The sequence below is a fragment of the Callithrix jacchus genome, chromosome 6, assembly GCF_049354715.1.
Source record: "Callithrix jacchus isolate 240 chromosome 6, calJac240_pri, whole genome shotgun sequence".
Taxonomy (NCBI): domain Eukaryota; kingdom Metazoa; phylum Chordata; class Mammalia; order Primates; family Cebidae; genus Callithrix; species Callithrix jacchus.
The window spans coordinates 27,921,159-27,993,247 of NC_133507.1; the positions used below are offsets into that span (position 1 = coordinate 27,921,159).

The 72,089-nt window shown below is 44.5% G+C and overlaps 1 protein-coding gene across 4 annotated transcripts; it reads right to left on the reverse strand.

Annotated features, from left to right (window-relative positions):
- Window positions 1-1,957: 1,957 nt before the first annotated feature.
- Window positions 1,958-50,683, reverse strand: MINAR1 (membrane integral NOTCH2 associated receptor 1). 4 transcript variants are annotated; one of them, XR_013519293.1, is made up of 5 exons: window positions 50,178-50,683; window positions 16,265-18,626; window positions 10,905-11,159; window positions 10,470-10,535; window positions 1,958-6,010 (listed from the first exon to the last, which is right to left on the reverse strand). XR_013519293.1 is itself a non-coding variant. In XM_017973335.4 (4 exons), exons 2-4 carry the CDS (start codon window positions 18,560-18,562, stop codon window positions 5,813-5,815), a joined length of 2,751 nt encoding a protein of 916 aa, XP_017828824.2. In that variant the 5' UTR covers window positions 18,563-18,626; window positions 50,178-50,683; the 3' UTR covers window positions 1,958-5,812. The 4 variants fall into 4 exon arrangements, 2 of the variants coding, with proteins under 2 accessions (XP_017828824.2, XP_054113274.1); XR_008482066.2 differs by lacking the exon at window positions 50,178-50,683 and adding an exon at window positions 49,338-49,654 and having other exon boundaries at window positions 5,878-6,010; XM_017973335.4 differs by lacking the exon at window positions 10,470-10,535.
- Window positions 50,684-72,089: the final 21,406 nt, after the last annotated feature.

Here is a 72,089-nt window from a genome sequence, read left to right on the forward strand (position 1 = left end):
TCTCCAAGATGTTATCCGAGACTTCCTGCTGTGTTTAGGTGTCAAGATACTAATTGCTTTTTACATTGTGCTGTGACTCATAGTTAAAGTAATCACTTTTCTTTAATGACTCAAGCAGGGAAACCAGTGACATTTGTGAATAGTAAATGGGATGAAAGGAGCTGGACACGTTCTTTCTTCAACATCTGCCATGATATGATTTCACAAGCAAGAAATGTGCTAAGGCTTCTGCCCAAGTCAGTATAATTCATTTATTTCATTGTTGAGGAATGCCTTAATATGACTAGAATAGAAAAAATATGTTGACGTGCTTATACAAGAAAATATGAACAGACCAAAGGAGAAGAACAGAAAGCCCAGGAAACCGCAGAAACTTTGAGCAGCTTTATGCTAAAGGGAAAATGATCTTTGTAATAAATGGTGCTGATCAATGGATATCCAAAAGGGGAAAAAAATATATCTTCACCACCTACTTTACACAAGCTACAAATATCAACAGAAGTACAGGCTTAACTATAAAAAATAATGAAGTTTCTAGAAGAAACATAGAGCGTCTTCATGACCTTGTAGTATGTAAGAATTTCTTAAATAGATCCCAATTCTCAACCATTGGGAAAAATAATAAATTTCTATATTAAGTAACAACTTTCATTCATTAGCCAGATGCATTGGCTCAGAGTACCCTCTCAAAGTGCTGAGATTACAGCACTTTGTGAGGCACTTTGGGAGGCCAAGGTGGGTGGATCCCTTGAGCTCAGGAATTCAAGACCAACCTGAGACCTTGTCTCTACAAAAAAAAAAAAAGAAAAAAAATAGCCATGCATGGTGGCACACACCTGCAGTCCTAGCTACTTAGGAGACTTAGGTGGGAGTATGGCGTGAGCCTGGGAGGCAGAAGTCAGTGAGCCAAGATCATACCACTGCACTCCAGCCTGAGTGACCAAGTGAGACCCTGTCTCAAAAACCAAACAAATAAAAAACTTTCATTCATCAAAGAGACACCAACATCAATAAAGCAAAAACTACAGCTCACAGAATGGAAAGTAATGCTTGAAGCATTTTTCTAACAAAGAAAACATTTCCATAATATATGAAGAATTTCTACCAATCAATAAGAAAGAGACACAAACCCAGGAGGAAATGGGGTGAAAACATAAACAAGTACTTCACAAAATGGAACATCCAAACGGTCAATCAACATATTAAAAGATAGCAAATCTCATGAGTCATCAGGGAAATACAAATCAAAAACACAATGAGATAACACTACACACCCAGTGAGTGGAATGGCTAAAATGAAAGACAGACAATGCCAACTGCTGAGTAGAGTGTAAAGAAGCTGGAGCCCCCATAAATGTTTCTGTTGCAACTGTATATTGGTAGCACCTCATCTAAAAAGTTGCTGGCAGTATTTACTATAAGCAGCGTGTAGGTATATCTCATGACCCAGCAGTTTTACTCCTAGGGATATACACTACAGAAATGCATGCGTGTGTTCACTAAAAGATGTCTACAAGTATAGTCATAGCCCAAATCAAAAGCTACCTGAATGTCCATTCAATGGTAGAATGGAAAAATAAACTGTGGTATATTCACAACGAGTTAGTGAAATGAGAATCAGAAAACTGCAACCACACATAATAATGAGAACATCTCTCACAAACATCATGCTGAAAGAGTGCAGACACACAAAAGAGTAGAAGCTCAAAACAGGCAAAACAAATCTGGAACCTTAGAAGTCAGGTTGGTGGTTTGTGTTTGCAGGGTTTTAACTAGAAGGGACATGAGGGAGGCTTCCGGGATGTCTAAATGTTCTGACATTTTTGCTAAGTGCTGATTACATGTTCAATTTGTGAAATTGTTCAATTTGTGAGAAAACATCCAGCTGGACACATGATCCTTGCCTGAAACTGAACACTTATAATTTATGCATAAAATAAAATCTCATTGCAAGACATTTGATATTTTTTCAGTTTATTTTTGATTATATTTGGAGAGGCCAATTTTACATGATAGCTTCAAACCAACCATTGTACATTAACCAAATTTTACACAAGCCATTTGAAAAAAGATCTAAAAATGTGCTTAGTTATTGGTATTATATAACATTTATCAAGCACCAAGAGTGTGCTGAGATCTGTACAGAACAAACATAGAAAAGACACAGTCCCTGCCTTCAAGAATATCCATTCCTTCAGGATCTTGCACATAAAATTTCACCTGACATTTCACACTCTTTTATTCATAAGGCATAAATAAGGAAGTTTGTTGCATTTCTCATTGTTACTTAATAAATACTGAATACCCTTTTCCCCAATTCTACCAATGATTACTCGTATCTTTGCCTTTAAATACAAATTTCCATAGTACAATATACAGTATATACTGATTTGGTATTCACACAATTGACCACAATATTCTTGCAGGTTGGTTATAATATGAAGCATGTTGAATTTCAACATTCACAAATTTTTATACCGCTTAACAGAATCATTTACTGTTGGCAGAGCGTCTTCTGTTTTGTTTTTTCTATTTCAAAAACAACAACAACCACAAATGTGATGCCACTGCTCTTATCTTGATAACTTGTAAACAAAAACAGCACTGCCTTGATTCCAATAAGGGCATTGGAACTATGGCACAATTATTCAGAACAGTGATTTTTAGCACATCTATTAAACTAGCCTTGCAGATACCAATCACATAGTTGCATGCCTTAAAATACTAACAATTTATGATCAGCTAATGGATGATATAAGTATGACTTACTTTACTGTATTTCAGTTTAATGAAGGGGATACTGGTTATAAAATGCCTGAAAAAGATGAGAGGAGAAATATTTTTTGCTCTTCTGCAAGGCTGTGTTCAGAACAAATTTAGATTAGAAGATGAAATGATTATGAATTTGATCATTGGCTAAGGACATTTGATTTCAAAATAATCTCTTAAATAATAATATTTTATTATTTTTAAAATGCAGGAAAAATGAAGTGAATTTTGATAATGTTGTAATTTTAGACTCAGATGCAAGAAATGATCCTTTATGTAAAAATGCGAGAGTATGGTGGAAGATGGTACCCAATACAGCAGACAGGCCAGTCCATATGTCACCTGTGGGGAGCTCACTGTGACAGGAGGGGACGGGCAAAGATTAAAGGGATGGACAGACATTTCCCTCCTAGCCCGGTTCTGTCTTGCTCATTCTGCAAACTGAGGGAATAGAGGAGATAGGGTAAGTCTGGGGGTTGGGGAAAGAAGGCTGGGGTGAGCTTGGGGTCAATGGCAAGAAAGGCTCCAGCTGTGAACTTCACCTTCTATAGATCTCAAGACCCCAAGCATCCAAGAGCTCCAAGCCATGGTAATGATTCATAACCTCAACATCAGACCTGGTATTATCAGGCTGAGGATGACCCCGGTCCGGAGAAAACCACCTTACGTTTGGCCTCCATTGTCTAATTTTCCGGGTCAGTACCAAGTCTGGATGTGTTTGTTATGTGACAACAACGTTGAGTTGAATTTTAAAGCTACTCAGACTTAGAGCAAGACTGAATTCCTCTGACTACCTCTCCAGCTATGGAAAGCATAGAAGAAAATTCTACAGAATCCTTTCATTTCCAAGTCTGAGGTGTGCCTTACAGTCATGCCCTCCCAAGGTAGCTAGGCACATACCCACATGGGGTCCATTAGGAATAGATTCACCCAAGGGCAGTGGCAAAACTGGTTTGGTCCAGCCCCTGAGATCCCACCTGTCAAATGGAAGAGTTGGGGTGGATTTGACTAGATTTTTCCTATGTTGGGTAAGTACGTCTCCACTCTTCTGCAAATTCAGAGTAAGAGGTTGAGAGCTACTGATCTCTGATACTCTGACACTTAACCTGTGATAAAGAGGAGAATAATGGGATTAGAATGCGGTGTAGAGTCCTACTGGTTGAGGGATGCGGTGGAAAGGCAATGCCCAGAGTGGTAACCTAGTAGTCTCTTTGGGGTGAAACAAGCAACCTTATGTAATATGCCCAATTGAAAACAGAGCACCAAAGACTATAATTCTGATGGCAATAACATATATATATATAATTTTTTTTCATTTTCAATTATAAATCCTCAGTTTTCCAGTCACTGAAATTGGAAATCCATCCATACATAAGCATGATAATACAAATGGAGAGCATGAAAACCTTTAAAAATAAAGGTTCGCTACAGATGAAAACATTCATCTCTCACTTGTTAACATCATGAAATTAACTGTCTGCTCCTTAAGGGTGAACAACAGAATTAGATACAGCAAGCTAAGTGTTATTTGGGATTTTTTTTAATGGATGCTGGACTCCTATTGCTTTAAAAATTGAAATGCTCTCACATCTCTTTTTTAGAAATTTATTATATCATCCAGAGTGATTACACTTGCTACCAAAATCTATTTATGTCCCATCTTGTTATCAAAAAAATACAAGGGAGCTAATTTCTGTCAATCATTTTTTCTTTAACCTGTGACAAGATAGAAGCAGATGCTGATAAGGATTCCTTCTGTTCCATTATTGTCAAAACACCATTCAGCAGGTGGAGACAGATCAAATTCAAGTGAAATTACAACAGCTTCTTTTACATTAAAGAAACCTTGCTCTCAAGTTATTTAACGGAGAAGACAATAAATGAAAATCAGGTATTTAGATATAGATAAGTGGTTAAATAGATAATATTTTTTGCACTGCTGATAAGTATTCAAAACTCTGGAGTAGGTGCTGTGGTAACTGAGAAAACCCCAGTGCCTTCATTATTGTTATATTATTGAACAAGCTTTCAAAATCATTTTAAAGCCATTGAAATGGCTGACATTAGTGGTGCATGAAAACCATGGTTTACAGATAGAATGCCAAAGTTTAGCCATTGTCTCTACTCTTCAAGGCACAAGGAGAAGTTCCAGACTCTTCAACTCATGTATGAGAGGCAGAGCCTCTGGTATACCAGGAGATAGAAAATTAAGGAATACAGCCATACACCAAAAGCAAGAACAGGAGATCTTTGGAGTGGCCATGATTTTCAAAGACTGACCTTACATCATTAGCAAGCAGCTCCCCTGCACTTTGGACTGAGGACAGGAAGGTCTCCTGGCCTGAATACCTTGGCCCATCATGCAGTCTGAACACTTCATTCCACGCCTGAGTTGGTAGTCCAGCTCCTTCTTACCCCAGGCACAAGGAAGAAGGTCCAGAACGTTTCCATGAAGATCTGCAGTGATGCAGACATTCTGTCGTGTTGATGGCAAAAGGGCAAGAATGAAAGTCAGTAGCCCTTGATACAAGTCGACAGAGAAGGAATTCCCTTTAGGGACATGCACCCTGTTACTTCACCAGCAATGGTCTAAGAGCATTACGGAAAAGAGAACGCACCCTCTTTTCTTCTTATGTTGCTATTTCCCTTAGTTTCTTCTAAAGAGACATGTATTAAATATCTTCTGCATAACTTATTCCCCACCATTAAACGTCATCAAAATGGAAGGAACCCAATTAATCTTTCTCTCTTTTTTTGGCTTGGGATAGTCAATTTGTATTTACTGGTAGTTCATTACATTCTTTTGGTAGGAAAAGATATTGCACTTCTAAAAATGCATCGAGTGTAATTGAGTCAAAGCTAATAGGTAGGTAGATTTCTCACTAGAATGTGTATTTTCTAAAAACCACCTTATTCAACATTTGCGAAAAAGCTTCCATGATTTAATCTCTATCTCAACAGACTGTTGCCTTACTGCTGCAAGTTTCTAAAATACAGACAAGACATCAGTAGTCATAAGCCGCATGTAGGTTGCATTCTCAGCTCATGATTTCATTGTGCAGATGGGCACGACAATCACGAGGATGACTGTGCATGCCGCGGCAGCGATCAGAGCAGCTATCTTGCAGACCTTGGCTCGTCTGAATTCGGCTTCTTTACGCTTTAGTAATGAATCGTAGCCTGGAGTATAAATGTCTTCCATCCAGTACTCTAAGTTGTTTGGGTTTAAAGATTCTTGTGTCTAAAAGCGAAGAGAAGACGTTAGAAATACGGTGAATATCTGAAATCAGGTCAAAGATGTCCTGACAGTCATCACTCCTGAAGCACTTACGTTGTCTGTAGCTGGGAGTTAGAGACTGTGTGGTAGAGCACTGCCCCACCAGCCCCAGGCCTGAGGCGGACTACCATGGGCTCATCCCATGTATCAGATTGCATGGACCCCTCCCTCATGCTGGTTTTGACACCGAGAAACATAAGGGTCTTTATCTGCAAGCAAGCAAAATGGGGCTGAGACGAGCAAGACTCTGAACTTCAAGGGCATGCAACCAAGAACAGGCTGGCCCCACTGCCAGGGAAATGAGGAAAGTCACTGAAAAACGCTTTCTTCCAACAGGCTCGAAGAACAGATCTGCTTGAAACAAGGCCATGATAGCACTCTGAGTCAGTTCTTCTTTCTCAGATAAAGCTTCTACTGAAAAATCAAAGGCACCTCTAAGATGAGCAGTTCAAACAAAACACAAAATATTTCAACCTAAACCATTTTTCTGAGCAGATTATGATGCTGGTCAAAGTCAAGGTCTACTGACCCCACAGCAGACCGTTCTCACCCCAGACCTGCCTTGGCAGTGGTTCCGGACTTGGGGCAGCTTCCCCAAGAAAGAGCCCCCACTGACATTTGTCTCCTGATCGCTCCAAGATTAATCAACTATCATTGGAGAAATACCGTATTTAACCTGTACTGCCTGTGAATCCACGTTGACAGTTATAATCTATTTCCATGAAGAAAGGCAGTGTTCTCATTTTAAGGCAAGCATTTAATAATATGAGGGTCTCATAAAAGCAACAACACACTGCAATTCCAAGTGAGGTCATTTAAATCTTTGAAATGCAAACAAAATATCCATTTTGAAGATTTTCTTAGATTGTCTAATGCTCATAAATACAGGCACGTTAAAAATTATTCATACACATACAAATACAGGCTCAGAAAACAAACCCTTCAAAGTTTTAAAAAACTTCGCTGTACCATTTATTGGTAGAACAGTGATGATTCTCATGCATGCTGGTAATTCTCTGCCTGACCTTCTAGATTCATTCTCTGTTTTTTTAAATCTTGCCCTGTGACCCTAAAAATATAATCTACATGGATACATCATGGGGGCTCCCCTGCCTTCAAGCTCCACTAGGGGTTCAGGCAGTGAAGACATAGAGAAAGGGAGGTTGAGGTAATCATTCCCCCAGCTCCCTCCCAGTGGGGCTGTCGTTTGGCGGGAGCCCAGCTCCCATCAGACACCTGCTCTCAGACCTATAGGTCTCAGTGGGTTTTAGCAACAGCCCTTTTCCCTTGGCCCTTCAGATTCAAGGGTGGCAATAGTCTCCTGCTGGTGCTGGTCTCTGGGTGCTTTACCAGCTATTGTAAAGAGTCCCCTCCTTAGTTATCCCTTGGAGTATGCCACGTGCCTGGTGCCAGGACACTAACGACTCACAGGCCCTGCCCCCCTCAGGCTCTACTGTCTGCCTATTACTCACAATCGTCTAGCATGGGGCTATGCATACTATGACCTGTGGGCCGTATCTGACCTGCCACCTGTCTTGGTACAGCCCTTGAACTAAATGTGATTTTTTTCATTTTTAAATGGTTGAAAGGAAATCAAAAGAATAAGATTTTATGACATGTGAACATTATATGACATGCAAATCTCAGTGTCCAAAGATCAAGATTTATGGGAACAGAGCCACACCCATTTGTTTCCAAACTGTCTATAGCTGCTTGCGCACTACAGAGGCAGAGTTGAGCATTTGTGAGAGATTTCAAGGCCCACAAGGCCTAAGGGATTTACTGTCTGGTCCTTTAGAGAGAAAGGTCAGAGAACAGCCCTGTTCTAGGACGTGCTTATGCGACACCGCACAATGGAAAGAGAAGGGGATCTGAGCATCACAGAAAAATCTTCCGGTCCCTTCCCTCGCTGAGGCTTCGTGTTTACATACTGCTGTTGAATTTTCCAAGTTCTATGGAAAGGTGGAAGGTGGTCTTGGACACTCAGGGCACCCAAAATAGAAACCAGGACACTCTAAATGTGGTAAAAGTCCTTACAGTGCAGGGTTCTCTGTCCAACCCTTCAGCCTTTGCAAGATTGCAAGAAACTCCTGCATTTCCACTGCTGCCTGGCCCTGACAGCTAGACTGCCTCCTTCTGCTTGAGCCACCAAAGCTCTGCCTGCCACAGGACATTGGGGCCAATCTGCTGTCCCTGGCATGAAAACCCTTCAGCAGCTTCATAGGCACTCAAGAGAGATGGACCCAAGATGGGCATATTTTGCTGGAGGGCTGGTCTGCAGAAGGGGGCAATGTGCCTCTAGAGCCCGGGTGCTGGTGGAGGCTCAGACATGCCCTGGCACTGGAAGTCTGGCACATGCATATTCTGGGTGAAACAACCTGCTCCTCTTCTCCGCCATCCCAGGGCCGGCCCAGAAGGCAAACACCGTGTAAGTGACACATCAGATTTCGTGCTTTATTCCCTCCAGCTCAGACAGAAGGAAATTGGCTTCCTTTTCGTAGCTATCTACACTTTATTATGGGTCTGGATTCAGTGTGTGAAATAAACTATTTTTAATTAGTTTTTTCGATAACTGTAAGCTGTGATGGCACCAAGTAGAAGAGAGATAATACTGAGGTTTCAAGGGGTGCAGGGAGTGCGTGCAGTTACTAATTAGTCCTGGTAAATGTTGGAAAGAACAAGCCTGCACCTTTGCCTACACCCTCAAGCAGACAAAACTGAAGGCAGATGTATATCTTGGCCCAACGGGACTCTGAAAAGATTGTCCAGAAGCCAACCCTGCCCTAAGACTGCGCCTGAGACTCTGCAAAGAGATGAAAACAAAAGAGATGGCGCCTGCTGCCTTCAGCAAGCCCTCAATGTTGGCTGTGTTTCACTATAAACACCCTCACACAGCGATCGAACTCTCTTCTTCCTCATATTTTATGCAACTGGATTCTCTCTCCTTTACATTTTCAAGTAATGTTACCTAAAGCTCTGTAACCCAAATGACTATTTCTAATTTTTATAATTTTATCTTTATGCTCATAAAAATATTGGTACACTAAAAGCTCACATATCTGTAGGGGCAAAATCTTCCCGCTCCATCCCTGCAAACTTTACAGAGATGTTTCCCAGTCTGTGACTCACTGAATGAATGACTCAAGGTCATCCAGTGATACTGGTGATATATCGATTATTCCGTCAGTTGAGCCATTCACACCTCCAGGTCCTTTCTGACCCACCAGCTGCTCTTGGTATTCTAATTCCCACAAATGGAGGGGTAACACCCACGGCAGAGCTGCACAGGACCCACCTGAGGGAGAAGCAAACCCCTGTCCAGCCTCTTTGCCAGCAGGAAGGCGACAGAAGAGGGATTGGCCTGAAGGGTCAAGGGGTATGCAGTGCAAGTGGGTATGTAACATGCATGAGGTGAGAGGGGTGAGGAGGGGATCAGGGCTGCTCCTGATGCACCCACAGACCTCACTGTCAGCATCTGGCCAGAGTGGCCCCTTTCCATAATTGCTGTCATTTAGGGCCCAAGATAAACAAATGTCATGGCAATTATTTTTTTTCTTTGTAACATAAAACTCCACTAAACTCTTAATAGAAAAACGAAATAGCAAGGAAGTTGCAGAAGAGAAAGAGCATGAGACCCATTGCCAGACGGTCCAGTATGAATTTCGACTTGTCTGACCTGGGGCAAATTATCGACCTTCCCGGGGCTTCAGTTTCCTCATTTGAAAACGGAAGATGGTTATAGCAATTCCTGCCTCACAGGCCACTGTGCCTGGAACTCAGAGACTGCTTTTAAAAAGCGCCATGTAAAGTTGATTGATTTCATCATCATCGACCAGCCCCCACGGGCCTTCTTTTTCAGTGCCTACCTGATGCCAGGTGCTTCAAATATATTGTTTTCAATTCTTACAATGACTCACAGCTCGATATTATTAGGTCCTTTTAACAGGTGGAGGGACTGAACCTCAATCAGATGCAGTGAATGCCTCAGGTCACACAGCGAAGGAGCCCTGGATGAAAACGCAGTGCTGCCAGAATGCAGGCTTCTCTCTCCACCGCACTGCACCTCCCACAGCCCTCTGTTTTAGAGCAAGGCCATTTCAGGGAAGCCTTGCCATACTGATCTCCGCAGGCAGCTCTCACCAACTGTGCTTCAAGAACATGGGCATTCTGGGGCCTGCACGGAACTGGCACCCCAGTGCTATGGCCTCGCTGCCCACAAAGCTAAGGGCCCAGGTGGGAACGGGGTGCTTTCTTTGCTCCTGTGGTGATCTGGAGACACAGATCGACACAGCGTGAATGGAACCAGGCAGAGCTGCCCACCAAAATAAAAGTGTGGCCCAAACCCAGCCCTGCCTGTGGGTGAACAAGAAACATGCCCTCCAGCCACAACTGCGTTCACAGAGCTTCCAGGGATGGCTCTTACCTGGGGCGGCTCCGTATGGAAACATAATCCATAGCTGGGCTCCCACAAATATGCTTATCCCACGTGCTACATATGGAAGGAGAAATCAGCTTGTATTTCATTAAACAGTTTGGCTCAGGTCTTGTGAGCAAATATTAGAATCTGCACTTGGTACACAGTCATAAATGCATCATTAGCAAATCAGATGGCCGATAAAAAAAAAGACATAAATCAAGCATTCCTACTGCTAAATGTTTATGGTAAGCAAAACAACAATCCCCTTGTTAAAAGTGTCTTCTGCTCTATGATTTATTAAAGTTCTGAATTCTATGCTGGGGGCCCAGGGAGTTGAAGGGTGTGGGGATGGGCTGGGTAATCTAAGCCTTCCATGTCCATTCCTGCATTTGCCAGGGCACAGGTGGGCTTCCCCCCACCCAGGGACAGCGAGAGGCTCACCTGAAGGTCCAGGGCTGTCAGCTTGCCCTTGTCACCCGCATTCCGTGCATACTCCTCAATGGTCCAAGAAGGTTGGCCTCGCTTCACCTCGGCCAGCTCGGTCAGTCGCATGTCAGTATACAGAGGGTTGCTCTTCATGTGGGCTTTGAGGGACGCAGGGTAGGGGTGAGGGCTGAACACCTGCTCCACCAGGAAGCCGTCTTTGGGCTGCTTGGGCAGTCGGTGCTGTGGGGGGATGTCGTACTGTCTGTCTGCCTGCAAAGGGGCACAAAGAAGTCCAGACAGGTGGCACAGATGCCCTTGGATTTCACAGTGCAACTGAGCAACCAGCAGCTTTCAGTCACAAGCCCTGTAGACATCCAGCTAGCAAACTGCAGTTACTTCCAAGCAAATAGAAAGTATGAAAGCATAGCCACATTGGGGGAAACTCTAGGAAAAGCTTATGATCGTAATGTGACTAATATAAATTAACATGTCTATGCCAGGAAGAGGTTATTTAATGTAATCTTTACGCCATCACTACCATTATGAATCTCCATTGTACAGGTAGGAAAAGGGTGCCCCAACTCAGTAACCTGCCCCAGGGCGGGCAGCTAGCAAAGGATGGAGCTAAGATTTCAACTGATCCTCTGGCTTCAGAGAGTCTTTGTTTACTGATATTAATGCCCCCTCTTTCTTTTGGCATTTTGCATGGGATAGGGATGAGTAAAGGAACTTGCTAAAAACCTTGATGCTACACTACCTCTTTGGAAGGAAGAAGCCGATGCAGAAAGCATGTATTGGGAGCCACTAGTGATTTTCCCAGGCAGCAGATGGACCCCTGTCAGAGGGGATGCGGCTTTCAGGATAAGAGGGCGGTCTGGGCAGCAGTGTGGACGTAGGAAGGTGGCTAAACAGGTGGCAATAATTTATATTCTCCGTCCTTGAAGTGCAAGCCGAGAGTTTCTGCTCTCAGTACACCTGTTGTAAGACTCGGTGAGTGCTCCTTTCTGTGACCTCTTAGGACTGTGTCCACCTTTCAGCCAGCACTTGTGCCTTTGAATTATAACTGCCTGTTTGCCCATCTGGCTCCTCTGTTAAAGTATGAGTTCCTTGAAGGCAAGGGATTGTTTTGTTTGCCTTTTGAGTCACCTCTCCAGCAAAATAATACCATCAAGTAGAAGACACTCCATGAATAGTCATCGAAAAGTCAGAGGCCAATGATAGGAAGCCATGTATTATGTAACAGAGAGTAAGTAAGTTGTGTATCTTAGTAACAGCAAGAGAAAAAGGAAAAAAGAATATTAGCAGTCAATGTGTGTGTACAGAAGGAAGAGAAGGAGAATGTTTAGGTGTGATGAGAGTTGTGCAAGAACGTGGTGGGCACAGGTGTGTGTGTGAGTGTGGCTCATATGCTTGTGTAGGGACTAGAGGCACACGTGCTGTGTGTGTGTGAGAGTGTGTGGCTCATATGCTTGTGTAGGGACTAGAGGCACATGTGCTGTGTGTGTCTGTGTGTGTGACTGTGTGGCTCATATGCTTGTGTAGGGGCTAGAAACACACGTGCTGTGTGTGTGTGAGAGTGTGTGGCTCATATGCTTGTGTAGGGACTAGAGGCACACATGCTGTGTGTGTCTGTGTGTGTGACTGTGTGGCTCATATGCTTGTGTAGGGACTAGAGGCACATGTGGTGTGTGTATGTTGTGACTGTGTGGCTCATATGCTTGTGTAGGGACTAGAGGCACACGTGGTGTGTGTATGTTGTGACTGTGTGGCTCATATGCTTGTGTAGGGACTAGAGGCACACGTGGTGTGTGTATGTTGTGACTGTGTGGCTCATATGCTTGTGTAGGGACTAGAGGCACACGTGGTGTGTGTATGTTGTGACTGTGTGGCTCATATGCTTGTGTAGGGACTAGAAGCACACGTGGTGTGTGTGTGTGTGTGTGTGTGTGTTTGGATCATATACTTGCATAGGATCTGGAAGCACACGTGGTGTGTGTGTGTGAGTGTGTAGATCATATGCTTACATAAGGACTGGAAGCACATGCCCACCTACCAGCAAATCCAACCCATTGGCTCTTACCCAAACAGAGTATAACATTTGGCTATTCCCGACCATCTAGAGCACAGACACTGACACAGAGAACACAGGATAAATCCACACAAGGAAATTAGTTTTCCTCTTATTTTCTAAGTCATCGAAGCCAAGTATCTTCTAAGAGACTTCACTGGTTTTGTCTATTCTGCTCATCACCACCACCCAACACTCAGAGCGCTCCTATCACATGCAGGGTCTGCACCAAGCTGGGAGGAAGGCAATGGCAGTAATAATGACTCCGACGGCAGCCACGGCAGGCACAATTGCAACTAACCAAGGGCTCACTATGTGTCCACCACTCTGCTCAGCGCTAGGCATGCATTGTCTTCATTTCATCTTCTTATTAAAATTATGAGCTTGTAACTATGATTATCACTAGTATGGATCTGGAACCTCAGGTCAGAGAGGTTGAGAGATTAACCCAATGTCACACAGCTGGTAAATGGTAGAGCCAGGATTTGAAACTGTTTCCACTTCTAAGATGGAAAGTTTCATGGCTGCCCATGCCTGTTCCTATCACTGAGTTTATGTTCTCACTGGACAGTCAATATATATATATATACGTAATATGTCTTTTCAATAAAAGCTTGCATCCACAAAGTCTGAAGGAACAGGACTAAAGTCTGCAGATCAAAGACCAGCAATAAGCTCTAGGAAAGCTTACAGAGACTTACGACATAAGGGGCCTCGAGGGGAAGGAGTGTAGGACTTAGATCAGTACCGGGGAGGTGGACCTGACAGTCTTGGTGGAGGATTCAGGAGAAGAAAATTTGACAGTGGAATAGGGCCTGGCCATCCTCGGTGCTCAATTAATGTTTACTTAATGGGTGACCAAATGCATGCACCTGGCTATTTTGAGGAAAAACAGGAAGACTCATCAAGGTAGAGCAGAGTCCAGTGAGTCAAGGTATACCAGAGCCTTCTAGTTGAGGAAAAGTACATGAAATTCACAGGGTCATGAAGGCCTGGCTAAGACGTTTGCAACTCTTTATTGAGGCAAAAAAGAGTCAGAGAAGAGTGGGGAACAGGGGCCCTGAGCAACCACAGAGAGTGGCATTTCTGAAAAGTGAAAGCCGCAGTGGTCTATGAGATGAGGCGGGAGGCGGAGACTGTGTGGAGAACGTGCTCAAGCATCCCAGATAGCGGAAGAGCCTTGACTCTAGTAGAGGTGTGAATGGAAAAGAAGGCAGAGTTGCAAGAGACAGGACGAAAGGCACATCCGCAGGGTCTGGCAGCTACGCTGGGCAAAGCAGGCCGAAGAGGGGACCAGAGGGGCTTCTTCACTTCAGAGGATTGCTAAGAGGCTGACCCCCATCCTTACCCCTCCCAGAATGGAAACAGTGAGAGGGAATGCCGATTTTAAAGGAACAGAAAAGCCTGCTTTGGGAACTGTTGATTTTGACATGTAGGCAAGACATTTAGGGGAAGCTGGCCTTCAGCAGTTTCACATGTGCAACCGCAGCTTCAAAGGCAGGCAGGGTCTGGTCACTGCCATGGGAATCACCACCCCAAAGCTGGTGAGAGCCACAAGCGAGGAAGCAGAAATGAGGTTGCAGAAGGAGACAAAATAGAGGGCACACGCCCAGCATCAACAACTTTGTGTCAGGCATGTTGAGTGGATCTGACTCAAGCTGTGACTGCTCATTCCTGCTGGCTTTGTGAAGCTTCCTCATTGGACAGATGTGGGGCATGGTGGGTGCAGTTTAACCTGGCATTTCTACAGAAGCACCTAACCATCTGAGTTCTCTGAATGACCACTTTTCAATGACATCTGAAACCCAAAGCACCAGAAACCTGGCAAGACGCTGGCAGCTGAGAGAGTGACAATAGAATCCGAGAAGAGGACTGGGTCTGGGCATCTTGTGCCCAGCTTCATGGCACATACCAGACTCTGGCCAACACCACACACCGTAGGCTGCTCCAGAAGGGCAGAGCGGTAACCAGCAGACACCAGAGGTTTCTTTAAAATCAGAAAATAAAGTGGCTTATTTTATTCCCTTTCCCACACTTTGGACCCTGAAAACTTCCTTAGAGCCCAGTTTTCCAAGCTTTTCCTTCTCAGCACCATTTGAGGATCTCAGCCTCCTCCCTGGCTTTGAGTGTCTGTAGCCCACACCTTTGTCTTTCTCTGACAGCACATTCCTTGGAGACCTCAGGAGCAGGGCCTTGTCTGTTTGTTGACCTTTTAGAAGCAGGGCCTGGAATGCACACAAGCCACACTCAAGTTGTATCACCTTGGCCAGAAAGGGGTCACTGTAACCCACTTAGAATGAACAGGATCAGTCACAAGTCCCACAGAAACAAATCATCTTGACTGCAAGGGGTGAGAGAAAGAACAGATTCGAGTGGTGCGCCCTGATTCCAGGACTGACAAGGTGAAGCATGCCATACTTATGCAAAAGTACTGCACTCACATGAAAGATCCTCCAACAGACAGTGTACAGAAAACTGAACAGGAAAGAAAGACACCAGATCAAAAGTTGCCATCTTGGTGTATTGGAACTATGAATGTTTTTCTTATTTATTTATTTATTTATTTATTCATTTGAGAAGAGACTTGCTCTGTCACCCAGGCTGGAGTGCAATGGTGTGATCTTGGCTCACTGCAACCTCTGCTCTCCCAGGTTCAAGCGATTCTCCTGTCTCAGCCTCCCGAGTAGCTGGAACTACACGTGCCTGCTACCACACCCAGCTAATTTTTTCTGTTTTTAGTAGAGGCAGGGTTTCATCATAATGACCAGGCTGGTGTCGAACCCCTGACCTTGTGATCCTATTTATCTTCTTTCCTTCCTAATCATCAATTTATTTTATAATTAAAAAAAACCCCTCCTAACTAAAAAGGAACATCCCATGTGCAATGAAGTCCACGAAAGGGATGTATCCACGAGCACCCTTTCCACTGTTTTCCCTCATTTACCTGGCCTGCATCCTGCTATTTCAGAAAGCACAGAAAGATATCCTTGGTGATGCTTGCCTGCTCTGACACATTCCCCTTTCTATGAAAATCTGTTCTCACACCACCTGTCCAATGTATCCCAACCCTACACTTTGCTGTCGGCAACATCGCAGCATGTGCTCCTCCTAGTTGATGACAACCTGGCAGCACACACAACCTGCCTGTGCTGTCCTCTCCATTCCAATGTGAAAAGCCTGCCAAACCTGGAAGGAAAACTGGCACACAGAGGCCTCTTGCCTGTTTAATGCAGTGTTCAAGGCTTTGAAATACACCAGGGCTGTGATGAAGCTGGTGCCCGATGATGTGAACTTAAATTTAAATTACCTCTTTAGATTTACGATGCCAGTCTTTATTATCTCCTGGGCCTGGGTCTTTTATCTCCTCCTCATTGAGGCCCACACGGTTGGTATAAGTGATGGTACGCCAGTCTCTGGGTGAGTTGGAGATGCTGGCAATTTTGGACTCTGTGGCACTGTTCTCCTCTGTTAGGGACCTAGAGGACGGCCTGGTGAAGAGGCTTTTCTTTAAGGCCTTGACCCGCAGGCTTTCGCTATTGCTCCCGCTAGCATCAGAGCAGCACCAATCAGGGTTGTTCTCCAGTTTGGGTCCATGGGAGCTACTGTGTGCACGGAACATCCGGGGAGAGGCACTGTCATCAGACGGAACCTCGCTCGTCAAGGAGTTCAGGTCTATCTGCACATTCACCTTCTCAGGCTGTTGCATTTTCTGGTCTAATTTATTTAGTTTGCCCAAGACCTGGGAGATTTCCTCACGGACACCTGACAGGGATTCCAGCTTCCGTTCGATTTCACCGATCCTGAGCACCAGTTTGCACACACTGGTCTTCAGCTCTTCTTCCGAGTGGTGGGTGTTTTCAGGCCGGCTGCTTTTGTCTCCCTTGCTGTTGGGGACCCCATTGGCAATTTTGGTTAAGTTGTGCTCGGGAGAGCTGTCGCAGTCTGACTTATGGAGCTGAGACAAGGACCCTGTGCTGTTGTAGCAGGATGACTGTATCACTCCTGTGGAGCCACTGATGCTCATGTCATCAAGAAATCGGAAAATGTCACTGATGTCGTCACTGACAACTTCCGAGTCGTCGTCTGAGTGCTTCATGGCGTGCCTGTCACTGTACTTGCCCTGACTGGAGGTGCACAGGTCTTTGCACTTCTTGGGCTCTAGCACATGCTCGGTCTGGGTGCCCACACTGCTGGTGTCTGAGCTGAGCTGCCCGCTGGTGCAGTTAATGCTCTTGTCTTTAAACTTTTTGACTGGTTCATGCTTCTCCAGGTCAACAGGGGATGAGATCTCTTTAGATTTGAGCCCGTTTGGTTTTGCTGCATAAGCAATGGGGAGAATTGGCTGCTGATCATTTGGAACGAGGTAAGTCGGGCGCCTGCCTGAGGCTGGGAAATTGGGAGTCTGGCTACTGGCACTTGGATAGCGCAACTTCTCCTCGGAGGGATTTCTATTGAAAAAGGACCGTTCAAAGTCAGGAACTTCCTCCGTGTTCAGGCTCCAGCTTTTGGCTGGCCATGGAGTCTGCTTGCTGGGCCTCCCTGGACAGCACCTGGCTTCCTGGGTCCCCATCACAGGAGTGGGCCCGAAGTATGTAGAGGCTTGAAGGTCATCTAAGCTTTCATGTTTTGCTCGCCTTTTGTCAGGAACAGGGGAATACACCGGGTTCAGGTACTGGCTGTTATAGGGCATTTCAAAGCTGTGGTTAAAGAAGGGTGGCTTGTGGGGTTCCTTTCGACTCTGGGGTTCCCCGTGCTCATTCTCTGCTTTGCTGATGGGGCCAACCATACTGGGGGACACTGCCATCAAGTTGTGAAAATCCTCTTTAAAGATATTCCTTTTCTGGACACAGGACTGGACCACAAATGGCTCCTCATTGGAAATGAAGGTCTCCTTGATGCTCTGGTTGATGGGCAGGGAGTCCTGGTCTGAAATTGACTCATTTTCAATGTTCATGGGAAAGTAGGTCCTCTGCATCTCACAGGGCTGAGGGCTGGTCACAGAGTAAGGGGCCAGCGCCTGCAGCCTGTCCAGGGAAGCAGCCCTGTGTTTCACCTCTTTGCTAACTCCCAACAGGAAGTTAGGCTCAGAGGCAGGGACAAACTGCGGGCAGTCCTTGCAGTCTATCTTCCGGCACTTGGACGACTGCCTGGTGGGGTAGCCCCGGCCGAAAGATCTCTCACTCAGCTCGCAGTTCAGGGGCTCACACTCTGCTGCATTGCAGACCTCTGTGTCTGACCTGCATGAGTCAAAGGATGCCTCCTTCTTGCGCACCTGCTGGCGGCCCATAGGCAGCTTCTCCTTGGCGGCCCCGCCATTCATTTGGATCAGGTTGAATATCGTCACTATATCTGCTGCCACCATAATTTTCTTGGATTGCTGGTTATTCACAGTGCATTTCATCTTGTCTTTGAACAGTGTGGCTGGAAAATTGGGATCGAGACAGGCCGTGTAGAAGAGCATGCTTCTCAGTTTGGCAAGCTGCGACAGATCGAACCGGGCACAGAGAGATTTGCACAGGTCCTGATAAGAAACGGTATTTTGCTTGCTGTCCAGTTCCTCCAAGATCTTCACCAAGAAGAGGGAAGTTTCCTGACTGGTCCCCATGATTTATAACTTGAAAAGCTTGCTGATTACACTGAAACTTCAGGTCGGGTCTATGGTGGCAATACTGAGAAAAAGAGGAGGAAAAGAGGATTATAAACACCAGTGGAGTTTGAAGCCAAGCTTCTTACACACCATATAAAGAAATACAAAGGAAAACATTTTAATGATTAAAAATGCATTAAAGGCAGTAAAAATATTCATAACATTCAACTTAGTAAATCCCTTCCCAGGAATCTACCTTAATGATCAATGACAATCATTATGCTTAAAGATATTCACTGTGATGGCACTTATAATAATGAAAAAGCAAAACATCTTAAATATCCAAATAGCAGAATACATAAACATGCTATGATATTCCATGAATTTTTACAAACATTAAAATTACATTAATGTACATTCTTACAACAGAATACTACTCATCAAGAACAAACTACCAGTACATACAAGGACATGGATGAATCTCAAATGCATTGTGCACGGGTGGAAGAAGCCAGTGGGAAGGCTACATACTTGACTGCGTGATTCCAACTTAATTACATTCTGGAAGACATATCAGTGGTTGCCAAGAGCCGGATATGAGGAGGGAGGTTGACTCAAATGGGCACAGAGAAGGTTTCCAAAATGATGTAATTGTTCTACATCCTGGTTGTGGTGGTGGTGACTTGACTGCATGCATCTCTCAAAACTCACAGGACTCTAAAGTATAAGTTTTCCTTCACATAAGTAATACCTCCATTTAGAAATTAAATAATGAAGACTTTTCATAACAAAACTATGATATAATATTGAGTGAAAAATATGAAAATAAATCTATATAAGATTATAGTGAGATAAAATTATGCATTCTTGGAAACAAAAATGAAAGAAAATGATGTGCATGAAGATGTCAGTAGTGTTTAAGTTTGGGTTGCAAGTGTGGATGTTTTAATGAGTCGGTAATCTCTCTTCCCTAATACCCTATTATGCAAGTTTTCAAATATACAGCAAAGGGAAAAGAATTTTACAGTGAACACTAATATACCTACCATCTGGATTCTCCATTAATATTATACTTTATTTGCTTTATTGCATATCTATCCATGTATTCATCAAGCTTTCTTATTTTTTTATTCACTTCAGAGTAAATTGCAGACATCTGTACACTTCCTCCAATACTTTATCATACATATCATTAACCAAGTTCAAGAATGGTTCAGATTTTCTTTTCCTATAAAATGTACGTACAATGAAGTGCACAAATCTTAAGTGTGCATTGGCTGAAGTTTCAACAGTTACGTATGCCTGTATAGTAACCAAAACCCCTGTAAAGAACTAGAATGTTCCCTTTGCCCCTGAAAGTTCCCTCATGCCCTTTCCTGTTCAACCACTGTTGTTTTTATAGGTTTTTTTCTTTATCATTTCCCATCTTTTCTAAAATTCTCACAATGAGCATTTATTTTGTAAGCACCAAACAATCATAAACTTTACTTTGAAATCTGATGAAAACACGACATTAACAGATCTTGGATGGTAAAATTAAAAACACTAAACCAAACATTAAATGGAAGTTCATGAGAGAAGGTGAAGCCCTTCATTGATAAACACAGATGCAGGTTCTAGAACTTACAAAGACACATCAAACTGCACAATGTATTCATTTCCCTGGTGCACACTGCTTAGAAAAGGTATTTTGATAATTGATTTATTGATTTTAAAGTTAGCACAGTCCACATGTATCCAACCCATTTTCTAGGGGAATAGTATATTGTCTTTGGATTACATTAGCAGCTCGAGGTAATGAGCTTTCTCTCCATCCTGAAGGCAGCCACTCCCAATGGGCTTCTATAAACATTAGCCTGGTCTCTCCATGAATATCTGGAGGGACATGCAGAGACCAGTGGTTTGCATTTTCTTGCATGGAAAAGAAAACCACCTTTGACAGTTCTGCTCCTGCCCAGAACAAGTCACCGTGAAACCCATCCCGCCCCAGCCTTCCAGTCCATCTGATGAAAGCATTCTGTGTCCAAATGTTATGGCTTGTTAAAGGTGGGGACAACCTGTCACACTGGGTCTCAAGTAAATGAATGGGTGTAGATATCAGAGCTCAGGACAAGTGAATGTAATTTAGGGAACAGCAACTACAACCCATGCATATATTTTACAGTTTGGGTGACACAAAGCACTTTCAGGACTTCCAAGCTAATCCTGTGTGTGTCCTACCTTGCACCTCCAAGGAAAACCCAACACTTAGCTTCTCTGGAAAGATTTCTCAACTTTTCTATCCTACTTTGCATGGCAAAGGAAGTCTTAATCGTAGATCAAAAAACCTATTTGGAAAAGCAAGGCCCAGGGTCTCCTGATGTGAATAAAAGAAGTACAAACAAATATGGTAAGCCTGAGTTATATTTTATCAAAACGGAGATTAGGAGATCTGTGGCTGGAAAGAGGTGGGTGGACACACGTGCAGCACAGGTGCACGTGATGATCAGTTATCACAGAGAAACTGCACACAGATTTCCTACCATGTGCAAATGAGAAGCAGAGAAGAAGAAGAGCAAAGGCAGAGATGGATTGAAAAACCGGATTCCAGGCTCTATAGCAGTGGAACAGGATCCAGCCGCCAGCATGAAGCCCTCGGCAGTCTATTTGACCACACAAAAAACTGTGTAGGGCAGGAAGAGCACCCCCATGTTACAGATAAATAAACTAAGCAACTCAGAGAGGAAGTAACCGTGCAATCCATGAGTTGCCAGGGCTCGGTATTGGGTTAGGGGCCCAAGTGTACTCCAACCCAGGTCTTCTGATGCTGTTGAAGGAGCACTAGGCTCAACTGCATGCCAGGAGGAGGACAAGCACCCAGCGCCTACTGACAGAGGTGGATAAGGGTTGGGGAGCCGCTATGGATTCACCACCTGCTATGTGCTGAGGCCTCACATGGTTTCAAGCAACAGCTCAGAGGAGGCGGCATAGACACTCCTCAGTTATTCGGGAGAAATGAGGAAAAGGAAGCCAGAGAAACCACACTGAGAGCGTGACGCATCATAGACTGAACCCAGATCTGGCCAAAGAGCAAGGCAGAAATATCCGCCTGGAATCTGGGAGTTGAGCAAAACCGCCTTGGGACACTATGCATGCATATCCCCACACACACAGCTCCATACTCACACAGCTGCACACTCAGACTCACCCAGACCTGCTCACATGCAGACTCACACACCCCCACACACACACTCCCACACACAGCTCCATACTTACACAGCTCCACACACAACTCCACACACAGACTCATCTAGACACGCTCACATACACTCACACAGACTCACACGCTCACACGCACACTCAGGTTCACACAGACACACTCACATGGACACACACCCAGACACATACACACTCCCATACAAAGCTCCACGCTTACACAGCTCCACACTCAGATTCACACACAGACTCACCCAGATGCTCTCACATAGACTCACACACACAGCTTCACCAGACACGCTCACACACACTCACCCAGACACACACACTCCCACATACAGCTCCACACTTAGCTCCACACTCACACAACTCCACTCACAGATTCACACACAGACTCACCCAGACATGCTCACACACACATGCTCACACAGCTTCACACTCACAGACATGCTCACACACACCCAGACTCACACACTCACATACCCCACAGCTCCACACTCATCCAGAAATACCCACCCAGCTTCACACTCAGACTCACCCAGACATACACAACTCCACACTCACACAGCTTCACACTCACCCAGACACACACATGCACACACACCCCAACTCTCACCCACAGCTTCACACACACCCCCAGACAGCCTCACAGCTTCACACACCCAGACACATTCACTCACACAGCTTCACTCACCCAGACTCACACACATTCACAGCTTCCCACTCAGACTCATCCATACACACACCCATACAGCTTCACACACCCAGACACATGCTCACACACACTCAGCTTCAAACTCACCCAGACTCATACTCTCACACTCACACAGCTTCATACTCAGACTCACCCAGATACACACCCACACAGCTTCACACACCGACACATACACAGCTCCACACTCAGCTTCACACTCACACAGCTTCACACTGTCAGACTCACCCAGACACACACACTCACACAGCTTCACACTCAGACACCCAGACACCCCCAACAGCTACACACATACAGCTTCACACTCACACAGCTTCATAGTCACCAGACTCACCCAGACACCCTCACACACACACACACCCAGACTCACACATGCTCATACCCACCCACACAGCTTCACACTCAGATTCACCCCCACACAATTCCACACTCACACAGCTTCACACTCACCCAGACACACAGCTTCACACTCACCCACACACCCACACAGCTTTGCACTTACACAGACTCACCCAGAGACACACAGTCACAGACTCACCCACACACTCATTCACACACAGCTTCACAGTCAGACTTACCCAGCCACACACACCCACACACACAGCTTCACACGCACACAGACTCACCCACACTCACATGCAGACACATTCACACAGCTTCACACTCAGACTCACCTAGACACACACCCCCATACATATACAGCTTCACAGACTCCCCAGACACACACCCACACACAGACTCACCCACTCACAGCCAAATATCTTCACACTCAGACACACACACACAGCTTCACACCCACACAGATTCACTACACACACAGATTCACTCAAACTCACACTCACAGCTTAATACACACTCACCCAGAAACACACTTATACAGCTTCACACTCGCACAGCTTCAGACTCATACATACACATACCCAGACACACACAGCTTCGTACTCACACAGACTCACACTATACCCAGACATACTTGCATAACTTCACACTCATAGACCTACACACACAATTACATTTATACACATACAACCACACATTCATACACACTCTCAAGCACACACACACATCCACCTACACACACAGACCTACACTCACACTCACTTGCACGTACACACTGTCACATTTCTGCACACCCATGCATACACATAATTCACACAAATACTCAAGCTCCCACACATCCATAAACACATTCACACCTCTGCACACACACCTTCACAAACACATATACACCCACATACACAGACTCACTCACACTCTCATGCACACGCTTCTCTCCTGGGTGTCTCTGTCGTCAGGGTTTGAACTTTCTTAAGACCCCAGCACATCTCCATGCATATTTTGGGGGCCAGGCAGCCACCAATCCACCCTCTCTGGCATTTGGGAAGCTCACCCCACGATGCTGCACTTTACCTGCAAACACAGCCGTTGCAGCACCTTCTTCACTCCATCCTGTGTGGGAAAGCTCTGGGAGGACTCCAGGAGGCGAATCACAGGACTTCCATCCCACCTGGCTTCAGAGCTGCTTGCTAAGGAGCAGCCATGGTCAGCCCGGCAGGGAAACTTACGGGAGGAGCCAGTGGGCAGCAGAGATCCGAAAATCATGGGGCCAGACTGGGGCACATCAGCCCCCTAGGGCCCCACTGACTGCCCAGGTCAGCACCGCACCCAGGCCTCCCCTCCCTTGTGAGTCCTGCAGACCCCTCTGCTGGGAGGCCTGCTTCCTTGGCTACCCACACCCTCCTGCAGTCCTGCTCACCCACACCACCTCCTAGAACAGCCCTTCTTCCCCAGGCCCTCAAGAGTCTCCTTTCATGGTTCCCTCCATGGTTCCCGACAGCCGTCCGCCTGTGCCTTGGCTAAGGCGCTTGCCACGCAGTTTTCAACCAGGTAAGATTCACCTGGGATGGTTTTAAAACATATTGAGACCTGACCTCCCCTACCTTAGACCAATTAAGTCAGAATTCCTGGGAGGGGTCCAGGTCTTGAGGACTTTTAAAAGCCACTGCGAATTTCTGAACCATGGGCCATTGGATTTGGGGACTGAAAAGCCCCATTTGGTAAGTAGGAGGGAAGAGATTTATGAAAGGTATTGAAGCCTGGTGGTAGAAAGGACAGAGCTCAGACTCCAGCCCTGCCCACTGTGTGACGCTGCATAGGTTACTTTCAGCTCCTACACCCTGCCTCAGTGTTGTCGTCTGTAACAATGGGTTTAATTAACAGCATATGTAAAGCACTTAATAATAAGCCTCTGGTGTGACAGCCATGCAACAAATGGCAGCTGTCACTGATGGGACAGCTGTGGTAATGGGAATGCTCGCAGGCTCAGTGGCTTTATGCCTCACAGCACCCTCTGCAGGTTATAAAGAAGTATTTTTTGAAAAATTACTCCATTCTGTACAAAGAGCAAGACATGCCTGCCTAAAGCGGGATTCTGGCCTCTCCAGTTTTCCATTTTCAATTTCTTTAGAGACTTTTAGTTTCTCATTATGGAAAGCTTCATCCTCAACCACATGCTCCAGTGAACCTTCAGTAGACCAATGATTTACTGCCTCTGTCTCGGCTGCACACGACCTCAGAGGGAAAAGACAAGTTGGCTGTGGGGCTCATTATTCAGCTTTTTTTTTTTTTTTTTAAGGAAGACAGCTCATAAACTGATTCCATGAAAAAGTTCTGAAAGCCAGAGGTTGAAATTACTCAGAATAAAGGGGGTGCCCTTGTCACCTGCCACTCCAAACCATGGCACACCCCTCACTATGTGGCTCTCACTTGTGCATCTGCCTCATGTCTCCTTGAAGATTCTGTTGGTGTCCAGCCCTCCTGAAACTTGTTTCTGAGCACCCAGATGTGCATGAGACCAGACTAGGCACAGCCGAGAAAGGTAAAGGTGCTTCCCCAATAGAGCCCACAGTCCCAGAGAAGAAAACACTCTTTAGAGAGGGCTGCATGGGACACAGTGAACTCCAGCCTAAGCCCTTCATTTTATGGCCAAGAAAACTGGGGTCCAGAAAGTAACGTGACTTTTCAAAGACACATGTAGAGCTAGTGGCAGAAGTGATCCTAGCACCCAGGGTTCCTGACACCTGTTTTCACACATGCCTGCAAAAATGCTAGTTCTCACTGTCAAGTGCCAGAGGAGCATAAACATGGAGCTAGGAACTGGAGTAAGGGGGAGATGAATTCCAGCCATGGGGAAAAGGTAAAGCTGGCTTCACAGAGGAGGTGCCACGTGTAATGGCCTCAAAGACTACAGAGGAGGAGAGTGTTTGATGGTCTGGAGGAAAGGGAACAAGTAGGTACTCCAGGCAGAGGGTGCAGGGCAGTGGGGAAGAGTCTGTCTGTCTGGTAGGGATGCAAACTAGGAGGCAGAGCTGGACACACAGGTAGAATTTAGATAGGGAGTGCTACAGTTTGAATGCGTCCCTTCAAGATTCAGGTGTTGCCAATATGATTGTTTTAAGAAGTGGGACCTTTAAGACACCCTCCCAGGAATTCTGATTTAATTGGTCTAGGGTAGGGAAGGCCAGGTCTCAATATGTTGTAAAACCATCCCAGGTGATTGTGATGAGGCCATAAGGGCTCCTCTCTCCTCAATGGAATCAATGCCCTTATAAAAGAGGCTTTGTGCAGCATTCTGCTAGCTTGCCCGTTTGCCCTTATGTGAAGATGGAGCAAAAATGCCCTCACCAGATATGTCAGAAACCGGCACCTTGATCTTGGACTTCCCAGCCACCAGAACCATGAGAAGTAAACTTAGGTTCCCTATAAGTTACCCAGTTTTATGTATTCTGTTATAGCAGCATAAACATACTAAGAGAGGGCAGTACACTAAACTCTGGGCTGGGAGTCTGAACTCAATTCTGTAGGAAATAGGAGCTGGGAATTGACAAAAAGGGTGTAGGAGCAGAGTAAGCCTGGGTTAAGATGAGCACTCCAACCTACAGATGCCCTGATGGGGATCCACATTCTCTCAGCTCCTTTCAAGGCCTCCTCCCTGTACACAGTGAGGGGAAAAACTCCAGGCTCTTCTAATTCCTAATCCGTAGGCATTTCCACTAGACAATAGTCTGTAGCTTTGGGAAAGGCCAGAACAAGATGCTTGATTTTTCTTCCCATTACCCTTGTTCATTTCTCATGCCACATTCCAGGCATGATAAATGTTGCTGTCCAGCCTACAAAGCTAAAGCAAACGTCCACCCTTTCACAATCTTACGCATATTCAACTGCTCACACTGTTGGCATCTGATGTTAATCAAAGCGGAGCAGAAAGGGAGAGATGATTTGGAGATATAGTTTGTAGTATTGCTGCTTGAATCTTTGGACAAAAGATAAGCTCTCAGAATTTCATTTCCGCCAACTCCCTTAGAAATTTAATCTTCCCTTCTGCTACCAACAACCTCAAAATGAATGACACAAACCTTGAACTGGATTAGCAAAACTCAGTTATAAAGTTTCTTATTAAAGCTTTCCAATATGCCAAAATACATTGATCTTTCAAAAACTGAAATAAAGTGCAGAGATATAACAGCCACAATATTCTCACTTCATGCTCACAAAAAGCACACTGCAAGGTAATTCATCTGCAGTATTCATGTAATTCCTGCCTTGGAGTTGGCCTGCTTGTTTTGAAATTTGTCTTTTTTTTTTTTCCTTATTTTTTTTATTGCATTTTAGGTTTTGGGGTACATGTGCAGAGCATGCAGTACAGTTGCATAGGTACACACATGGCAGTGTGTTCTGTTTGCTTTCACCCCTTCACCCACATTTGGCGTTTCTCCCCAGGCTATCCCTCCCCACCTCCCCCTCCCACTGGCCCTCCCCTTTTCCTCCCAATAGACCCCAGTGTTTAGTACTCCCCTTTCTGTGTCCATGTGTTCTCATTTGTCATCACCCGCCTATGAGTGAGAATATGCGGTGTTTCATTTTCTGTTCTTGTGTCAGTTTGCTGAGAATGATGTTCTCCAGATTCATCCATGTCCCTACAAACGACATGAACTCATCATTTCTGATTGCTGCATAATATTCCATGGTGTATATGTGCCACATTTTCCCAATCCAGTCTATCATCAATGGGCATTTGGGTTGATTCCAGGTCTTTGCTATTGTAAACAGTGCATAGGAGTAGGCAAGGACTTCATGAACAAAACACCAAAAGCATTGGCAACAAAAGCCAAAATAGAGAAATGGGACCTAATCAAACTCCACAGCTTCTGCACGGCAAAAGAAACAGTCACTAGAGTGAATTGGCAACCAACAGAATGGGAAAAAATTTTTGCAGTTTACCCATCTGACAAAGGGCTGATATCCAGAATTTACAAAGAACTCAAACAGATTTACAAGAAAAAAACAAATAAGCCCATTCAAAAGTGGGCAAAGGATATGAACCGACACTTTACGAAAGAAGACATATATGAGGCCAACAATCATATGAAAAAATGCTCATCGTCACTGGTCATCAGAGAGATGCAAATCAAAACCACATTGAGATACCATCTCACGCCAGTTAGAATGGCGATCATTAAAAAATCTGGAGACAACAGATGCTGGAGAGGATGTGGAGAAAAAGGAACACTTTTACACTGTTGGTGGGAGTGTAAATTAGTCCAACCATTGTGGAAGACGGTGTGGCGATTCCTCAAGGCCTTAGAAATAGAAATTCCATTTGACCCAGCAATCCCATTACTGGGTATATACCCAAAGGACTATAAATCATTTGTCTTGTTTTTAATTCAGGATGGTGGTTGCTACTGTAAACTGGTGAAACTATAAAAGGAAGGTATCAATCTAGGAATCTAAGTTTTGTGATTAAGAATATCTACATTATTTGTGTCACCTCTAATAAAATTTCAAATTTAAGGAGAAACACTTTCTTTCCCAGAGACAGCCATCTTCCACAAAAACTGCTAAAGAGGGCACCAAGGAGTTGAGAAGGGGTTACACTTCTGTTTCTCAAGATGTATACCTGCAGAGCTCAACCCTAATGCAAAGTCCTTGAGTAAGAAGTCAAGTGATTATGAAGCAATTTCTAGATCTGGCAAGAAAGTTAGCTTAAAGGATGTGAAAAACTCTCATTATGAGCACCTAGAAATGCTGGATAAAATGCAAATGTTTTTCTTAACATGCATAACTAAATTTGCAAGAGCAAGCTAAATGCCCAGATGCCAGAAATAGAAGATTACAAATCACACAGGTAGACAGGAGAGCTGGCACTGTGGCTGCCCTAAGAGTAAAGGAGATGTTCTTCTAAGGTAGAGTAGGATAGGCCTTACATGAGATGGAAAAACATAGATGGAAAAATGTAGAAATACAGATGTCTGCATAAAGATCCTTGAAGCACTATTCTCTAACTTTATGTGAAAGGATGAAAAAAATCTGGTGCACAGGAAACAAAGACACTTGTAGCCTCCGCCTGAGCTCTGTGACAAAGTAAAACATTACTCCTTAGAAATGGAAAACGAGACCAATATTTTAATATTTTAGGGCCCAACTTTATGTTGTCATGGTGTACAAGAACTCTAGAGCTAAGAAATTAATGTAAAAATCAGTTCCATGCTGATAATGTCCATGGGTGCAAGCAGAAACAAGAGCAAACGTGCTCTAGACAATCAAAGGTACATAGGAGCACCACAGAGAAAAGCAGCCACATTAACGCTGAGTTACATCTTTAAAAATTACCACACACGGTACGACTCAAGATGGCGCTGTGAGAACAACCCAGGATTGAAGCTCTTGCTGGACGCACGGAGAGGGTGAGTCAGGGAAGCATTTCCAGACGGATCTTAGTTGCCCACAGAACGGGGAAATTCCCAGGTATAAAAGAGACACGGGACGCCAGGCAGAGGTCTCCGCTGGCGTAGCCGGCGGCCGGTGCGGCTCTGGCCCATGCCGGAGCGCAGAGGCGCTCCACAGCGCTCCATACAAAAGCGCACTGTTACGGGTGCCCTGTTGAACCAGCAAACTAAGACCCGAGAGGGCTGAACTTGAGACTGAACGGGTCTTGAACTGTGACCCAGCCCAGGAAATCCCAGGGACTCAGCGTTTGGGGGAGCACAGTGCGACAAACAAAACGGCGATTCCAAACGCTCCCGGTGAATAGGTTTTTTTTTTAAAGTGCAGCTCCACGGGGGAGGGGCGTCAGCCATTACCGAGGCAATCAGCCCCTACTGAGGTACATGCCCATTGCTGATGCAGCCTGCCGCTGCCGAGGCAACCCGGTACAACAGAGAGACTCCGCCACAGGGCGTAGCCCGAGGCAACAGGGCGGAGACCACAGCAGAAGGGCGGAGCCTGCAGGAAAAGGGCGAACCTCACACCAGCAGGGCGGAGCCTCTGCAGGCAAAAAGTGACTAGACTGCCTCCTAGCTGGGCAGGACAGTGAGGTGGACACTCACAAGGAAAGCCCCAACCCCCCCCCAGACAGAGCATCTGAGGAAAAAAAAGGGGTTTTCTTACGAGTTAGGTTGCAGCAGAACTAAACATAGCAGCCTAGCAGCCCTGAATGAACAACAGAGCTCACAGCTCAGCACTTGAGCTCCTACAGACTGTCTCCTCAAGCAACTCCCTGACCCCTCTATATCCATAAGACTGACATTTGGCAGACATCATCCTGGGACAAAGATAGCAGAAAAAGAAACTGGTAGCATCCCTCGCTGTACCGCAGCCGCTACAGGTGCACCCCAGACAAGCAGGGCCTGGAGTGGACCTCAGCGGTTGTACAGCGAAGGGGCTAGACTGGTAGAAGGAAAACCAAGTAACAGAAATACTCCATCATCAACAATCTGGGTGTCCACTCAGAGATCCAATCAAAAAGTCAGTAACTACACAGACGACAGGTGGATAAATCCACAAAGATGGGAAGAAACCAGCGCAAAAAGGAGGAAAACACCCGAAACCAGAACACCTCGCCACCTAGAAAAGACCAAAACTCCTCACCAGCAAGGGAACAAAGCTGGACGGAGAATGACTGTGATGAAATGACGGATTTAGACTTCAGAAGGTGGATAATGATAAACTTTTGTGAGCTAAAAGAACATGTTTTAAATCAACGTAAAGAAACTAAGAACCTTGCAAAAAGATTTGAAAAAAGATTTGAGGAAATGATAACAAGAATGGATACCTTAAAGAGGAATATGAATGAATTAAAGGAGCTGAAAAACACAATATGAGAACTTCGCGAAACATGCACAAGTTTCAATAGCCGAATTGACCAAGCAGAAGAAAGAATATCAGAAGTTGAGGATCAACTCAATGAAATAAAACGAGAAACCAAGATCAGAGAAAAAAGCGCAAAAAGGAATGAACAAAGTCTCCAAGAAATGTGGGACTATGTGAAGAGACCTAACCGACATTTGATAGGCGTACCAGAATGTGATGAAGAGAATGAATCCAAGCTGGAAAATACTCTGCAGGACATTATCCAGGAAAATTTCCCCCACCTAGCAAGACAGGCCAACACTCAAATGCAGGAAATACAGAGAATACCACAGAGATATTCCGCAAGAAGAGCAACCCCAAGGCACATAACTGTCAGATTCAACAAGGTTGAAATAAAGGAGAAAATACTAAGGGCAGCCAGAGAGAAAGGTCGGGTCACCCACAAAGGGAAGCCCATCAGACTCACAGCAGATCTCTCGGCAGAAACTCTACAAGCCAGAAGAGAGTGGGGGCCAATATTCAACATCCTTAAAGAAAAGAACTTTCAACCCAGAATTTCATATCCAGCCAAACTGAGCTTCAGAAGTGAAGGAAAAATAAAATCCTTTGTGAACAAGCAAGCACTCAGAGATTTTGTCACCACCAGCCCTGCTTTACAAGAGCTCCTGAAAGAGGCACTACACATAGAAAGGATCAACCAGTACCAGCCATTCCAAAATCACACTAAATGCTAACGAGCATCAACATAATAAAAAATCTACAACAACTAACGGGCAAAACAGCCAGCTAGCATCAAAATGGCAGTGTCAAACTCACACATAACAATATTAACTCTAAATGTAAATGGACTAAATGCACCAATCAAAAGACACAGACTGGCAAATTGGATAAAAAGCCAAAACCCAGCAGTGTGCTGTATCCAGGAAACCCATCTCACATGCAAGGATACACAAAGGCTCAAAATAAAGGGATGGAGGAAGATTTACCAAGCAAATGGAGAGCAAAAGAAAGCAGGAGTTGCACGCCTCATCTCTGATAAAATAGACTTTAAAGCAACAAAGATCAAAAGAGACAAAGAAGGCCATTACATAATGGTAAAAGGATCGATACAACAAGAAGAGCTAATGATCCTAAACATATATGGACCCAATACAGGAGCACCCAGATACATAAGGCAAGTTCTTAACGACTTACAAAGAGACTTAGACTCCCACACAATAATAGTGGGAGACTTTAACAATCCACTGTCAATACTAGACAGATCAACCAGACAGAAAATCAACAAGGATATCCAGGGCTTGAACTCAGACCTGGAGCAAGCAAACCTGATAGACATTTACAGAACTCTCCACCCCAAATCCATAGAATATACATTCTTCTCAGCACCACATCATACCTACTCTAAAATTGACCACATAATTGGAAGTAAAGCACTGCTCAGCAAATGCAGAACAACTGAAATCATAACAAACATCCTCTCAGACCATAGTGCAATCAAGTTAGAACTCAGAATTCAGAAACCAACCCAGAACCGCACAGCTTCATGGAAACTGAACAACTGGCTACTGAATGTTGACTGGATAAACAACGAAATGAAGGCAGAAATAAAGAAGTTCTTCGAAACCAACGAGAACGAAGACACAACATGCCAGAATCTCTGGGACACATTTAAAGCAGTCTCTAGAGGAAAGTATATAGCAATAAATGCCCATATGAGAAGAATGGAGAGATCCAAAATTGACACCCTATCGTCAAAATTGAAAGAGCTAGAGGAGCAAGATAAAAAAAACTCAAAACCCAGCAGAAGACAAGAAATAACTAAGATCAGAGCTGAACTGAAGGAGGTAGAGACACGAAAACCCCTTCAGAAAATCAATAAATCTAAGAGCTGGTTTTTTGAAAAGATCAACAAAATGGGCAGACCACTAGCCAGATTGATTAAAAATAAAAGAGAGAACAACTAAATAGATGCAATAAAAAACGATAAAGGGGAAATCACCACAGATTCCACAGAAATTCAAACCATCATCAGAGAATATTACAAACAGTTCTATGCACATCAACTAGTAAACCTGGAAGAAATGGATAAATTCCTGGACTCCTGTGTCCTCCCAAGCCTAAACCAGGAGGAAGCTGAAACTATGAATAGAGCAATAACAAGGGCAGAAGTTGAGGCAGCAGTTAAGAGCCTACCACACAGAAAAAGCCCAGGTCCAGACGGGTTCACAGCCGAATTCTACCAGACACACAAAGAGGAGCTGGTACCATTTCTTCTGAAACTATTCCAAATAATCCAAAAAGAAGGAATCCTACCCAAATCATTCTACGAGAACAATATCATCCTGATACCAAAACCCGGCAGAGACCCAACAAGAAAAGAAAACTTCAGGCCAATATCCATGATGAACATAGATGCAAAAATCTTCAATAAAATATTGGCAAGCCGATTGCAACAGCAAATCAAAAAACTTATTCATCATGATCAAGTAGGATTCATCCCAGGGATGCAAGGCTGGTTCAACATGCACAAGTCTATCAACGTAATTCACCACATAAACAGAACCAAAAACAAAAACCACATGATTATCTCAATTGATGCAGAGAAGGCATTTGACAAAATTCAACAGCCCTTTATGCTAAAAACCCTCAATAAACTTGGCATCGATGGAACGTATCTCAAAGTAATAAAAGCTATTTATGACAAACCAACAGCCAATATCATACTGAATGGGCAAAAACTGGAAGCATTCCCTTTGAAATCTGGCACTAGACAAGGATGCCCTCTGTCACCACTCCTATTCAATATAGTACTGGAAGTTCTAGCCACAGCAATCAGGCAAGAAAAAGAAATAAAGGGTATTCAAATAGGAAAGGTGGAAGCCAAATTGTCTCTATTTGCAGACGACATGATAATATACCTAGAAGACCCCATCGCCTCAGCCCAAAAACTCCTGAAACTGATAAGCAACTTCAGCAAAGTCTCAGGATATAAAATCAATGTGCCAAAATCACAAGCCTTCCTCTACACCAATAACAGACTTAAAGAGAGCCAAATCAAGAATGAACTGCCATTCACAATTGCTACAAAAAGAATAAAATACCTTGGAATACAACTCACAAGGAACGTAAGGGACCTCTTCAGGGAAAACTACAAACCACTGCTCAACGAAATCAGAGAGGACACAAACAGATGGAGAAACATTCCATGTTCATGGTTAGGAAGAATTAATATCGTGAAAATGGCTATACTGCCCAAAGTAATTTACAGAATCAATGCTATCCCCATCAAGCTACCATTGACTTTCTTCACAGAACTGGAAAAAACCACCTTGAACTTCATATGGAACCAAAAGAGAGCCCGCATAGCCAAATCAATTCTAAGCAAAAAGAACACAGCAGGGGGCATCACATTACCGGATTTCAAACTATACTATAAGGCTACAGTAATCAAAACAGCATGGTACTGGTACCAAAACAGAGATATAGATCAATGGAACAGAACAGAGGCATCAGAGGCAACACAACATAGCTACAACCATACAATCTTTGATAAACCTGACAAAAACAAGCAATGGGGAAAGGACTCCCTGTTCAACAAATGGTGTTGGGAAAACTGGCTAGCCATGTGTAGAAAGCAGAAACTGGACCCCTTCCTGACACCTTACACTAAAATTAACTCCAGATGGATTAAAGACTTAAACATAAGACCTGGCACCATAAAAACCCTAGAAGGAAATCTAGGCAAAACCATCCAGGACATAGGAGTAGGCAAGGACTTCATGAACAAAACACCAAAAGCATTGGCAACAAAAGCCAAAATAGACAAATGAGACCTAATGAAACTCCACAGCTTCTGCACAGCAAAAGAAACAGTCTCTAGTGTGAATCGGCAACCAACAGAATGGGAAAAAATGTTTGCAGTTTACCCATCTGACAAAGGGCTGATATGCAGAATTTACAAAGAACTCAAACAGATTTACAGGAAAAAAACAAGCAAGCCCATTCAAAAGTGGGCAAAGGATATGAACAGACACTTTACAAAGGAAGACATATATGAGGCCAACAATCATATGAATAAATGCTCATCGTCACTAGTCATCAGAGAGATGCAAATGAAAACCACATTGAGATACCATCTCACACCAGTTAGAATGGCGATCATTAAAAAATCTGGAGACAACAGATGCTGGAGAGGATGTGGAGAAAAAGGAACACTTTTACACTGTTGGTGGGAGTGTAAATTAGTCCAACCATTGTGGAAGACGGTGTGGCGATTCCTCAAGGCCTTAGAAATAGAAATCCCATTTGACCCAGCAATCCCATTACTGGGTATATATCCAAAGGACTATAAATCATTCTACTACAAGGACACATGCACATGAATGTTCATTGCAGCACTGTTTACAATAGCAAAGACCTGGAATCAACCCAAATGCCCATCTATGATAGACTGGATTGGGAAAATGTGGCACATATACACCATGGAATATTATGCAGCAATCAGAAATGATGAGTTCCTGTCATTTATAGGGACATGGATGAATCTGGAGAACATCATTCTCAGCAAACTGACACAAGAACAGAAAATGAAACACCGCATATTCTCACTCATAGGCGGGTGATGAAAAATGAGAACACATGGACACAGAAAGGGGAGTACTAAACACTGGGGTCTATAGGGGGAAAAGGGGAGGGCCAGTGGGAGGGGGAGGTGGGGAGGGATTGCCAGGGGAGCAATACCAAATGTGGGTGAAGGGGAGAAAGCAAACAAAACACACTGCCCTGTGTGTACCTATGCAACTGTATTGCATGCTCTGCACATGTACCCCAAAACCTAAAATGCAATAAAAATAAAAATTACCACACACTAGAGAAAATACTACTCAATGAGTAAGCAGCAGCAGACACAAAATCACCAGCAGGATTAGAACTTAAAGAACTTCATAAAATGAATCCACAATCTTAAGGAAGATAAATATACGTAAAATAAGTAAACGCATAAAATTATTAGAAAATCCAAATAAAAGAAGACACTATGAAAAAAGAACATACAGATCTGGAAAAGGACTAAGTAGTACTTCTAGAAACGGCATTATTAAAATGCAAAACACAATGGCATTAAATAGCATATTAGATCTAAACGAAGATAAAATCTATAAACTGGAAGATAGATCCAAGGGAATTTAGCTGCATGCAGCATAAAGAGTTACAAAGATAAAAAACATGGAACCAGTCAGGCATGGTGGCTCATACCTGTAATCCCAGAGCTCTCGGAGGCTGAGGTGGGTGGATCATTTGAGGTCAGGAGTTCAAGACCAGCCTGGCCAACATGGCAAAATGCTGTCTCTACTAAAAATATAAAAAATTAACTGGGCAGAGACTCAGCAAGAAAAGAAAACTTCAGGCCAATATCCATGATGAACATATATGCAAAAATCTTCAATAAAATACTGGAAAACTGATTGCAACAGCACATCAAAAAGCTTACCCACCATGATCAAGTAGGCTTCATCCTGGGGATGCGAATCTATAAATGTAATTCACCACATAAACAGAACCAAAGACAAAAACCACACGATTATCTCAATTGATGCAGAAAAGGCCTTTGACAAAATTCAACAGAACTTTATGCTAAAAACCCTCAATAAACTAGGTATTGATGGAATGTATCTCAAAATTATAAAAGCTATTTATGACAAACCAACAGCCAATATCATACTGAATGGGCAAAAACTAGAAGCATTCCCTTTGAAATCTGGTACTAGTCAAGGATGCCTTCTCTCACCACTTCTACTCAATATAGTATTGGAAATTCTAGCCAGAGCAATCAGGCAAGAAAATGAAATAAAGGTATTCACTTAGGAAAGGAGGAAGCCAAATTGTCTCTATTTGCAGACAACAGGATTGTATATTTAGAAGGACCCATTGTCTCAGCCCAAAATCTCCTGAAACTGATAAGCAACTTCAGCAAAGTCTCAGCATACAAAATCAATGTACAGAAATCACAAGCATTCCTATATACCAATAACAGACTAAAAGAGAGCCAAATCAAGAGTGAGCTCCCATTCACAATTGCTACGAAGAGAATAAAATACCTAGGAATACAACTAACAAAGGATATAAAGGACCTTTTCAAGGAGAACTACAAACCACTGCTCAAGGAAATATGAGAGGACACAAACACATGGAGAAACATTCCATGCTCAAGGTTAGGAAGAATCAATATTGTGAAAATGGGCAGTATGGCCATTTTTACATCTATAAAGTAATTTATAGATTCAATGCTATCCCCATCAACCTACCTATGACCCTCTTCACAGAACTGGAAAAAACCACCTTAAACTTCATATGTAACCAAAATATAGCTCCCATAGCCAAGTCAGTTCTAAGCAAAAAGAACAGAGCTGGAGGCATCATGCTACCTGACTTCAAACTATTCTACAAGGTTACAGTAATCAAAACAGCATGGTACTGGTAACAAAATAGAGATATAAACCAATGGGACAGAACACAGGCCTTGGAGGCAATGCCACACATCTACAACCATCTGATCTTTGACAAACCTGACAAAAACAAGAAATGGGGTAAGGAGTCCCTGTTTAATTAATGGTGTTGGGAAAAGTGGCTAGCCATGTGCAGAAAGCAGAAACTGGACCCCTTCCTGACACCTTACACTAAAATTAACTCCAGATGGATTAAAGGCTTAAACATAAGACCTAACACCATAAAAACCTTAGAAGAAAACCGAGGCAAAACCATTCAGGACATAGGCATAGGCAAGGACTTCACGGCTAAAACACCAAAAGCATTGGCAACAAAAGCCAAAATAGACAAATGGGATCTAACTAAACTCCAGAGCTTCTGTACAGCAAAAGAAACAATCATTAGAGTGAAGTGGCAACCAACAGAATGGGAAAAAATTTTTGCAATCTACCCATTTGACAAAGGGCTAATATCCAGAATCTACAAAGAACTAAAACAGATTTACACAAGAACAAAACAAACAAACCCATTCAAAACTGGGTGAAGGACATGAACAGACACTTTTCAAAAGAAAACATTTATGAGGTCAAGAAACATGAAAAAATGCTCATTATCACTGGTCTTTAGAGAAATGCAAATCAAAACCACATTGAGATACCACCTCACACCGGTTAGAATGGCAATCATTAAAAAATCTGGAGAGGATGTGGAGAAATAGGAACACTTTTATACTGTTGGTGGAAGTGTAAATTAGTTCAACCATTGTGAAAGACAGTGTGGTGATTCCTCAAGGACCTAGAAATAGAAATTCCATTTGACCCAGCAATCCCATTACTGGGTATATATCCAAAGGATTATAAATCATTCTATTATAAAGACACATGCATACATATGTTCATTGCAGCACTGTTTACAATAGCAAAGACCTGGAACCAACCCAAATGCCCATCGATGATAGTCTGGACAAGGAAAATGTGGCACATATACACCGTGGAATACTATGCAGCCATAAAAAATGATGAGTTCTTGTCCTTTGTAGGGGCATGAATGAATCTGGAAACCATCATTCTCAGCAAACTGATACAGGAACAGAAAAATCAAACACCGCATGTTCTCACTCATAGGCAGGGGTTGAACAATGAGAACACATGGAGGGGAGCATCACAAACTGGGGTCTGTTGTGGGGGGACAAGGGGAGGAACAGTGGGAGGTAGGGAGGTTGGGGAGGGATAACATGGGAGAAATGCCAGATACAGGTTACAGGGTGATGGAGGCAGCAAACCACATTGCCATGTATGTACCTATGCAACAATCCTGCATGTTCTGCACATGTACCCCAGAACCTAAAGTGCAATTATATATAAATATATATATATTATATATATATATTTATATATATATTTTATATTATATATAATATTTTATATATATTTATATATAATAAATAAATAAAACACAAAAGAAGGAGGAAATTAAAAAAAACTCAAATAAACTGAAAGAAAAAAGGAGAATGTAAAAATGTATGGAAATGAAATATACCAGCTTTGGGATAGTGGTTTCTGGGAGGGGCAAGAAAGATGTGATGTAAGGCCTACATTTAAGGCTCAATATGATGTGCTGCCTGCCACCTGGTGAAGCCAGGATGACCTTGATTGGCCAAACTGCAAGTTCCTCCACCCCTGCAGATACGTACCCGAGCCAAACCACTCTTCTTATCAAGGGACCAGGCACAGCTCCTACTTACCCCAAGTGGCAGCTTCTGGTTCCCTGCCAGTCCTCAAAAATATTCAGACAAGCCAATTGTTGTGGGAATCAGGGGTCGCCTCACCATTTTGGTACTGCGAAGGCTGCCTCCCACAGCCCCTGTTTGTTCCCTCTCTTCCTGAGTACACCCCCGTGTGGCCCTGTGTGGCCTGTGGTGTCCTCTGCTTGTCCTCCTTTGAGTGCAGGTGATTAATAAATCACTGTCCGTCTCATCTGCTCAGTGTTGGTGTCAAGTGTTCAGTCATCTCCATAACCTTAGAGTGGAAATCCTCCCTCACCAACACAGGGAGCAGCAGGTGATTAAAACAAAAGAAGGAGCACGTGACACTTGAACTATATCACATTCTTTTCTTTAAAAACAAACAAAAAACAAACACTGAAGCAAAAATGACAAAACATTATCATTTGTTTAATTTAAGTGGTATATGGACTTCTATTGGGTTATTTTATGTACTTAATTTTTAAAAATAAGTACTCATTTTAAAATAAAGTAAAAACACTGGATAAACAAGTTCCAACTTACCTGCTTTTACTGAGACCTGCCAAAAAGAGAGCTAAAGAAACCTTATGTAAGTAAGGTTCTAAATGGGCAGTAACCACTAAGAAAATTGACAGGGCAGGTTTTTGCTATTGTTTATGTTTCGTTGGAAGGTTGTTTTTTTTTTTTTTCATTTTTATGGGTCAAGGCCATGCATGTTAAAGGGAACACTAAATAATTATTTGCTTTAAGTTAATTACCTAAGAATTCTGGTCAAAATAAAAATCTATTTGAATAGCTAAATATGAAAACTTACTACAAAGCTCTAATTATTATAATTTGACAGATAAATCAATGGAACAGAATCAAAAGACCAGAAGCAGACCCAAATGTAGATAAAGAGTCAATATATGGTAAAGGTGGCTTTTCAACTCAAAGAGAAAATAACCGTTTATTCAATAAACATAACTGTGCCACTTTATTAGTTAAATACTACTGAAATGAATGGTTAATTGTTTGGTAAAAAGTTAGCCCTATTTCTTGCCATTTACAAAAGTAAATTACAGATAAAATATAGAGCAGAAAATCTGAGTCAAGATTTAGATTATTGGAGGTTGTGAAAGGATTTTCTACACAGGTTGAAATAATTAAGACAAAGTGACACATTTGGATAAATAAAAATAGCTTACTGTGTCAATAAACATCAAAAACTTGAAAAGCAGAAAATTCTTGCATCTGACCAAAAACTCTTACAAATGAATAAGAAATAATGAACAACTCAAAGAAAAAAATGGTTAATTTACAAAGAAAAAAGGCAAAATAAACGTGCAACATAATAAATAAAGCAAAATAGAACAGCAATTTGTTTGATGACTTAATTATTTATAAATCTAAAGAAAATTAAAATGTTTTCTTTCTAAGTGGAAAAGTACTAAAGACTAAGGGTTTTGACTATTATTACGAAGGGTTTTGACCATTATTATTTATAACCAGTATATAGTGGTTATAGTATTTATAACATATAGGTTCTAGTGTCTATGCCCAATATGCTCATACCACTGTTGGGGAGAATGAGGGAAAATAGACATTCCCATGTATTGCTGAGAAGTATAAATTTATATGACTTATAGGAAGTAATCAACAATAAAACTTGAAAAATACACATACCCCTTAAATAAAGCAAATCCACAGTTCTAAGTATTTATCTAAAGAAAATAATCAGATATATATAAACAAAGTTTATGAATATATTCTCTTTAATGTGGCTTAAGCTAAGAAAAAATCAGCAATACTCTTCGTAGCCAACAATGGGTTCTGTAAATTGCAGTATGTCAGTATGACAGAACACCATGTAGCCATTAATAAGTCGTGGTGCAGAAATATATTTATTGGCATGTTGAAGTTTTAATGATGTATTCTTAAATGAAAAAGTATGCCACTAAATGGTAAGTTGTACTATGACATAAAATTTTGGACATACACTCACCCTCTCTCTATGTTAATAATAATTATCTCTGGGTGGTTTTCTCTTCCTTTCATTTCAGGTCTGTTTTATTTAAATGTTCTAAATATGCGATTTTCTAATAAAAAACGAAGAAAGGATTTGCGAGCAAATCCTGGTGAGGGGAATTTGAGGAAGTCAATTATCATATCTAATCTTTGATTTTCTTACTATAAAAAGAAGATATCGGTTTCTCCTCCTAGGATTACTAACAAGGTCAAATGAGACATCCATTTATTCATTGGAAAATGTTTCTTTTTTAATGGGCATGTGTCAGGCACTGTCTTAGCTGGTAACTATACGGCAGGGTATAAGGCAGACTACAGACAAAACAAAAACCCTGCCTTCATGAGCTTATAGTCTAGTCAGGGAGATGGACAATAAGCAAAATATGGAAGTAAAATGTATAGTGTATTAGATGGTAGAAAGTGCTATGGAGAAAAACAGAAAGTACAAGGGGAGGGGTTACAACTGTAAACAAGGGGGTCAGAGTAGACCTGGGGGAGAGATACCTTTGCATGAGGTACTGAAAGAGGCAATGGAGCATACCACATGCCTGCCTGGGTGGTACCATGTCCCTGCCTGGGTGGTGGGGAGGAGCAGAGGTTGGGGAGGGAATAGCAAGAGCAAAGGACCCGGGCTGGAAGGAGGACTGGCATGTTTGGTTGACCATAAAAATGTGCTTTATAAAATCTGGTGTGCAGGCCGGGCGCGGTGGCTCATGCTTGTAATCCCAGGACTTTGGGAGGCCGAGGCAGGCGGATCACGAGGTCAAGAGATCAAGACCATCCTGGCCAACATGACGAAACCTCGTCTCTACTAAAAATACAAAAATTAGCTGGGCGAGGTGACACGTGCCTGTAGTCCCAGCTACCCAGGAGGCTGGGACAGGAGAATTGTTTGAACCCAGGAGGCGGAGGTTTCAGTGAGCCGAGATTGCGCCACTGCACTCCAGCCTGGTGGCTAGCAATGGAGCAAGACTCTGTCTAAAAAAAAAAAAAAAATAGTGTGCAAAATAAATATTATTTATCAGTGTATTATCTTTGACATAATATTCACCTCCAAAATAATTATTTTCTGTCTTAAAATGTCTCGGAAAATAGCTTTCTAATGCTCAGGTCCTGCTTGTGTTCTATTTTAGAGTGAAATAATAAAAATGACAGCTATGAGCGCCCTCAACTTCTCTCTCCACCTCAAATCATTCCCAGGTGACCTCCCTTTGACCTCAGACTTCCCAGGAAGAGGTGAGGCCTTGGACCTGGTGGTGGGAGTCAAAATGGTGCGGTACAGAGTGGTACCATTTTGGGAACAGGAAAGTCACAATGTTCCCTCCCACCATCAGAAACCTCTGGCTTATGTTTCACTTAAGGAAGGAATTTCTGACCCCTTCTTGCACATAGTCTTAGAGGCATGACATTTTTGTTTTATTTAAATCATGTTAACTATTTTTTTCATTTGAGTGATGAATCTAAATGCATATTCTAGTTCCTGTGTACGGCAGCCTCATAACTGGATATGGCTACGTGGTTTCAGTGCCTGTTTGTGCTTTGGGAACAGCATTAGATTTGTATTGCTGTTTCCGAAACTGGGGTCCATGGAAGCTTTAGGCAGGGTAATTTTAGGGTTTAAGAAACACTGACTAAGGTGATGGTCTGACTAGATTCTCTGGATGTGCACTGCTCCCATGAGAAGTAAGGCAAAGTTACACTTCAGGTTCTGAAAAGGTCTCTTGCCTCCCCACACTTATGTGGCAAATCCTGATCATCTCAGTGCTTGTGCTGTATTAGCTTTCTACGGCTGCTGTAACAAATGACCACAAATGTAGGGATTAAAAAAAAAGATTTATTGTCTTATAGTTCTGGAGTCAGAAGTCCAAGATGGGTTTCAAATACCAAGGTGTTTATTCCTTCCAGAGCCTCTAGGGAGAATCAGTCTCCTGGCCATTCCCAGCTCCTTGATGCTACCCACGTTCCTTGGCTCAGGGCCCCTCCCTCCATCTTCAAAGGCAGCAATCACATTGTTCAGACCTCTACTCCAATGGTCACATCTCCTTCTCTAACTCTTCCGCCTTCTGGTCTCCCCATTTATAATCCCTTGCAAGTACATCAAGCCCACCCGTTTAATCCATCATAACTGCCTCACCTCAGGATCCTTAACTCCATCACATCTGCAATGCATCTTTTGCCATGTATGGTAACATAATTACAGGTTCTAGAGATTAAGACATGGACACCTTTGGGGAGCCATTATGCCACCACAGGGACCATGGCCTGTGTGCACAGAGAAAGAAAGGAAGTTCATCCTCCCCACATTCTTCATGTCTAAGATTGACATCCTCAACTGGAAGGCCTGCCATCCTCTGAAGGCAAACGTTTTGCCCTCATTGGTAAAATAAAGTCACATTTACCCAGCTTCTTTTCCGTTAGAACCTCTGTTAACTGGCAGCAGATGATAATGACAACTGGTGATGTTAACAAGGAATCTCAGGTACTATAATCCTGAGATGTGGGATTACAGTTCTGGAACCGAGAGGGGGAAGAAATTCAGAAGGTCACACTGTCACATCTTTCTCCCAAACTTGTCCTGTGCCTGCCTGGGCATCATGGCTCTTAAGATGGGGAACAGTCACAATTTCTCAAGGAAGCTGAATCCCCTTTGGAAGGGCAGTTCTTCAAGGATTTAAGGATGGGTCTTACATCCCATTTCTCCCATTTGCTTCAGGACCTGGCTGCAGCTCCCTGCATCTTTTAGGTTGATGGAGAGGAGGCTACCAGGAACAGTCTCTGACTCAGAAAATGAAGTCAAACCCCAGATCTTCTCCGTATAAAGTAGGCAACTCACAACAGCCTTGTAAAATATGGGGATAAAGCAAGTCTCTGGCCTCACCCCAGAGATTCTGACTCAGCAGATGCGGCCTGGAAATGTGCATTTATAAAATCCCCTAGAGGTTCTGGTATAGTGGATACACTGACGGCTGCTGGGAAATCCTGGACTAGTTGGACTAGTTGCAGCTTGGAGCCAATTCTTTTTTTTTTTTTTTTTTTGAGTCATAGTCTCCCTCTGGAGGGCAGTGGCACGTGATCTTGGCTGACTGCAATCTCCACCTTCCAGATTCAAGGATTCCGCTGCCTCAGCCTCTTGAATAGCTGGGACTACAAGCACACACCACCACGCATGGCTAATTTTTTTTTTATTATTTTAGTAGAGACAGGGTTTAACCATGTTGGCCAGGATGGTCTCCATCTCCTGACTTCATGGTCCACCCACCTCACCCTCCCAAAGTGCTGGGATTACAGGCGTGAGCCACCACTATTTAAATGATTTCCAATTGGTTCATGCACTTCTCAGGGTGTGTCTCCCTCACTTGAAGTGCACAAAAGAACAGAAGACCCATTCATCCTTCTAGACACTATTATTTCAGCTAAGGATCTTTCTGGTGGTCATACCATACTGTTGACTCAGGCCGAGGCTGTGGGAGACTAAATAATAGAATACTTTTCCCTTCGTGCTGTGACTACAGGGTCAGGCCTCTCCCATTTCTGCAGAGTGCATTCAGAATCACCTTGTTCTTTCTGTCTTTTACCCAACAGCTTTAGGGAACACCCAACTTGAGTGGGACACTGTGCTCCTCACCAGGACAAAACTATGAATGAGACCCTGGCCATGCCTGCAGGGCCAAAGGCTAGAAGAAGGGGAGCACCGATACATCATCTGTCATACAGCAGGGGAGTCAGTGCTCTGATGACACTGGCACAAACAGCAAGCGCCTACAGCCAACCACCCAACCCGTGGACTACCCACCCACCTTAACCCACACCCAACACCACCTACGCACCTCACTCCCACACAACACAGAGAACATTCCCTCACTGACTGCCACCACACCCTGCACACTCATGATCTCCCCCCGACATCTCATCACTACCCACCCACACCCACACACTCACTGCCCACCCCACCCACATCTCATCACTACCCACCCACACCCACACACTCACTGTCCACCCCACCCACATCTCATCACTACCCACCCACACCCACACACTCGCTGCCCACCCCACCCACATCTCATCACTGCCCACCCACACCCACATACTCACTGCCCACCCCACCCACATCTCATCACTACCCACCCACACCCACACACTCACTGTCCACCCCACCCACATCTCATCACTACCCATCCACACCCACACACTCACTGTCCACCCCACCCACATCTCATCACTGCCCACCCACACCCACACACTCACTGCCCACCCCACCCACATCTCATCACTACCCATCCACACCCACACACTCACTGTCCACCCCACCCACATCTCATCACTACCAACCCACACCTATACATTCACTGCCCACCCCACCCACATCTCACTACCCACCCACACCCACACACTCACTGCCCACCCCACCCACATCTCATCACTACCCACCCACACCCACACATTCACTGCCCACCCCACCCACATCTCATCACTGCCCACCCACACCCACACACTCACTGCCCACCTCACCCACATCTCATCACTACCCACCCACATCCATACCCACTCACTGCCCACCCACACCCACTCGCTACCTATTCCACCCACTCAGTCACTACTCACCCCCAATCACTACCCACTGTACCCACACCCACTCACTCCTTTCCATTCTGCACCCACGTAGCCAAAAGGCTTTCATCTTCTTCAGTGTCCACGCCTGAGACAGACCTCCTCTTGCTGTTTTCCAAGGTTTGCCTTCTCACCACTGTTCAATCTTTTAGGCTGCCAGGATATGCCAATGCTTTCAGTTCCTAGTGACTGGTGGATCTTTGTTTTCTTAGTTACTTGAAGCTTCCTCAAGTAACCCTAAAACTTGCATGTTTAGCTTTCTGAGTACAACTTCTTCTTCTCAAGATTCCAGTATTATTGAAGAGGGTTCAATGGGGTGACATGAGCCACTGATGGTCACAATTGCTCACTAGAACACAAAGTAAGTGGCAGGAAGAAAGGGTGCAGGGAATTGGACACACATGAGAAAGACACTGAAGCTGGGGACAGTGGAGGGCTGGGGACAGTGGAGGGCCCCCTGGATGAGAGCTTTTGCAGTGTGACGTTCTTACAGGCCACGTTAGTAGAAAAGCCTGTCCTTGGCTAAGGGGATGGAACAATGCTCAGAGCACCAGAAAAATCATACAGTTGTGTTCGATAAATCATGCTTTAAAGATAGTGCATGCATGTGTATGGAGTCTGTTGAGTGGGTAGTTCTCTAACTTGGACAATGAAGGATACATTGGCATGTAGGCGTGTTACTGCCCTATGACGCCGTCATCAAATTCATTCCACTAACTCTCCTGCCTTTCATTCTCAGCTCACAAATCACCTTCTGTTTGTATCTGGCTTTTAATGGACAATTCCCTATGATCACTGAACACATTTATCAGATTTTTTTCCTTCTCCCTAAACTACGAAACCAGCATCAGGCTTTTGGTTTTCAGGTTCCTTCTCCAAAAGACTAACGTGAGTATGTTACCAAATGAGCTCTCTGACCAGATGAAATGACAGCCACGTGCCAAAATGGGGTGCTTATACCAAGGTCCTGATCCCCATGAAGCCTGGTCTCTGCAAGCACTAGCCTTCCTGGATAACACTGCTATCCTGATCGGCTGCCTAAGTTCTTTATATGTTGTATCAGTCAGGATATGCTAGGTTACACTACAGCAATGAGCAATCCCCAGATTTCAGGGGTTTAAAGCACCAATCACTTTGTTTATTATCAGTGCTATATGTCCATTATGGGTGGGCAAGAAACTCTGCTCCACATCATCCTCAATCTCAGACCCAGGCTGAGGGAGGAGCAGCCACTTTCTGGAGACTTAACTACCCATTGGAACAGAAGAAAAGGGAGAACCTGGTGAGGCATCTGCTAACTCTTAAAGCTTCAGGTACTTTCTGGCCAAACAAATCACAAGGCCATACCTAACTTCAAATGAACAGGAAAATGCAATCTTACCACGTGCCCAGAAGCACAAAGACCCAGAACCTTTATGAACAAAATTAATAGCCAGCACACCTACACTTCTGTTCCCTCTTGGAGCAATCCATTCCCAGTGTTAACTTTAATCATTTTAAAGGACTTCCTATAATAAACCAAAATCTGCCTGTGCAGGCACCAGAAATATAGCAACAAATAAATCAAAGTCCCTGCTCTCCTGAGATTTCCGCCATAGTGGATCATCCGCCAGTCTTTGGTTGGCCAGAATAACTTTACTCCCTCTTCATTTCCTAATCCATCCAGTGAGCATTTACTAAACACCTGCTCTGACGCCAGGCAATGTGGTTGGCTCAGAAGATCCAGGGCTGAAAAAGCTACGCATGGCTCTCCCAGAGCTCACGTTGCAGGGCTTTAGCTAGCCATCCGGGAGGATCAGCTACAGGTGACAGGTACATGACAGTTTGTAACACTGAGCTAGGTGACCACAATGTTTCATTTGAAACACTCAGAGAGTGAATATGCCATATTGCAGAGAGAAGCTTCCAGTGATTCTCAAACTGAAGTCTGAAGAGCCCATAGAGGTTCCAAAGGGTGCTTCAGACACACTGCAAGTCAACTGGCTGCTATGTCCCTCCCTTCCTCTTCAATCTGTTTTGCATACTTAACTTGTTTTTTTTTTTTTTTTTGAGACAAAGTTTTGTTCTTGTTGCCCAGGCTGGAGCGCAATGGCGCGATCTTGGCTCACTGCAACCTCTGCCTCCTCGGTTCAAGCCTCCCGAGTAGTGAGGATTACAGGTGTGCACTACCACACTCAGCTAGTTTTTTGTATTTTTAGTAGAGACAGGGTTTCTCCATGTTGGCTAGCCTGGTCTTGAACTCCCGACCTCAGGTGATCCACCTCCCTCGGCCTCCCAAAGTACTGAGACTATAGGCATGAGCCACCGTGCCCCGCCACTTAATATTTATAAAAGATTTAATTTAAAGGGTTCTACTCTTAGAGAGACAAGGGGGAAAAGAGGAAAAAAATTCCATGATTTAGTCTGATACTCTCTCATTTTATCCATGTGAAAACAAGCATGCATTAAAGTTAAATAATTTACCAAGGTCATACAGTGAGTTAGAAGCATGCCTACGTAGGAAGCCAACTTATCTGCCTGTCTTAAGCTTCACAGCCTTTTTCTGTTTTTGAAATTTAAACCGAGTCTTCAGAGGAAGCTCTAAAAACAAAGATGTGAGTGTCTGTCGGTGGGAAAAGCTAATCAGTGCGATTAAGCAACATATTCACAGAGGAATCTAGAATCTTTTCCTAGCTAATTTGAGAATGCACATTACCACCTGGCTGGAGCAGAGGGCAGGGCCTTCCCCTGCCTTCTCCTGGCCGTTAAATCCCTGCCCAGCAGGCACAGAGCCATAACTGCAACAATGCTTTCTGCTGCACATTTGTCAAGATTTGAGAAGGGCTCATTTTGGGAATCCTGAGTGAGAAAATTCCCAGACCCGTTCTGTGCATGTGCTGGGAACAGAGGCAGGAGAGATATTTCAACCTCACAGGAGCATGTCTGTTTCAGACAGAGTACTAGAGAGTTCATAAATATGACTGGTTTTAGAAACTGGAAAGATACATCAATTTTGCCTGGAGCACTGGCCAAGGGGAAGAAATATTCGAAAGGAACATAACACCAACAGCAAAACCTTTTGTCTGCCTTCTGAATATTAAGTGCCGTACAACAGTTCCTCACCAAACTCATCCGAAATACAAATAAACTGTTTGATCTATTCTCTGTCAACTGACATTTATTTTCACATAGTCCCTGATCTATACTCGTCTCTCAGACACACACAATAAAAATTAGGCTTTATTTACTAGACATTTAAGGTTTTCCCTCCAGGCTCCAGCAGCCTAAGAAAATCTCTAAGTTTGCTCTCTCTGCCGACTCACCACCGTCTCCTGCTTTACCCTCCTCCAATACACAAGAGGAAAACCCATTAAAGGGTGTTGTACAACTCCAGGCATCCTGCTTTCTCTAATCCACTTCTCTTATTTCAACAATCCCCAACATATTGCTGCCGGGCTCTCAATGAGGCTCATTTCAAAATACATCCCGTGGGCTAGCTTCCACCTGCATGGCAGGCTCCGTTGATGCTGGTGTCTGAGAAATGAGAAGGGCCGTTGACCCACCCTCTCCATCCAGAGAGGCGCCAGTGGCAGCTTGTTTGCTGGAATAAAGGGTGCACAACTGGCCATATAAGCTGCTGCCGCAGTCCTCCTAGCAACACTTCATGCCATGGATAAAATCACAGAGCACAAAATTGCAGAGCCCAGCAATGATGCCTCCAACCACAGCCACAGAAGTGGCTGCATGGGTCTACCATCTCCCAGCCAAATGGCTCCATCCGCAACAGAAACGGGTGCGAAGCCTTTAAGATAGACGCATATTGTTTACAACAGAAACTGGATTTTTCCTCTCCTTAGGTCTTCACCAAACGTAACTTAATTCCCACTGAAAAGAGCACCAGAACGCAACCTTACCTTCCTTGCTGTATACACACACAGGCGCTTCACTCAGTGACAATCTTCCAGCAAAACAATGCTGGAGTGCGCGCTGCGAGAGTTAGGCTACTCAAGTGTTATGCTCGCTGGAGAGGGGACAGATGACTACTTTGATGGGTTCGGTAGCCCAGGGGAATTCTCGCTTTCGGAGGGGCGGTGGCGAGCAGGGCGGGCACGCTGAGTTGGACGGCGTGTGAGCGAGCGTACACTCCCCGCCTGCAGGCCTGGCCCTGGTGCTTTCTGGCGGGTGAAGTTGAGCATCCTTATTCCCTCGGGAAGAACAACGTTCCCATTCCAGGTCAACGTGACTGGAAACCTCAATTTAAGAATTGCATCCACTGGTTGGTCCATCTGGGGTTTGTCCAGCTTCCCATCTTACTTCGCGCCTCCGTTGTGTCAGGCTTTTTTTTTTTTTTTTTTTTTCCTATGTGCACAGATAGCTCACATAGTTAACCCTCAAAACCCCGTTTTCTGAAGCGATTCTCAACCAGGAAAACTTGCCCCAAACTGCAGAATCTTCTTCCGTGGCTTCTCTTCCCGAATCCCTGCTCTGTCCACCAGGTGCGGCCCAGGCCAGTATCCGCACACACCTTTTCCGCCGCTGTCCGGGGCGCAGCTACAAGGGGGTCCCGCGCCTCCGCGGCCCGCAATGCTCCCCGGCCAAGCCGAGGCAGGGAGGCGCCTGCAGCTACTGACTTCACAACCCGCGCTCGTGTGCACCGACTAACGGGCACACCGCGAACACACCACACACACACACACGCACACACGCACTCATGCGCTCCCGCCACCTGCCCCGCCCGGGCTCTCCAAAGTTACCTCCTAGGCGCCCGGGAGCAGGGCCCACGCCTCCCTGCGGGTCTCCGGCGGCCGCTGGGCAGTGGTCCTCACGGCCTCCGGTGCCGCGCCTCCGGGAGGCTCCGGAGCCAGCTGGTCGCTGTCACCCGGCAGCCGGGATTCCGCGCCCCGAGCTGCACCCTGGGGATTGGGCGGCTTTCGCCTCCGCCGCCCGGGTCCGGGTCTGCGCTCACCCGCGCGGCGCCCACCTGGCTGCAATCCTGGCCAGTGCCCGCGCGCCGCGGCTGAGGCTGGCGCTGGGACTCCTCCGGGGCGGCGCGCAGCCGACACAGCCTCGCATGACGCCAGCGCTCCAGCGGCCCCGGGACGCGGCCTCACCCTCAACCCCCGGCGGTCTCAGCCTCGCTCTTTGTGTCTCGGTCGGCGCAGCCACGTCACGGGCTTGGAGTCTCGGAGCAGCGCTGGCCGGGAACGCGGCTGCGGAGAGCGGGACTGGGCTCGTCCACCGCCGCCCGCCCGGGGCGCTCAGGCTGGAGGGGCGCACGGGCAGCCACGGAGCGCACGCCGGGGAACGGAGCTGGCGGGCCCGGGGAGGGGCGCGGCGTCGCGCCAAAGGGGTGCCCTGCCAGGGGCTGCGGCGGAGGAAAGTGGGAGTCCGAGCGCCGCCGGAGCCCCAGGAAGGCGGTGTCCGTTCGGTCCCAGGTCGCGGCTGCAGCGCCAAGGGGCAAGCGAGACGAAGCTGTGCGCCGGAGGGAGCCCAGCAGCCGGAGCCACCCTCGGGGTTAGCGTCTCCCCACTCCCCTACCCTGAAGGTGACTGCGGCACCCAGGGGCAAGCAGGGGCGAACGGTGTCCGGGGCTCTCCTCTTCCCAGGGAGCACTCGGCTCACCCTCTGGGGCTTGGGACTCTGCAGTGCTTTGCAAGGCCAGGGCCAAGGGGCCACTTCACTCATAGATCTTTTCTCTTGGCTGGTGTCTACCTAATTGGAATCCAGACTGTCACATGACCACCCCCTCCCCAAACATGCACTCAATCATTCATACACCCCAAGCCCCACAAAACTGGGATGGGTTTCCAAAAGTCTTACTGGATACATGGATCAGAAATGGAGGCCTTTCCTGTCACCCCGTGTGCTGCAGCGGGGCCGAAACGCAGCAGCTGCCTCTGGTGGCCCCATCTAGACAGATTCTGTCCCTGTGGCTTCAGAGGCTCAGTTAACTTTGCATCCCCATGACAAGAACAGCACAAACAAAAAGGGTGGAGGAGGTGTCATAGTTTCGGGTCCATGGAATCTCATTTCAAAAGGAAAGCAACACCCCCCTCCGCCCCCCCCACCTCCTCCCTGCCACAGAATTATGGAGCTTAGCTGCTAAGGAGCATACCTCGGCAGGGACAGGACCCTCTGGGGTGGGGGCTGCCTTAGATTTTCCCTGGTCAGCTCCCCCCCCCCTTGCTACTTGTGGTGGGATGACAGGCCCTGGGGGGATGCAAATCTCCTTCTCAGCCTCTCTCAGCTGTCTGTATGTGGGTGGCAACAACGCTTTGAAAGTGAACTTGCTAATAAATGGATACTTTAACTAATGCCCTATCAGGGTGATGCGTGTTGACAGCTAGATTTTCCCCAGAGCTCCTCCTCTCTGCCCAAGTTTTGAAAATCCACTTGTCTTTACTACCTTACTGTGAGATAGGTTTAAACCGATTCTAGTAAGGGCAAATGGATTTGAAAATGTAAACTAGAAGGGAAGTTTGTTTGATTCGCGGTACTTTGCCTAGGAATTTTAAATTTGTAAATCTGTCTTTGGGTCCCAATATTATTTGTGGCAACAGGGGGCATAAGCTTACAGAGTAAAGGGTGCCCAGGGTAAGAAGCCTGTTTGATGATAGCTAAAGACTCTTTGGGGGCCTCATTGCCCCGTAAGTTCAGGGTCATATTATTTGAGACCTGAACATATACATATTTCTCCTCAAACCGAGAACAGATGAACCCACATGGAACAATTAAGGCAGGAAGCTGTTCGGGACCTGTCTTTTGCTTTAAGTTCTTCGTCCTTGTTTTTTCTCCTATTTCTTCATGAGATACCACCACAGAGACCACATCCTAGAAGGAAAAACCATAGGTTCCTGAAACTCAGATGTGGTAAAAATCTGCCTTTCCCTCACTTACCTCAGCTGAAGTCGGCTAAAGGCTTACTTAATTTCTTTCTGAAATAACCCTTTTGGAAAACAACTTTAAAAATTTTAAAACGGCATAAAAGGAACATGCGGAGTAGAGCCCTCTGTTTCTACAGTTACTCAATTCCAGCCAGAAGTTGGCTAGTGGTGTTTACAGACACAGCGGATTCAAGGGCTTGCCCCTTTCCCCTCCTGGCTACTGATTTCTGATTTCTGTAAGCCTGCCCCAGAAGCTCTCATTCAAGCCTTGGGAGACATTCCTCTCACTATCACTCACCCTCCCCAAGTGGACACAGATACAGTCACACCTCAGCCACATGCTCCGTCCCATGCATCACTGTCTGGAAAGAGAGGCTGGAACTCCGACTGCCTCTCCTGTTCTGCACACACACAGTGGACATCTTTATGCACGTCCGATCTTGCCTACCTGGGGAAAAGTGAAGGTTATTTGTCTGTCTCACTCACTGGACTGGAATGATACTAAATTATATTCACCATTTATCTACAGACCCAAGGCATTCAGTCTGCAGGGCTTGGGGGATGATGTGAATTCATGGCACTGCACCCCCCGCCAAGATATGTAGTTTAAAAACATGTTTTGGTCTGGGCAATAGAAAGAGACTTAAGATGAGATGGGAGACTGCGCACCAGACTATGAAGACAAGAGTAGAATCAGCGTCCAGAAACTATCAGCCTCCACATTTTCCTCTGTTTCTAGTAATTTCCCACTCAGATCCCACATTTCACTTCATAATACAATTGGCAATGGTGTGAAAACCCAATGTGGTGTAAAAGAAACAGCTTTGAATTTGGCATCTGAAGACATGGATTTAGACATCTATCAAATGACCTATGTGAACTTGGACAAATCACTTGACCTGATTTTGGTCCTCCAGCACTTTCAATGCAGGGTTCTACTTAAATTTAATATTAGAGCTCAGAAACATCTATAGTTTCCTTCTTACAGGATCTGAGGTTTACTACAAAACCTAATAAATAGTTGAGGTCCGTGTGATCCAGTCTCAATTAGTATCCCATTCAATGAAATATACTCCAGCAGCAAGAGAAATGTATTATTAATCAAATCCCTTACTTGAACTTCTCAGAGACAAACATCCTCCTCTCTCTCTAGGCCCTTCTTACCTCAGCTGTTTCAAAGCTCCTCTTTCTCTCTAAATACGTAACACACATCTTCTGAATCTCTCCTCTCCTACCTCCACTCTACTTTTCTGTATTTTGTAGAGCTATGCGTTCTCTCTCCTCTCTTTAGGGGAGGGAAGACGAAAGGAAAACTGGGCAAAATCAGAGTTCTCTGTAGTGATAGAGGTAGGGGAGAAGACTGTGGCCACTCATCCATTAATACTTTGGTCCATCATAATTAGCTCTCCTTTGGGTACATTTTAGATGTATTGAAGAATTAGAAAAGGGCACTGGATATAGCATCATTATTTAAAGATTTTGTCTCCAACTCACCTACTGACCATCTTAACCTCTTTTGAGCTCCAGTTTTATCATCTACAGAAGTGGACCAAGAGGTTTCACAGAATTTTAGGGAAGATGAGATAAATGCAAAGTGGGGATCTCGTAACAGGTATTCAGCAAAAGTTTGTGACTCTGAAAATGGCAGGCTGACAGAAAAAACAAAAGGAAGGAAGAAGGGAAAAAGGAAAGAAGGAAGGACAGAAGGAAAGAAGGAGGGAAGGGAGGAAAGAGGGAAGGGAGGAAAGAGGGAAGGGAGGGAGTGAGGGGGTGGGGAGGGGAAGGAGGGAGAAGAAAGAAAGGAAAGAAGGAAGGGAGGAGGGAAGGTGGGGAGGGAGAGGCAGGAGATAGGGGGAAGAAAGGAAGGAAAGAAGGAAGGGGGGAGGGAGGAGAGGGAAGAAGGAAGGAGGGAGAGAAAAAAGGAAGGAAGGAAGGGAAGGAGGGAGGGAGGGTGGGGAGGGAGAGGTGGGAGGTAGGGGGAAGAAAGGAAGGAAAGAAAGAAGGAGGGGGGAGGAAGAAAGGAGGGAGAGAAGGAAAAAAGGAAGGAAGTAAAGAAGAAGGGAGAAAGGAAGGAAGAAAAAGGGAGAAAGGAAGGAAAGAAGGGAGGAAGGGAGGGAGGGAGAAAGGAAGAAAGGAAGGAAAAAGAGGAGGGAGGAGGGGAGGAAGAGAGGGAGGGAGGGAGAGAGGAAGGAAGGAAAGGAAGGGAGGAAGGAAGGAAGAAAGGGAGGGAGGGAGGGAGGGAGGGAATTTTTTTTTTTAAATTTTTTATTGGATTATAGGTTTTGGGGTACATGAGCAGAGCATGCAAGACAGTTGTGTAGGTACACACATGGCAGTGTGCTTTGCTTTTCTTCTCCCCTTCACCCACGTTTGGCATTTCTCCCCAGGCTATCCCTCCCCACCTCCCCCTCCCACTGGCCCTCCCCTTTTCCCCCCAATAGACCCCAGTGTTTAGTACTCCCCTTTCTGTGTCCATGTGTTCTCATTTTTCATCACCCACCTATGAGTGAGAATATGCGGTGTTTCATTTTCTGTTCTTGTGTCAGTTTGCTGAGGATGATGTTCTCCAGATTCATCCATGTCCCTACAAACGACACGAACTCATCATTTCTGATTGCTGCATAATATTCCATGGTGTATATGTGCCACATTTTTCCAATCCAGTCTATTATCAATGGGCATTTGGGTTGATTCCAGGTCTTTGCTATTTTAAACAGTGCTGCAATGAACATTCGTGTACATGTGTCCTTACAGTAGAACGATTTATAGTCTTTTGGATATATACCCAGTAATGGGATTGCTGGGTCAAATGGAATTTCTATTTCTAAGGCCTTGAGGAATCGCCACACTGTCTTCCACAATGGTTGAACTAATTTACACTCCCACCAACAGTGTAAAAGTGTTCCTTTTTCTCCACATCCTCTCCAGCATCTGTTGTCTCCAGATTTTTTAATGATCGCCATTCTAACTGGCATGAGATGGTATCTCAATGTGGTTTTGATTTGCATCTCTCTGATGACCAGTGATGATGAGCATTTTTTCATATGATTGTTGGCCTCATATATGTCTTCTTTCGTAAAGTATCTGTTCATATCCTTTGCCCACTTTTGAATGGGCTTGTTTGTTTTTTTCCTGTAAATCTGTTTGAGTTCTTTGTAAATTCTGGATATCAGCCCTTTGTCAGATGGGTAAACTGCAAAAATTTTTTCCCATTCTGTTGGTTGCCAATCCACTCTAGTGACTGTTGCTTTTGCCGTGCAGAAGCTGTGGAGTTTCATTAGGTCCCATTTGTCTATTTCGGCTTTTGTTGCCAATGCTTTTGGTGTTTTGTTCATGAAGTCCTTGCCTACTCCTATGTCCTGGATAGTTTTGCCTAGATTTCCTTCTAGGGTTTTTATGGTGCCAGGTCTTATGTTTAAGTCTTTAATCCATCTGGAGTTAATTTTAGTGTAAGGTGTCAGGAAGGGGTCCAGTTTCTGCTTTCTTCACATGGCTAGCCAGTTTTCCCAACACCATTTGTTAAACATGGAATCCTTGCCCCATTGCTTGTTTTTGTCAGGTTTATCAAAGATTGTATAGTTGTATGTATGTTGTGTTGCCTCCGGTGCCTCTGTTTTGTTCCATTGGTCTATATCTCTGTTTTGGTACAAGTACCATGCTGTTTTGATTACTGTAGCCTTGTAGTATAGTTTGAAATCCGATAGTGTGATGCCCCCCGCTGTGTTCTTTTTGCTTAGCGTTGACTTGGCTATGCGGGCTCTCTTTTGGTTCCATATGAAGTTCATGGTGGTTTTTTCCAGTTCTGTGAAGAAAGTCAATGGTAGCTTGATGGGGATAGCGTTGATTCTGTAAATTACTTTGGGCAGTATAGCCATTTTCACGATATTAATTCTTCCTAACCATGAACATGGAATGTTTCTCCATCTGTTTGTGTCCTCTCTGATTTCGTTGAGCAGTGGTTTGTAATTCTCCTTGAAGAGGTCCCTTACATTCCTTGTGAGTTGTATTCCAAGGTATTTTATTCTTTTTGTAGCAATTGCGAATGGCAGTTCGCTCTTGATTTGGCTTTCTTTAAGTCTGTTATTGGTGTAGACGAATGTGATTTTTTCACATTGATTTTATATCCTGATACTATGCTGAAGTTGTTTATCAGTTTCAGGAGTGTTTGGGCTGAGGCGATGGGGTCTTCTAGGTATACTATCATGTCGTCTGCAAATAGAGACAATTTGGCTTTCACCTTTCCTATTTGAATACCCTTTATTTCTTTTTCTTGCCTGATTGCTCTGGCTAGAACTTCCAGTACTATATTGAATAGGAGTGGTGAGAGAGGGCATCCTTGTCTAGTGCCAGATTTCAAAGGGAATGCGTCCAGTTTTTGCCCATTCAGTATGATATTGTCTGTTGGTTTGTCATAAATAGCTTTTATTACTTTGAGATACGTTCCATCGATACCGAGTTTATTGAGGGTTTTTAGCATAAAGGGCTGTTGAATTTTGTCAAATGCCTTCTCTGCGTCAATTGAGATAATCATGTGGTTTTTGTTTTTGGTCTGTTTATGTGGTGAATTACGTTGATAGACTTGCATATGTTGAACCAGCCTTGCATCCCCGGGATGAATCCTACTTGATCATGATGAATAAGTTTTTTGATTTGCTGTTGCAATCGGCTTGCCAATATTTTATTGAAGATTTTTGCATCTATGTTGATCATGGATATTGGACTGAAGTTTTCTTTTCTCATTGGGTCTCTGCCGGGTTTTGGGATCAGGATGATGTTGGTCTCATAAAATGATTTGGGAAGGATTCCCTCTTTTTGGATTGTTTGAAATAGTTTTAGAAGGAATGGTACCAGCTCCTCCTTGTGTGTCTGGTAGAATTCGGCTGTGTACCCATCTGGACCTGGGCTTTTTTTGTGAGGTAGGCTCTTAATTGCTGCCTCGACTTCAGACCTTGTTATTGGTCTATTCATAGTTTCAGCTTCCTCCTGGTTTAGGCTTGGGAGGACACAGGAGTCCAGGAATTTATCCATTTCTTCCAGGTTTACTAGTTTATGTGCATATAGTTGTTTGTAATATTCTCTGATGATGGTTTGAATTTCTGTGGAATCTGTGGTGATTTCCCCTTTATCATTTTTTACTGCATCTATTTGGTTGTTCTCTCTTTTATTTTTAATCAATCTGGCTAGTGGTCTGTCTATTTTGTTGATCTTTTCAAAAAACCAGCTCTTGGATTTATTGATTTTTTGAAGGGTTTTTCGTGTCTCAATCTCCTTCAGCTCAGCTCTGATCTTAGTAATTTCTTGACTTCTGCTGGGTTTTGAGTTTTTTTGATCTTGCCCCTCTAGCTCTTTCAATTTTGACGATAGGGTGTCAATTTTGGATCTCTCCATTCTCCTCATATGGGCACTTATTTTTTTTTTTTTTGAGACGGAGTTTTGCTCTTGTTACCCAGGCTGGAGTGCAATGGCTCGATCTCGGCTCACCACAACCTCCGCCTCCTGGGCTCAGGCAATTCTCCTGCCTCAGCCTCCCAAGTAGCTGGGATTACAGGCACGCGCCACCATGCCCAGCTAATTTTTTGTATCTTTAGTAGAGACGGGGTTTCACCATGTTGACCAGGATGGTCTCGATCTCTTTACCTCGTGATCCACCCGCCTCGGCCTCCCAAAGTGCTGGGATTACAGGCGTGAGCCACCGCGCCCGACCATATGGGCACTTATTGCTATATACTTTCCTCTAGATACTGCTTTAAATGTGTCCCAGAGGTTCTGGCACGTTGTGTCTTCGTTCTCATTGGTTTCGAAGAACTTCTTTATTTCTGCCTTCATTTCGTTGTTTACCCAGTCAACATTCAAGAGCCAGTTGTTCAGTTTCCATGATGCTGTGCGGTTCTGGGTGGGTTTCTGAATTCTGAGTTCTAACTTGATTGCACTATGGTCTGAGAGGTTGTTTGTTATAATTTCAGTTGCTTTGCATTTGTTGAGCAGTGCTTTACTTCCAATTATGTGGTCAATTTTAGAGTAGGTGTGATGTGGTGCTGAGAAGAATGTGTATTCTGTGGATTTGGGGTGGCGAGTTCTGTAAATGTCCACCAGGTTTGCTTGCTCCAGGTCTGAGTTCAAGCCCTGGATATCCTTGTTGATTTTCTGTCTGGTTGATCTGTCTAGTATTGACAGTGGAGTGTTAAAGTCTCCCACTATTATTGTGTGGGAGTCTAAGTCCTTTTGTAAGTCATTAAGAACTTGCCTTATGTATCTGGGTGCTCCTGTGTTGGGTCCATATATGTTTAGGATCGTTAGCTCTTCTTGTTGTATCGATCATTTTACCATTATGTAATGGCCTTCTTTGTCTCTTTTGATCTTTGTTGCTTTAAAGTCTATTTTATCAGAGATGAGAATTGCAACTCCTGCTTTTTTTTGCTTTCCATTAGCTTGGTAAATCTTCCTCCATCCCTTTATTTTGAGCCTTTGTGTATCCTTGCATGTGAGATGGGTTTCCTGGATACAGCACACTGATGGGTTTTGGATTTTTATCCAATTTGCCAGTCTGTGTCTTTTGATTGGTGCATTTAGTCCATTTACATTTAGGGTTAATATTGTTACGTGTGAATTTGATACTGCCATTTTGATGCTAAGTGGCTGTTTGGCCTGTTAGTTGTTGTAGATTCTTCATTATGTTGAAGCTCTTTAGCTTTCAGTGTGATTTTGGAATGGCTGGTACTGATTGATCCTTTCTATGTGTAGTGCCTCTTTTAGGAGCTCTTGTAAAGCAGGCCTGGTGGTGACAAAATCTCTGAGTACTTGCTTGTTCACAAAGAATTTTATTCTTCCTTCACTTCTGAAGCTCAGTTTGGCTGGATATGAAATTCTGGCTTGAAAGCTCTTTTCTTTAAGGATGTTGAATATTGGCCCCCACTCTCTTCTGGCTTGTAGTGTTTCTGCCGAGAGATCTGCTGTGAGTCTGATGGGCTTCCCTTTGTGGGTGACCCAACCTTTCTCTCTGGCTGCCCTTAGTATTCTCTCCTTTATTTCAACCCTGTTGAATCTGACGATTATGTGCCTTGGGGTTGCTCTTCTTGCGGAATATCTTTGTGGTGTTCTCTGTATTTCCTGAATTTGAGTGTTGGCTTGTCTTGCTAGGTGGGGGAAATTTTCCTGGATGATGTCCTGAAGAGTATTTTCCAGCTGGGATTCATTCTCTTCGTCCCCTTCTGGTACACCTATCAAACGTAGGTTAGGTCTTTTCACATAGTCCCACATTTCTTGGAGACTTTGTTCATTCCTTTTTGCGCTTTTTTCTCTGATCTTGGTTTCTCGTTTTATTTCATTGAGTTGGTCTTCGACTTCAGATATTCTTTCTTCTGCTTGGTCAATTCGGCTATTGAAACTTGTGTTTGCTTCGCAAAGTTCTCGTATTGTGTTTTTCAGCTCCTTTAATTCATTCATATTCCTCTCTAAGGTATCCATTCTTGTTATCATTTCCTCGAATCTTTTTTCAAATCTTTTTTCAAGGTTCTTAGTTTCTTTGCATTGATTTAATACATGATCTTTTAGCTCACAAAAGTTTCTCATTATCCATCTTCTGAAGTCTAATTCCATCATTTCGTCACAGTCATTCTCCGTCCAGCTTTGCTCCCTTGCTGGTGAGGAGTTTTGGTCCTTTCTAGGAGGTGAGGTGTTCTGGTTTCGGGTGTTATCCTCCTTTTTGCACTGGTTTCTTCCCATCTTTGTGGATTTGTCCGCTGGTCGTCTGCGTAGTTGCTGACTTTTCGTTTGGGTCTCTGAGTGGACACCCAGAATGTTGATGATGAAGTATTTCTGTTGCTTGGTTTTCCTTCTACCAGTCTAGCCCCTTTGCTGTATGACTGCTGAGGTCCGCTCCAGACCCTGCTTGTCTGGGGTGCACCTCTAGTAGCTGTGGCACAGCGAGGGATGCTACCAGTTTCTTTTTCTGCTCTCTTTGTCCCAGGATGATGCCTGCCTAATGTCAGTCTTTTGGATATAGAGGGGTCAGGAAGCTGCTTGAGGAGACAGTTTGTACTTTATAGGGGTTTAATTGCTGAGCTGTGCACTCTGGTGTTCATTCAGGGCTGTTAGGCTGCTATGTTTTATTCTGCTGCAACAGAGCTCATTAAAAAACCCTTTTTTTTTTTTTTCTCAAATGCTCTGTGTTGAGGGGTTTGGGCTTTACTTTTGGATGTCCAATCAGGTGTCCTGCCCAGCTAGAAGGCAGACTAGCCACTGTTTGGCTGCCGAGGGTCCGCCCTGCTGTTTTGTGATTCGCGCTGTTCCTGCCGGCTCTGCTGTGGTCTCCGCCACGCCCTGCGGCGGAGTCTCTTCGTTGTAGCGTGTTGCCTCAGCGATGGCAGGCTGCGTCAGCAGTGGGCGTGTATCTCAGTAGGGACGGGTTGCCTCGGCAACGGCTGGCTGCATCAGCAGTGGGTGTGTATCTCAGTTGGGGCGGGTTGCCTCGGCAATGGCTGGCTGCATCAGCAGTGGGCGTGTATCTCAGTAGGGACGGGGGTGCCTCAGCAACGGCTGGCTGCGTCAGCAATGGGCGTGTATCTCAGTTGGAGCGGGTTGCCTCAGCAACGGCTGGCTGCGTCAGCAGTGGGCGTGTGTCTCAGTTGGGGTGGGTTGCCTCGGTAGTGGTGGACGCCCCTCCCCCACAGAGCGTCTCGGACCGTCTGCTCGGGATAGTTTGAAATCGCGGTTTTGTTCGTCCCACTGGGTATCCCAATCCCTGCAATCCCCTGGGCTGGCCTACTGTCCAAGTCTCGTTCAGTCTCAAGTCCAGCCCTCTCAAGTCTCAGGTTGCCGGTTCAACAGGGCACCCGGACAAGCGCGCCCTGTGGGGATTGCTGGGTAGGGCCGGCCGCCGCCGCCCCGGCTGCCGGCTTCGCTAGGCAGACCTACTGCCTGGCGTCCCGTGTCTTTTTTATACTTGGGAGTTTCCCCATTCTGTGGGCAACAAAGATCAGTCTGGAAATGCCGCTCTGACTCACCGTTTGCGGATTCAACGAGAAGAGCTCCAATCCTGGGTTGTTCTCACAGCGCCATCTTGAGTCCTCCCCGGGAGGGAATTTTTATCTTGCCATCTAGGCATAAGCTTCACTGTACCAGTGAACAAGGAATTGGGCATGAGAAAACTGTTTCCCCCTCTGGGCTGAAAGTCTGAGCTGTAATCTCCTTTTCGATCCTAAGAGAAGACGGTGCTTTGCTGGCTGACAAAATGGCAAGCAGCACAAATTTTTAAATCATGTCATTGGCGTGAGTACCCCATGATTAGTGCTTAGCAGCTCACTCTCTGATTCTCCTCTGAGCTGCCCAAAAATCCTGTACCCGTTTCTCCTGGGTACTCCAATGCTATCACCTGCCAGGACAGCACTTCATAACTTCACCCTGAACCCAGAGTTTTTTGGATCCCATCCTCTTAAGCCTCACATGTCCTGTATCTTATACAAGCACTTAAAAGGATATATATCATGCAGAAATTAATCTCAGAGATCATTTAAGATATCAATTTTCAGGCAGTACAACAGTTGCTTCTAACCTCTACTTCACTTCCCAGAGAAAAACTTAATATAATATCTGTTCCCAGAGGAATTTTATCAGTGGCAGGACCTGAGCTACAGTAATAGGTTTATGAGACACAGATTTGAAGTGAAGTGGAATATAGAAACACTCCCCAACTCTAACCCTTTGATGTGAGTTAAATGGGTAGAGACTGATACTAGCAGATTGCCAATCATAAAAATAAGATCCAGAAGGAATGGTAAACTTGTTTTTTTTTTTTTTTAACTTTTATTTTAGGTTCAGGGGTACATATGCAGGTTTATTATATAAGTAAACTCATGTCATGAGGGTTTGTTGTACAGATTATTTTATCATCCAGGAATCAGAAAGGAAGGAAAGAAGGAAGGAGGGAGGGAGGAGAGGGAGGAAGGAAGGAGGGAGAGAAAAAAGGAAGGAAGGAACAGAAGGAGGGGGGAGGGTGGGGAGGGAGAGGTGGGAGGTAGGGGGAAGAAAGGATGTAAAGAAAGAAGGAGGGGGAGGAAGGAAGGAGGGAGAGAAGGAAAAAAGGAAGGAAAAAACTAGGAAAGAAGGAAGGAAGTAAATAGTACCCATTATTTTTCCTAATCCTCTCCCTCCTCCCATTCTCCACCCTCTAGTAAGTCCCAGCCTCCATGGTTCCCTTCCTAGTGTCTGTGTGTTCTCATCATTTAGCTCCCACTTATAAAGGAGAGCATGCAGTATTTGGTTTTCTGTTCCCGCATTAGTTTGCTCAGAATAATGGCCTCCAGTTCCATCCATGTTCCTGCAAAGGACATGATCTTGCTTTTTATGGCTGTATAGTATTCCATGGTGCATATGGAATTTTCTTTATCCAGTCTACTATTGATGGGTGTTTAGGTTGATTCTATGTCTTTGCTATTGTGAATAGTGCTGCAATTAATATACATGTGCGTGTGTCTTTATGGTGGAATGATTCATTTGCCTTTGGGTATATACCCAATAATGGGATTGCTGGGTCAAACTGTAGGAATTGTAAACTTCTTTTTTTTTTCATTTTTTAATTGCATTTTAGGTTTTAGGGTACATGTGAAGAACATGCAAGATTGTTGCATAGGTACACACGTGGCAGTGTGATTTGCTGCCTTCCTCCCCATCACCTATATCTGGCATTTCTCCCCATGCTATCTCTCCCCAACTCCCCACCCGCCGCTGTCCTTCCCCTATTTCCCCTGGGAATTGTAAACTTCTAAGTGATGCTGTGAATTATGAATGAATCTGAAACTAGAAATGAGTTATGAATACAGCCCAGTGTTCACAATACTTCCTAAATTTCCTAAAATATGGCCTGGAGTTCAGAGCACCTCTATGCTGTCTAGGAACTTCCCTGAGTCAGGTTGGAGACTAGGGGCCTCTCTAGACCAAGGAGAGTATAGAAGTTCCCATGCTCCCTTTCACAAGGCTGGGCCCAGGGAGCCAGGCTGGACATAGTACAGCTTCAGTTAAGCCATGCTCCACTGAATTCTACTCTCCTGCTGTGCAAATGGACTTTCCAAGCAGAGGCTGCTGTGGTGGTCTGTTTGCCAGGTGCAGAGGATATTCGATTTTTTGTTTTCTGGCTGCCTAGATTCCAAATTCTCTTCCTGTTTTGATGGAAGCTGCCATAGTGAAATTCTAAGGGCCCCTATCCTGAGCCTTGACAGCACCAGCATAAGCAGGTGGCCTGAGCTTGGCCAACCCCATGCTTCTGCCTGAGGCAGTGAATCTGAAGCCAGGGATGATGTGAAATAATCTGATGACAGTCTGAAAGTCATCCCACCCCTAGTGGTGGTGGCATCCAGGGTGCAATAGTCCAGGGTGCTCCCGTAGTGGGAGCAACAGAGCCCAAACAAATCCTTCCTGTGGCATGACCTTGGCAGTGATTCCAGCCCTCTGGAGAAGGAAACTACCCCAGTTTCCTTCAGTTCCTGTGTATTTTGCAATCCTGATTCTCTGGCCCCACCACTGATTCTGTCAGCTCCTGACATCCTTCCAATAGATTCCTTCACTCCCCAAGCACACCAGAATCAGGGCCTGATGTTGGCAACGCAGATTCCTGACTGGTGCATGAGAGGCTGGCTTTCGACTCTTGGAAATGATTATGCCCTGGAGGTCTCAGACAGGACAGCTGGGTTGAGATCCAGCTCCGAGTGTCCAGCTCCGAGTGTCCAGTTCTGAGTGTCCAGCTCTGAGTGCCCAGCCACGATGAGACAGAACTCACCAGGCAGCAAGAGCTTCCTGATGCTTCCCTCTCCTCTGCAGGATACAGGGCCATGTTGTACGACACAGGGGCTAATGTGTGGTGTACTGAACAAGGAGGCAGGAGGGTGGGGTTTCAGGCCCGACTCCCTTATGTCTGGCTCTGGCACCTTGGCCAACGCGCAGCAGTCGCTGGACTTCGTTTCCTTAGCTGTCACCTGAGGAGGCTGCACCACGTGTTTGCTAGAGACTTTGCCACTGCGACGTTCAAGGATTCTTGGATGTGGGGGTATGTGGAGGAGAGTCCCCAGTCGCCTTGGTTGCCAATTTTTACCTCCGAATGAGTGAAGGTTGTTGGATGAGCTTCCATGAAGGAGGAGAAAGGAGGAAACAGTGGAGAGTGGAAAGGAGCTTTGTCCACGGTTTGAGTTCCTAATTCCATCATGTGAGGTGAGGGAAGAATGAGAGATGCTGTCCTAGCACTGGGGTGGGTGGGAAATCAATATCATTTGGGCATCACTATGTGGCACCGTCCATCCTCATTGCCTATTCACTTACAGTGTTCAAATGGGGTGACAGTTATATACTTTGTTAAAGAAGAACCATGGGCCAGGTGCAGGGGCTAGGCCTGTAATCCCAACACCTTGACAGGCCGAGATGGGCGGATCACCTGAAGTCAGGAGCTCAAGATCAGCCTGGCCAACATGGTGAAACCTTGTCTCTACCAAAAAGACAAAAATCATCCGAGAGTGGTGACACATGTCTATAGTCCCAACTACTCGGTAGGAGAGACAGGGGACTCACTTGAACCCAGGAGGTGGAGGTTGCAGTGAGCTGAGATCTTGCCCCTGCACTCCCAGCCTGGGTGACAGAGTGAGGCTCTGTCTCAAATTAAAAAGAAAAAAAACCATGACTCCTCCTCTTTGAGACAATAATTGCACAGTAATGCTTGGATAACTTACAGATGTCATTGCTTTTGTTGAAACATGAATGTTGAAACTTGCATCCTGGAAGTATCTAGGCCTCCATTCTATTTCTTCTTCACAGTGTCCAACATCCAATAACATCCAAGTGACCTGGAAAGCAAAACAATGAATTTTTGTGGATTTTGGTCAACGATAAATCCCAAGCACTAAAACGGTGCTTGAAATATAGTAGGGGCTCAGGAAACATTTGCTAAGTGAGTTCCATGTTCTGGTAAAAATGACCAAACATGAATCTCCTCCATTTCCAAGTCTCTAAAACTGAATGCAAGACCCAGCACTTAATAGGTGCTCAGCACATGTTTAAAGAATCATCTCTGCGCTTTGATGCAATCTTATCTGGGTGCTTCCCAGCCCCAGCTTAGCATTAACCTTGTAATATCCTGATGCTGCAGCAGGGATTTGGTTTGTTGTTTTTTTTTTTTATCATGACTAGACAGATGGGAGAACGGGGCCACAGGACTGTGAATGAAATGACTTCACCAGGTCTTCCAGGGAGTGGGAGTTCTCTAATGCTGTTGTAACATTTTCCACACTAGACTGAACTTCAGAAAGAATTGGATCTCAATTCAGCATACCTAAATAATATCACCTGAAAAGGAAAGTTCAATAAAAGGAAACTCGATCGAAAAGGGTACTTAAGAAAAATCCATTAATGCTAGGCTTGGATTGCTGGAGCTTCAGGTGCTATTTTGTGATCAGATAAAGCCTGGCCTCTCTATCTGAAAGTCTGGTAACTCAGAGTCATTCTGAGATTCTCATTATTTCCATGGAGTTATCTGGATCCCTGAGATAAACAAAAATATTTTTAGGGTCGGCACCGATGGGCATGCCTCCAGGTTTCCACGGAAATAACCACCTCCTTCATGATGTCAGGAATGTCAGGGTGGTGGACAGCTTGAATCATCCAGAATTCTCTACCAGCTAAGCCGAAGAAAGAGAGCTTGGCTAGCACCAGACCACAGGGTGGCATGCATCTATCCATTCTGCGAAAACACCAGTGCCACCAATATGTCAGGCCCTCTGTTAGCTGCATCCAAATGCAGAGATGACAACAGAAGCTAACAATTGCATGCCAGGTATCTGTTCTGAGACGTATCTTACTTAATCCTTACAAAAATCCTACAAGGCAGGTCACGCCATTATTTCCCACTTTACTGATGAGAAATGGAGGCGATGAGAGGTTTAGTTATTTCCCCAAGGTTACGAAGATAAGAAGAGCTGGAGCAGGGATTTGAACCCAGGTTCTAGAACCTGTGTGTTGAATGTTTATACCGTTCTGAGATGAGAGACACATGGCCTCTGCCCTCAAAAGTCTCACTGTCCACTTGGGAAAGGCAGATCCTAAGAAAGTCCTGATAACTCAAGGTGACCAGGGAGTGCACGATGCTGTGGGGACGCTGAAGAGGATGGTCCATAAACGCATCACAGGAGTGTCGGTTATTGTTAAATAAATAGCTTTATTGTTTTGAATAGGTAATAATACAATGGTATAAAATGTTACAGCATTCAAACGAAACTAGCTAGTTTCTCTGTCCAGAGACAACTGTTTTACCAGTTTCTTATATGTCCCTCCAGAGATAGACTGAGAAAATAAAAGCAGCTCAGCATAGTCTGTTGCTGACTAATATTTTGGAGATTACTAACAGTATTTATAAGGCAGCCTTATTTTTAAGCTTTTTATTTTGAGATACATGTAGAGTCACACGCAGTTATTTTATGTTTTATGGTTGCCTAATACTTCATTGTAGATATAACTGTGATTTATTTAATGAGCATGAGGGAATATATATAGGTCATTTCAAACGTGTTGCTGTTATAAGTGTCAGTACAATTAACAGACTCAAACGCACTATTTCACACATTTGTGAGTAAATGCCTGTAGGAGAAGGTAGAACTGCTGAATCAAAGGACATATGAAATTTTAATTTGTCAATATTGAAATTTTACCTTCCCTTGAGGTTGCACCAATATACACACTCCTCCAGTTGAGACTTCAGTTCTGCAATCGTTTTATTTCCTCTTGTTCTACCTGCCCATTTTTCACCTTCCGCTGTGGCTCGGCCATACTTCCCTCTCTTATCTGCTCTTTAAGCTTCAGTTATATACAAGTGGTGGCTTCATGATGCTTTTTGAAACTGTGGCACATACTTGGCACAATTCTGTGGCAACGTTTTTCCAGCGAATGTTCTTCATTTGCTGTGTGTTTTTTCTTTTACATTCCTTGTTATTCGTTTCTGAGTGATGCTATCTCTGCATATCTGAAAACTTTTTTTTTTTTTTTGAGATGGAGTTTTGCTCTTGTTGCCCAGGATGGAATGAGGTGGCCTGATTGCAACTCACTGCAACCTCCATTTCCTGGGTTCAAGCGATTCTCCTGCCTCAGCCTCCCTTGTAGCTGGGATTACAGGTACCCACCACCATGCCCAGTTAATGTTTTGTATTTTCAGTAGAAAAGAGGTTTCACCATGTGGCCAGGCTGATCTCGAACTTCTGACCTCAAGTGATCCACCTGCCATGGCCTCCCAAAGTGTTGGGGTTACAGGCATGAGCTACTGCATCCGGCCTGAATAGCTGAACCCTTTAACTGGGAGGGGATGCTTTACAGTGGTGCCTCCTGACTGTGAACAAGTAAGAACTTACTCCAAGAAAAGTTATTCACTGAAGGTTTGGGAATGGGGTCTGGGGCCTCACTGGAGGTTGGCAGATCCCTCTCTGTTCACAAGGTCATATGAGGTGAGATGTTGGGAATGGGGGTTGTTTCAACATTCATTTAGTCCCTTCCCTTTGCAGAGGCCAGCTCTTGCCAGCTGCTCACAGTGCAGTCTCCTCACCTCACCTTGACAACAGGCTGCTGACTGCATATACGATGTGTCTCCACCCACTCAAATTCCCACTGTTTCTCTCCATGTCAAACTAGCTTCAGGCAAGTTCCCACCACCAGGCCAGCCACCCTTTCCCCATTCCTCCAAAGAAGGCATTTCCAGGTTTGGGGCTGAGGCTATCTTGCCTTCTCGGGAGAAGTGCTCGCTTTGCCTGGGATTTGTGGGCAGGTGTCCACTCTTGGAGTCTTCATTTACTCCTCACATTCATATGCCTTTCACTGCCTTTGGAAGCCCTCCCTCATTCACTTACTCCGTGTTTTATCAAAGATGGATTCTGTATTGCTTTTGTCCCTTTGGAGCCCACTTCTAAGAGTAGGAGGAGGCGGCATGACCTCTGCATCCCTGTACCCTAGAACTTGAAATCAAGAGGTGTTCAGTTGGAGCTTGACCTGCTGTGTCTGGAGAGACCTGCTGCCCACCTCAGGGACCACCTTCCTGCTGTGGCCGAAAGGAGAGAGACCAGTTTCAGGTAGATGCAGTGGCAAAAATGCAGAAGCAAAAACCTCCTGGACCTGGAGGGAGAAAACCTGAGATAATTCCTTCCTTTGCTGCTCACTCTGGGTAAATCTTCAGGCAGGTCACCGCCCGAAGGCCTCCATAAGGAGGTCACTGTCATCATCCCAGGCTGGTGCTGACGCACAGACTGCTACCTGCCCACAACAGCAGAAATTCACAAGTCAGAGTAAGCATTCAGAAACTTCCATAGCACTTTGACAGAGTAATTTTATGTATGTTGAATTTAATAATATACAATGCTGGCTTACATTGTTGTGTGTCTATTTTCTTACTATAATATTTTTACTTTATTCCTTTTTTCTAATAGTTTATTCAAGCTTTATTTTAACTGATGTCACTTACAGCATTTGAAGAGGAGGATCTAATTCCACATAAAATGGAAGACTCTAACGTGTATCTGTTAAACTGCTGAAAGAGGAATTGAGTGGTAAGAATACAACAGACGCCCAGTTTAGATTCTGAGTGTCATCACCATGTGATTACAATCATACAGACTCTTTCAAGCTTAGAGCTGGAGCTCCTGGAAGCGATTTCATACTCTGGTGCAAGAGCAAAAAAACACAACATGAAGGGAATTAAGTCCTGAATCACTGGCTTGTTTATATCCACCATCTCCCCGAAATGGTCCAAAAAACACAGTGACCACACCTTGTAGACCTTTTGGTTTAAAAGAGGTGACGATAAACTGAGGCAAGAACAGGTCAAAAAAATTTGTCTATAAAAGTCCTTTTCAGGTGGGTTCGTACATGCCATCAAGCAATTAGCCTCTTATCAATCAGGGTTAGGAAACCAGGCTTCAGTTCTCAGGAGGTTACAATTTCATTCGTTTACTCAATACGAATTTACGAAGTGCCCACATATTACCAGTTTCCACATGCAGTCATTTCTATTTAAAAAAGAAACCTGGTATCTCTAGAGGGGCAACCAAGTTCCCCCCAGGTCTATAGCTGCAATAATTTGCAATTGCTGTAATTATTTACCTAATAATTCATTTTATTTTATTGTATAAAAGCATTGATTTGAATAAATTGGAAATGTTTTTAATAGCCATATTTCACATCAGATAGTTTGAGAATCACTGCTTGATAAAATACCCAACACTACCTAATGATGTAGGCAAATTATCTGAGTCCTTATTAAAAACGTATATATCCATCTCTCCCTGTAGGATGGGAGTTGTTTCAGCGTAGAATAATAATTGAATGGATGTAACATTCTAGCATCCAAAGTTTTATTTTTCCCCTCCCTCAGCTTCTTACAAATTTTTCCTCATTGTCTTTTTCCACTTAGCATTAACTGAGAGAAATTTGATTCTCATTCATACATAAATAGTCTATCTTTATTCTCTGGAACTGTAAAGAATTCTCTTTCTCTTTGATGTTTCAAATTTTCACTACAATTTGTTCAGGTGTTGTTTGTTGATTTGCTTTTTGATTCATCCTGCTTGGTAAACAGTAGGTCTTTTCGATCTTTTTATGGCTGTAGACAATTAAGCCTTTCTCCTCAGATTTTGTATTCCTCTCACCGCCATTCTTTCTATTCTCTTCTTCTAAAACTGCTATTAAGTAGATTTGGGGACCTTTGGATTTATCCTGCATGTCTCTGAACATTCCCTTTATGCTATGTGTTTTTTTTTTTTCCTTTAACCATGATTTGAGAGAATACGTCCGTCCAGTCATACTAACCCACTCTTCAATCCTATTCATTCTATTCAGCTCATTTGTTGAACATTTTATTTTAGCATTCATGTTTTTATCTCCAAGATCTTCTTAGTTATAAAATATCTTTCTTCTGTCCTAACTATCTGCTGTTTGGAGGGGGGAGACAGGACGTGAGGCTATGGCATGGAGACAGCAAAGCTCTCTCTTCAAAAAGGGCTACATATTACTAGCTTCCAATTGCAGTCATTTGTAGATAAAGAAACCTGGTATCTCTAGAGGGCATGCTGGGGGACACTTACACAGCTGGCCGGTGGACAGTCACAGGCTGCAACTGCAAAGTCCAAGCCCACTCGGGTCTCACTTGAAGTTTTGCACCATCTGACACTGGTGGTTGTCTGTTTCAGTTTAAATATCAGTGGAGACTATCTTGAGTCATGAGGCTTCTGAGAGTTCCAGGACAGCAGAAACTATTCCAGGACTCCCGTGATTAGTTAGTTCCCACTTCATCAGCTCAGTCTGAGAATAATCCTGGGGCGGGAAATGCTCTGCCTCCCAGGTTTCCTGTGAGGTCTCGCCACTGCTCTCCATCCCCGCCATAGGTAAGAAGGGTAACCTACGGCTTGGCCGAGGCATAAACTAACACCCATCACACTGTGTCTGAAGTCTCTGTAGGGTCGATGTGTTCCTTTAGAATGAAACTCTTCCTTTGTTTGGATGAATTGACTCTTGTACATGAGGTTCGCTCTCTGCAAATGTTTGCTGGCTTTAATTTCAGCCTCGTCTTCTTAGCCAAGACTTTCAGTTAGCAGATCTCCTGCTGGGCTGGGAGGAGATGGAGGAACCATCCCTGCAGAATGCACTGTGCTAGTGGAGTGAAGCCAGCTGGCTGGGCTTCTAGGGCAGCTGTCCATCTGGGCATTATTGTCCCCTCTTCTCCCAGGGGAGATGCGTTCTCCCACTCTTCCAGCTGGAGGGAGACAGCATTTCTGCTGCTACTGCTACTCTTGGGTTCCCTCCTGTCCCCAGTTTTTACCACCTTCTGACAAAGACCATCCTCAGTATTCTCCCCATTTCTCTGCCCCAGGTTGTTCACCCATGGTGTCCCCAGTTGTCCTTCCCTCTGCTATCTTAGGGCTTTGCTTGGTGGCTTTCTGCTGTCATCTTTCAAGCACCCATCACAGATTCAACATTGAGAATACCCCATGTGGTTTAGAAGGGTGAATAGTTTATAAAACATTATTTTCTTTTCTATGAAGTTTGTGGATAGGCACTGTGGATGCAGGGGACTGCTAAACCACCATTAACCACCATTGACATGCCACTAAACCAATCTTCAAAGCAGTGGGTTATGTATTTATTCAAGACAGAGTTTCTGTCTTGTTGCCCAGCCTGGAGTGCAATGACATGATCTCAGCTCACTGCGGCCTTCGTCTCTCGGGTTCAAGTGATTCTCCTGCCTCAGCCTCCCGAGTAGCTGGGATTACAGGCATGTATCACCACCCCCGGCTGATTTTTGTATTTTTAGTAGAGACGGGTTTTGCCGTGCTGGCCAGGCTAGTCTTGAACTCTTGACCTCAGATGATCCCCCCACCTCACCCTCCCAAAGTGCTGTGATTACAGGCGTGAGCCACCACACCCGACCACAGTGTTGTTTTTAAAAGACAGTTTACACCTAAACATCTTACTTAACTTCTGTTTTTAGCTCTTACTAGCTTTGTTCCGTGACTTTGAACAAGCATTTCACCACTCTAGTTTCAATTTTTTACCTATAAATGGAAGATCTGGGCAAGATGGTCTAAATTTCTCTCTAGTCTGCAATTCTGCATTTTACCTAAATGCAGCTGTGTGTGACCAGAGCAGTGGGGCTCTGTACTCCGATTCTCATAAATAACTCACAGCCTTACCATCCTTTATCTCCTGGGAGAATCACCTGATTAATTCTACCATTTCACAGTCCTTGCATCTGCGCTCCGCAGTATAGTAAAACCT

What these genes read in the sequence shown, in the direction of transcription:
- MINAR1 (XM_017973335.4), bottom strand. Translation starts at nt 18,562, where the DNA reads ATGGGGACCAGTCAGGAAACTTCCCTCTTCTTGGTGAAGATCTTGGAG. An exon ending in GGCATCGTAAATCTAAAGAG is followed by an intron (nt 11,160 to 16,264) that starts GTAATTTAAATT and finishes GCCCCTTTGCAG; the next exon opens with GCAGACAGACAGTACGACAT. An exon ending in TGACAGCCCTGGACCTTCAG is followed by an intron (nt 6,011 to 10,904) that starts GTGAGCCTCTCG and finishes CTTCGCTTTTAG; the next exon opens with ACACAAGAATCTTTAAACCC.